At 34.5% G+C, this 67,340-nt stretch overlaps 3 protein-coding genes and 2 long non-coding RNA genes across 9 annotated transcripts; 3 read left to right on the top strand and 2 right to left on the bottom strand.

The window, feature by feature from the left end:
* Positions 1-28,047: 28,047 nt before the first annotated feature.
* Positions 28,048-35,359, bottom strand: LOC133302374 (mitochondrial Rho GTPase 2-like). 3 transcript variants are annotated; one of them, XM_061502147.1, is made up of 14 exons: positions 35,005-35,359; positions 34,596-34,728; positions 34,342-34,491; positions 33,859-34,035; positions 33,502-33,753; positions 32,694-32,762; positions 32,552-32,607; positions 31,375-31,456; positions 30,186-30,397; positions 30,004-30,073; positions 29,683-29,795; positions 28,762-28,912; positions 28,458-28,644; positions 28,048-28,324 (listed from the first exon to the last, which is right to left on the bottom strand). In XM_061502147.1, exons 1-14 carry the CDS (start codon positions 35,199-35,201, stop codon positions 28,251-28,253), a joined length of 1,923 nt encoding a protein of 640 aa, XP_061358131.1. In that variant the 5' UTR covers positions 35,202-35,359; the 3' UTR covers positions 28,048-28,250. The 3 variants fall into 3 exon arrangements, with proteins under 3 accessions (XP_061358131.1, XP_061358130.1, XP_061358128.1); XM_061502146.1 differs by having other exon boundaries at positions 29,998-30,073; XM_061502144.1 differs by having other exon boundaries at positions 29,998-30,073; positions 34,596-34,749.
* Positions 35,360-36,132: 773 nt separating this feature from the next.
* On the top strand, positions 36,133-38,915 carry LOC133302383 (pentatricopeptide repeat-containing protein At4g02820, mitochondrial). The gene is made up of 2 exons (XM_061502157.1): positions 36,133-36,445; positions 36,968-38,915. Exons 1-2 carry the CDS (start codon positions 36,155-36,157, stop codon positions 38,222-38,224), a joined length of 1,548 nt encoding a protein of 515 aa, XP_061358141.1. The 5' UTR covers positions 36,133-36,154; the 3' UTR covers positions 38,225-38,915.
* A 4,203-nt stretch (positions 38,916-43,118) lies between these two features.
* On the top strand, positions 43,119-44,622 carry LOC133302385 (uncharacterized). The gene is made up of 3 exons (XR_009750340.1): positions 43,119-43,449; positions 43,716-43,801; positions 44,019-44,622. It is a non-coding gene; the product is annotated as an uncharacterized LOC133302385 (long non-coding RNA).
* A 2,104-nt stretch (positions 44,623-46,726) lies between these two features.
* LOC133302384 (uncharacterized) lies at positions 46,727-49,133 on the top strand. Of its 3 annotated transcripts, XR_009750339.1 has the most exons (7): positions 46,727-46,769; positions 46,884-46,962; positions 47,041-47,117; positions 47,240-47,280; positions 47,860-48,185; positions 48,323-48,612; positions 48,853-49,133. It is a non-coding gene; the product is annotated as an uncharacterized LOC133302384 (long non-coding RNA). The 3 variants fall into 3 exon arrangements; XR_009750337.1 differs by having other exon boundaries at positions 47,041-47,280; XR_009750338.1 differs by having other exon boundaries at positions 47,041-47,280; positions 48,323-48,432.
* A 1,446-nt stretch (positions 49,134-50,579) lies between these two features.
* On the bottom strand, positions 50,580-57,265 carry LOC133302373 (basic helix-loop-helix protein A). Its single transcript, XM_061502143.1, has 7 exons — positions 56,914-57,265; positions 56,532-56,786; positions 54,630-54,726; positions 54,276-54,290; positions 54,109-54,165; positions 53,494-54,013; positions 50,580-51,837 (listed from the first exon to the last, which is right to left on the bottom strand). The coding sequence occupies exons 1-7, from the start codon at positions 57,015-57,017 to the stop codon at positions 50,870-50,872; spliced, it is 2,016 nt and encodes a 671-aa protein (XP_061358127.1). The 5' UTR covers positions 57,018-57,265; the 3' UTR covers positions 50,580-50,869.
* Positions 57,266-67,340: the final 10,075 nt, after the last annotated feature.

Below are 67,340 nucleotides of genomic sequence, written 5' to 3' on the forward strand. Positions count from 1 at the left end.
TATGATTTATACACAAGCAAAGGTAAAAGAATAGAAATCAATACAAGCAAGTAGTATGCAAAGTGTAAATTTAAATAAGCTCAAGTAATCAAATAATGCTAATGTAACGAGATAAAGGGTTAGAGAGATTGCAAACACTATATATCCTGGTTCGGTCACCACCACCGTGACCTACGTCCAGATTGAAGATGCCCGTTCAACTTTCCACTAATGATTAAGCTTCAAGGGTGCTTGACAAACCACTACAACCTTCAAGACTTTTGGTTCTTGAAACCCTTACACTTTCACTCACTTTCTTAGGCTATGAGCAACCTTTACATTGGGGTCTCACTACCCTCAACTCAAATAAACAGAATGAGAGTGTTTAGAAATGGATTTGTACCCTTGAAGTACAGATTATACAAGTTGAAGCTTATGGGTATTGATCAATGACACAAGAATAAAGCTCAAAGGATTTTTGTGATCAATATGAGTAAGAAGAAGCAATGAATGAGTTTGTTTCAATGAGAATGATTAAATATGATTGCAAAATCAATGGAACAGTAAAACTTAGCTTGCTGGTTCGTAATAAGTGAGTTTATATAGGTGTTGGCACAAAACTAGCCGTTTATAGCCGTTACACTGCTTACTGTCCAGTAAGTATTCGAATACTTTTCGAGAAGTATTCGAATACTTCATCTGGTATTCGAATACTTTTCTTAAGATATTCGAGTACTTTCTTGACATAACATCAATAATGCAGTTTTATCAGTTGTAAAGCATTCCTTTTAGTCTCTAATCACTTTTAATGTATTTCCTTGACTTGTACAAAATGTTTTGAGGTTACGAAATATGTCAAGGGTCTTTTTCATAATAATTAAAGCTTTCAAGTGATTGATGACATGGATAATGCATACATAGAGTTAAATATCCTTTGAGCTCATTTATGCATCATTAATCAATTACCTTTACATTTAGATCTAAGCTCTCAAGAACATGTTGCAATTTTATCTTGTGTGTTGAATGATTTGCTCTTGTTGTCTTGTTGAATTGCTTCCTTGGACTTTTGATTGTTGCGAGTTGTATTATCTTTGATGTCGCTTCTAAGCTTGTTTGTTATCATCAAAACTCTTGTATAAATGAACTCTTCATTTTAAGTGCATTGGTTTCACAATCTCTCCCTTTTTTATGATGAAAAACTCAAATTGAGAAGAAGGATTACGTAGTATGTATTTTGATAAAATGATACTAGCACTCTCCGTTAATATGTGGATAGTTGAAAAAGCGGAGTTCTAGATCTATATTTACCTTGTTTTTACCTTTCATGATTATGCTCCCCTTTTTTACTTTAGTTTATGCTTTTTTTGACGTAAAGGGTAGGTTGTGCATGTTTTTCTCAATTTGCAATTGCTTCTCCCCCTTTGGAAACATAAAAAACAAAAGGATAATTCAAAGCAAAATAAGTAGGAAACTGAAATGCAAATCATCATAAATAAAGCCATAGTCATCACAAAAAAATCAACATCCAACCAGATAATGTAAGTAAACCCAAAAAAAACATAAGTCAGCATCAGAGGTCAGTGACATCAAAAAGATAGCGATGCATAAAGAAAGTGACTGCATGTGTCATATCTCCGGTGAGCCAGGAGGAGAAAGGCCCTCAACACCGTCATCAGTGTTAAGCAAGCCAAGATGACGCTCGATGCGGGTGAGACGCTGACCTATGACGTCGTTCATTCCAACTAGATAGTCCATCAGATCGTCGAGAGTGGAAGGACGTCGGGCATGTGCACGGGGAGGAACCTGAGGGATAGAAGTATCCTCAGTAGCAGGAGCATCAGCAGTAACAACGACAAGAATAGCAGCATCATGGGCAGGAGCATCCTCATCTATGGGATCAGCAGTGGGAGCAGCAGAGGAGTAGACCCATTTGCCTGCTACCTGGCGAAGGCCACAATTTTTTAGCTGTGTGCCTGCAATTCGATGATTGTCTTTTAATGTGGTCTTTGCCTCCCCAATCATGGGAGTCTGGTTGTACTCCATGATAGCCTGAACCAGCATAGGAAATGGAGGAGGAGAAGTCTGATGATGATGAGCTGTGAGCATGATGCGGCATATAGTATCAGGCCAATAAATGGCTGCCCTATGAACAATAGCCCACATAAAGAATAGATCAGTGTTAAGCACCAAAGCATGATTACCCCCGCGAGGTGAGATGACATGGGTGACAAGATAGTGTAGAATCTGGTTAGGCACTGTCAGACATAAAGGAGAGAACTTGACCATGCCAGGTTTGTAGATGCCTTCTCTAACAATGGATCAGATAAAGTCATTTCTTTGGTACTCCTCATAGCTTCGGTAATCGGATCCATCAAACTCTTGATCCCCAAAGCGAACAAAGCCAATGAGGTTGGTCCAATCTTGTGGATATATCTTGATGGTGACATCCTTCACCTTGGATTGCAGCACACGAGTGTTGTAGGTCAGATTTTGATAAAAGGCCCGAACCATAGGCTCAACATATGGGCGATGAAGTTCTAAAAACCTCATCAGATGGATCATCTGAAGAATAGTAGTAATCTCAAAACCTTACTCCTCAAAGAATGATGCGTCTGCGTAGATAGTAAGTAGCAAATTTCTTTTGCTGATCAAGATTACCAGGAAAGTAAGGGGTAAAATCAGAGGCTTCAGCATTAGGAAGATCAGGGACAGATTTGGAACGAGTCTGTCGTGGAGTGGAGGAGCTAGCCATAAGGGTACCTGAAGAATTAGAGCCCACCATAAAGAGTCAGCAGATAAAATCAAGCATAAATCAAACAGAGCATTGTGATTCTATATGATGATATTATGTTGCATTGAAGGATATGTAGCATGAGATCATGAAGGAAATACGATTGTAGAGATACAACATCATCATAAGAAACAGAGTGGCTTGCTGTAGAAATCAGTATTTGAATACTTTTAGTAGTATTCCGGATACTTTTGGTCTCCAGTATTTGAATATTGATGGACTGGTATTCGAATACTTGTTGTGAACAAAGTATTCAGATACTTTTCTATGGGTATTCAAATACCTGCTTTAAGGGAGAAGTATTCGGATACTGTTCGAGTGGTATTCGAATACTTTTCCGGAAATGAAAAGTATTGGGATATTGATCGAATGGTATTCGAATACTTGGAGCATAAAATGAAAAAAGACAATACAGTAGACATTATCCAGTAGTGGCACTCAAAATAAACATGGTTCAAACTTCAGACAAGCAGATGCATATGAGAATCATAATTGTATTCATAAGAAAGTAGTATGGATAAACGCAATTTAAAGGATTTACAAAACAAAACCAGAACAATACCAGAATCAAACCATTCGAGGACATTTGGGAAGTGACAAGAAGAGAGAAGAGATAGGGTTTAGAGAGTCATACCCGTGAAGATTCGAAAAGAGTCGAAGCACAAAGAAATTAGAGTCCAAGTATGCAAGTTCTTGAGTCGCTTTGAGTCAGAGGAAGAGATTATGGTTCTTAGGGTTCAGATGAGATAAAATGAAGGGGGGTTGGGTATCCGAATAAAAACGCAAATTAGAGCAATAAATGCAGGAGTATTCGAATACTTTTCGAATGGTATTCAAATACTTTCTGTGAGAGCAGAGTATTCCAATACTTTTCGAATGGTATTCGAATACTTCTAGAGAATGAAAGCATGCGAATACTTTTGATAAAGTATTCGGATACTGCAGTGCATAATGCAGTAAATGGACAGGGGTAGAACTAATTTTTTGCAAATTTTTCATTTTGACCAACATTCAGATGAGTAATGATTGATGCATATCATGATTAAATCCATGTATAATGATAAGTTACCTTAAGTTGCTTACCTCCAAGAGTGTGATTGGAACTTCTACATTAAAAGCTTACATTTACCCAAGTTAATTATTCTAATATTCTTCCCAAGATATTAAGTACATAAAGTACCTGCAAATAAACTTTGGGGAAAGCTCCGTCGCTCAAGTTAGTGATCAAGATAGAATAAGAAGGAAAGCATATACATTTACAAGCATGATGAATCAATTTAGCCAATTTCTCGTCTTAGGTTTGTGAAAACATCCTTTGAAAGAGATTTTGTAAAGATATCCACTAATTGCTTGGAGGATTCAACATGTTCTAAAATACAATCACCATTTTGTACATGATCTCTTATAAAGTGATGACGAATATCAATATGTTTTGTTCTTGAGTGCATGATGAGATTTTTGGTTAGGTTGATAGCACTAGTGTTGTCAGACCTAATAGGGATATGATCAAATTCAAGCCCAAAGTCCTTAAGTTGTTATTTCATCCAAATAATTTGTGCACAACAACTATCCGTCGCCACATATTCCGCTTCGGTCGTGGACAATGCCACACTATTTTGTTTCTTGCTATGCCAAGAAACTAGTGAACATCCAAGAAAGTGGCAAGTGCCACTAGTGCTTTTCCTATCCAATTTGCAACCTGCAAAGTCGAAATCAGAATAACCTATAAGCTCACATGGAGCACCCTTTGGGTACCATAGTCCCACTTGTGTACTGCCTATAAGATACCTCAAGATTCTTTTTACAGCACTTAAATGTGATTCTTTAGGATTGGCTTGAAATCTAGCACACATGCACACACTAAACATAATGTTCGGCCTACTTGCGGTTAAGTAAAGAAGTGAGCCAATCATACCTCGATATTTTGCGATCTCAACGAGTTTACCTCCTTCATCCTTGTCTAACGTACAAGATGTACTCATAGGAGTGTCTGATGCTCTCCGGCAAGTATACCGATCGCATAAGTAATATAATGAGTAAGTAGAGTATCGTCTCCACAGGGATTGTAAACCAAGTACTACAATAACCAGTCCCCTTAAGTTGGAAAACTCGGTTTGTTGTTTGGAAAATTGTGAATTGAATTTGAGTAACAATATGAAATAAAGACTTGTTTTTATATTTTTTATTTAAGAGAAATAAAACAATAACAATGAAAATTGATTTAAAAAAATATGAGAAAAGTATTGTAGCTAGAGCACACTCACCTTATGATCCCCACTTCTTACTTTGCATTAATTTACAACATTAATTTATCAAATTACTTGGATAAATTATTATCTAAATTAATTAGTTAAATCTCAATCCCTTGGCAATTTAACCCTTTAATCCCCAATTGGAATCCTAATCCCTTAGCAACCCCTCATGAAAATTAAGCGATGGACTCTATAATTTAGGCATCTGCAACTCAATACACATCTATTCCTAGCATGCATACGAACCGTTATCCTACCCCCTTTCAGGATGAAAACCCCAATATCTCTATCTAGGGTTCTAACCCTCAGACTATTATCAACTATTAGAGTGATCAATTCTAATAAAGAAAATATCAAATACGAACAAGGTAGAGATAAAGATAATTATATAAACGAGCATTTATAAATCAATCCGCGTAACAAGGGTTCATATAGGGTTTGTGACCCTAACTACAATAAAAGAAAACTAGCCAAGCATAATCATGGCTAAAATAATCCAATATTCAAAAGCATAAAATTAAGAAGAAAAGAGAAGAAGAACTTGATACCAGGAATCCCCTCAGAGCTCTGCCGTCGTCTCTCTTTAGAAGAATAGGTCTGAATACCTAATTCTGTCAAAAGGATCCTATTTATATGACTCTTTTCCTTCTTCCAAAAATACCCCCGAGATAACACGGTACTTCTATCCCGCAACTCGGCGCCAGTTGGCGCCGGTTTGGCGCAGGTTTGCGCCACGCTTCTGTCCAATTCAGAAAAGTCGGAACCAAATTCACGTAACCTGGCGCCAGTTGGCGCCATCCATCACCTTTTGGGCGCCAACTAGCGCCATTCTTCCTTGACTTGGGCGCCTAGTGGCGCCATTCTTCCTTAACTTAGGCGCCTAGTGGCGCCATTAATTTTCGATGAATGTGGCGCTGGTTTGCTTCATGGGTGGCGCCACTTTTCTTCATGTTTGGCGCTGATTATCTTGGTGGAGCTAGTTTGTGCCATTCTGGCGCCAACTAGCACCAATTCTCTGGCATTTGTACTGTGATACATCCGTGCGTGTGGAGTCGCGTCAACAGACTTTTTATAATTTGTAATTTTCACTCCTCTTTTTCCTGTAAAAACACAACCAAAAGGTGAATATTATTGACATAGAAACAATCAATATAAATAGCAAATATGTATTTAAATTGCTCTCTTATAACCCAATTCTTATCATATAATACTGAAAAACCACACTTGCCAAAGGCACATCAAATCATTCCCAGATTTAAACGTTGTTGTCCCCAGCAATGTACAAGACTCAATCCATGAAACAATTAATTCTTCCAATACAACATCATACAGATAATCAAGAGATCATTATGTTAAGCATGACTGAATCAATGCAAAGAACTCCTAACAATGCCTTCTATTCTCATGAACATGTCAGAATCTAGCTTGAACACCCCTAACCAAGATAATCATATAACGCTAATCACTCAAGTGTTTAAGGGAGTAACAATCACTCAATCCATCACAACAATAACATTACCATAAGCTTGATCATATTCTCAAGTTCCTAAAGATGAGGAACATTAACACATGCATAATTGATCAAAAGGACTTCACAGGTTGTAACTTGGCCAGGCTTAAGGGTAGGAATTTATGGTTAGTAGCTCAAACAACAATGAGATTGAAAAACTGGTATTATTTCACTTTACCATCATTTAACTCAATGGAGTTTCTCCACTCAGATTCCCACAAAATTTTGAGAATTAATTCCTATCAACCACTTTTTCTTTACATTCATCATTTTTCTTTTTCTTGCTTTTTCTTTTCTTTTCTTTTCATTTTCTCCCTTTGTTTTTAAGGGCACAGATGAAATTTTACCTCCCCTAATTACTTGACCTTTGTGGAACTTACCTCAATTTCTTTGTTTATTTTCAACACATCAGTAATTCAATCTGAATCAAGGTAAGTTATATGGATATAGGCTAAGCAATCAACAAGAATCATGAACAAAAAGGCTCAGGCTCAAAGGGGTTAGCAATGGAAAAATTCATACAGGTGGGCTATCTGACCATGGCTAACAGAATAAAATTGCCTTAATCATTTTAATCAATGAAGTCATCTTAGAGAAACAGAGCAAATTCTAGAATGCTATCACAATGAGGTCTCTCAGACTAAAATAAGTGTTTAAGCACAAAACCTCACCAGCTATGATGTCAAGCTAGACTTCCAAAAGAAATATGAGGCATCATTAATCATTCAAACACAAAATTCATACAAACGAGCAATCATGAAGTCTACTCATGCCCATACAATTTCATGCCAGAAGTTCATTCAAAACATGTTTCCTAGAATGAATCAGGCAAGTTAACTAGGGAAAGCATATCTAAACATGGGACTTGCTCAGAAAACATGTTCAAAACATATTTTTTTTTATATATATATCACACAAAATAACTATAAAAATAACTAAGAAAATTAAAAGAGTTAGAATATCTCCCCTGATAGAAGAATTGCAATTCTCAGGTGCAAGCCTGCCTACCATTGCCAGATTTAGAGAATTGTTGTCCTCAGCAATAATTAAACCACGAGAAAGAAGAAAAACCTACACAATAGAACAAACAGTGGCATATAGAATAAACTATAATGCATACATTAAAACATCAGAGAGAAATAAACCAACACGAAATAAAAAATAAAATAAAAATACGAAACTGAAAAATAAACTAATATACAAAATCTCCGTCAGCAAGGAGATATGATCAACCCTCCATGTCATCCCCTCAACAACGTGGGATGATTCAGCAAATAGAGGATCTGGTGGTGCTGGATGCCTTGGTGTATGAGACCACCATTCACAGATTTGTTCCAAACCATGAATCCATGTGAGGAACTCTTTGAAGCTTTGTTTTTTCTGGGAGATAGAGTCTCGGTGTCTCTTGTCAAACTTCAGCTTCCGGTGATTCACACCCATCCTCCATCTAGTATCAAAAAGTTTGACCACCTCCTTTCTTAGTACCTTCTTCAGTATAGGATGACGCCTCCTTTTGGTTTTCCTCCCAGGTTTGTCATCATCCTCATTGAGAATTTTGTTGGTATGGGAAAAGAGATCTTTATTTTCCAATTTTGTTTCCTCTTCCTTCAATGCTTCAATCACCGCCTCCTTATTACCCAAGAAGACATTTTTTTGAGGTTGAGGAAGCTCCTTCAAATCCACCTTCATGGCACCATCTTCCTTGGCATCATCCGCCACACTTTGTTTTTCCTTTACTTCAAGACTAAAACAATCATCTTTGTGAGAAGACTGTTTTAGAGAATCAAAGACGTTGATGGTAATGGTCTCATCATTCATCTTTAGCTCAAGCTTCCCGTTTTCAACATCAATCAGTGCCCGAGCAGTGGCCAAGAAAGGTTTACCCAACAAAAGAGGCATCTCAGCTCCCGCTTCCATGTCCAACACTACAAAATTAGCAGGAAAGATGAACTTGTCCACCTTTACAAGAACATCTTCAATAATACCACTAGGCTTCCTCAAAGACTTATCAGCAAGTTGAAGAGATGCCAAAGTGGGCTTTAACTCGGTGATCCCCAAGAATTTACAAACAGAAAGGGGCATCAAATTAATGCTAGCCCCAAGATCGCATAATGCTCTGCCAATTTTTGTGTCCCCAATTTCAATAGAAATTTTGAAACTCCCTGGATCACTGAGTTTGGGTGGGAAATTCTTCTGTATGATGGCACTACAATCCTCAGTGAGTATTACAGTTTGGCATTCCTGCAGCTTATGTTATTTTGATAACAAGTCCTTCATGAACTTGGCATAATTAGGCATATTAGCCAAGGCTTCAGCAAATGGAAGATTAATATGTAGCTTTTTGAATATATCAAGGAACCTGGCATACTGTTGCTTCTGAGCATCCTTCTTGAACCTTTCAGGATAGGGTGCCATGGCTCTCACATATTCAGGACTCAGCTCAAACTTCTTCTTTTCAACTGGCATCTCCACTTCAGCAGGTTTTTCAATCTTTTTTTCTTTTTCGGGCTCACCTGCAGTATCTAGCTTCTTCTCAGCTTCCACATTTATGCTCGACTTTTCTGGAGCTGCCACCACTTTTCCACTTCTAGTTGTGACAAACATACAATCTTCCTTGGGATTTATAACTGTGTTACTAGGAAAATTACCTGGAGTTCTATCAGCAACTTGCTTGGCCAGCTGGCCAATTTGATTCTCCAGATTTCTGATCGAAGCACTCATGTTTCTGGTATTAGCCCTAGTTTCTTCCATGAAAGCATTTGTGTTTTTGGTATTGGCTCTAGTCTTCTCCATAAAAGCATTGGAGTGTTGAGCCATTTGTCCAACTAACCTCTCCAAATCAGAAAGTTCCTTCTGTGGAATAGGAGGAGGTTGCAGAAAGTTGTTTGAACTATAATCAAGACCACCTCCTTGACTTCTCCTCTGAAAATTATTTTTGCCAGGAGAATTCTGATTTCTTTGAAAATTTTGTTGGGGCTTCTGCTCATACCAAACCCCATTCACTTGCAACTGCTATGGATTATCACCCATTAGAGTGGGACACTCATTAGACTCATGAGCTTCCTTACAATATTCACACATCACAGAAGTTGATTGAACCTTGGACACTTGCATTTTCTCAAACTTCTCATTCAAGCTGTCAAACTTTTTGGACAACAGCTTTTGTTCAGCAAGCATAGCATCATTGCTTTCCAGCTTTATTACTCCTTTTCTTGCCTGAACTGGGAAGCTCTCATTCGCATTTCTTGCAAGTTTCTTGATCAAGTCGATGGCTTGCTCAGATGTACTCTGCCGAATAGAACCCCCAGTTGCACTATTAATCACCAATCTTGTGTCAGGAGAGATGCCATTAAAGAAAATTGCTACCTTTCTGTCATCACCTCCCTCATAGTGCGGAAACTTCCGGATAAGTTCCTGGAATCTCTTCCAGGTTGCACACAACGATTCTCCTTCAAACTGACGGAAGTTTGTAATCTCATTTACCAGCTGGTTGTACTTCTCCATAGAAAAGAACTCGACAAAGAACTTTGTGGACAAGTCTTCCCATGTCATGATACTATTAGCTGGCTGCCTCTCTATCCATCTGAGAGCTTTTCCCTTAACAACAAAAAGGAATAATCGCAGCCTGATAGCATCGGTAGACACTTCATTGTGCTTGGTAGTGTCACAGATCATCAGAAATCGATCTATGAACTCATGAGGATCTTCCTCCTCAGCACCAGAAAACTGAACCCTTTCCACCAAAGTAATCAGAGATGGCTTCAGCTCAAAATTGTTTGCCTCCACCGTCGGCCTGATTATACTTTAATTTGGCCTATTGAACACCGGAGTCAGAATGGTGTCCAACAATTTTGGAGGTGGGTTATTTGCATTGTTGTTACCCGCCATTTCTTGTATTGGTTGAACAGGTATGTTCTTGAATTCTTCCCAAATTATTTGCTTGGCAACTTTCCTCAGTCTCCTCTCAGTTCTTGCAATTTTAGAATCAATCACAAAATTTGTAGAGCAAGTCTACCTCGCATAAACTCAGAAAATAAAATAATTAGTAGCACCTGCAAACACAAAACAAGATAAAACAAAATAAAATAAAAAAATAAAAATCCAATCTCAAAGATCAACAGTTATTTATAATATTGGAGTTAGCAATCCCCGGCAACGGCGCCAAAAACTTGATGCTCTCCGGCAAGTATACCGATCACACAAGTAATATAATGAGTAAGTAGAGTATCGTCTCCACAGGGATTGTAAACCAAGTACTACAATAACCAGTCCCCTTAAGTTGGAAAACTCGGTTTGTTGTTTGGAAAATTGTGAATTGAATTTGAGTAACAATATGAAATAAAGACTTGTTTTTATATTTTTTATTTAAGAGAAATAAAACAATAACAATGAAAATTGATTTAAAAAAATATGAGAAAAGTATTGTAGCTAGAGCGCACTCACCATATGATCCCCACTTCTTACTTTGGATTGATTTACAACATTAATTTATAAAATCACTTGGATAAATTATTATCTAAAATAATTAGTTAAATCCCAATCCCTTGGCAATTTAACCCTTTAATCCCCAATTGGAATCCTAATCCCTTAGCAACCCCTCATGAAAATTAAGCGATGAACTCTATAATTTAGGCATCCACAATTCAATACACATCTATTCCTAGCATGCATATGAACCGTTATCCTACCCCCTTTCAGGATGAAAACCCCAATATCCATATCTAGGGTTCTAACCCTCAGACTATTATCAACTATTAGAGTGATCAATTCTAATAAAGAAAATATCAAATACGAACAAGGTAGAGATAAAGATAATTATATAAACGAGCAATTATAAATCAATCCGCGTAACAAGGGTTCACATAGGGTTTGTGACCCTAACTATAATAAAAGAAAAGTAGCCAAGCATAATCATGGCTAAAAATAATCCAATATTCAAAAGCATAAAATTAAGAAGAAAAGAGAAGAAGAACTTGATCCCAGGAATCCCCTCAGAGCTCTGTCGTCTCTCTCTTCAGAAGAATAGGTCTGAATACCTAATTCTGTCAAAAGGATCCTATTTATATGACTCTTTTCCTTCTTCCAAAAATACCCCCGAGATAACACGGTACTTCTATCCCGCAACCCGGCGCCGGTTTGGCGCACGTTTGTGCCACGCTTCTGTCCAATTCAAAAAAGTCGGAACCAAATTCACGTAACCTGGCGCCAGTTGGCGCCATCCTTCACCTTTTGGGCGCCAACTAGCGCCATTCTTCCCTGACTTGTGCGCCCAGTGGCGCCATTAATTTGTGATGAATGTGGTGTTGGTTTGCTTCATGGGTGGCGCAACTTTTCTTCATATTTGGCGCTGATTATCTTGGTGGCGCTAGTTTGCGCCATTCTGGCGCCAATTCTCTGGCATTTGTACTGTGATACATCCGTGCGTGTGGAGTCGCGTCAACAAGCTTTTTATAATTTGTAATTTTCTCTCCTCTTTTTCCTGTAAAAACACAACCAAAAGGTGAATATTATTGACATAGAAAGAATCAATATAAATAGAAAATATGTATTTAAATTGCTCTCTTATGACCCAATTCTTATCAATTTTAATACTGAAAAACCACACTTGCCAGAGGCACATCAGTGTCAATGGCTTTTGAATTCTCCATCCCATACTTCTTAAGCGACTCCTTACATTATTTGCCTTGATTGATGAAGATTCCATCTTTTTCTTGTTTGATTTGAAGACCAAGGAAGAAGTTGAGTTCACCCATCATTGAAATCTCAAACTCACTTTTCATGAGATTAGCAAACTCTTCACATAATTTAATGTTAGTAGCACCGAATATAATATCATCAACATATATTTGAACAAGCAAAATGTGATTATTTTTCCTTTTTATGAAAAATGTTGTATCAATCTTTCCTCTCTCAAAACCTTGTTCTAAAAGAAACTTGCTTAACCTTTCATACCAAGCTCTTGGAGCTTGCTTTAAACTATATAATGCCTTTTTAAGTTTAAAAACATGGTTAGGCAAGTTATGATTTTCAAAACCGGGTGGTTGATCAACATAAACTTATTGAATATATCCATTTAAGAAAGCACTTTTAACATCCATTTGAAATAGTTTGAAGTCCATCATACATGCAAATGCAAGCAATAATCTTATGGCTTCTTTTCTAGCAACGGGAGCATATGTTTCATTAAAATCAATCCCTTCTTCTTGATTATATCCTTTAGCAACAAGCCTAGCTTTATTTCTAGTTATTATTCCATTTTCATCTAGCTTGTTCCTAAAGACCCATTTAGTGCCAATTATGGAGCAATCATTGGGTCTTGGCACAAGTTCCCAAACTTGGTTTCTTTCAAATTGATTTAATTCTTCTTGCATTGCCAAGAACCAATGTTCATCAATAATTGCCTCATCAATGGTTCTAGGTTCGATTTGTGAAACAAATGCTAAATGATTACAAATATTTCTAATGGAGTTTTGTCGTTCAATGTGGTGACTTTTGTCGCATATTGCCGCATCAATGTGGTGACTTTTGTCGTTCTCCAATCCTTTGAAAGATCACATTTTTTTTATTGGCTTGAGAGGTTCCTTCATTTTGGTTTTGCTCCTTCTCTTTGTGTTCATCTTCTTGCTTTTTGTCATTTAAATTCATGTTGCCCAAAATTTCTACAATATCATCATCACAAATGTCTTTTCTAGACAAAGAGGAGTTAGTCTCATCAAATATCGCTTGAATTGATTCTTCAATTACCATAGTTCTTTTGTTATAGATTCTAAATGTTTTACTTGTGAGTGAATATCCTAGAAATATGCCTTCATCGAATTTTGAATCAAACTTGCCAAGATTATCCTTTCCATTATTCAAAACAAAACATTTGCAACCGAAAATATGAAAATGTGAAATATTTGGTTTTCTTCCTTTGTAAAGTTCATAGGGGGTTTTCTTTAAATTGGCCTAATTAAAGCACGGTTCATAACATAGCTAGCGGTGCTTACGGCATCCGCCCAAAAATATTTTAGAAGATTATTTTCATTTATGATTGTCCTTGCAAGCTCTTGCAAGACACAATTTTTCATTTCTACAACTCCATTTTGTTGTGGAGTCCTAGGAGTGGAAAGATTGGGTTGAATTCCATTTTTATTACAAAAGGTTTTAAAGTCTTGATTTTCAAATTCTCTCCCATGATCACATCTAATAGAGACAATGTTCAAATATTTTTCATTTTAAAGAAACTTGGCTAGTTTTCTAAATGCTTGAAAAGCTTCACTTTTATGACCAAGAAATAAAGTCCATGTAAAGGGAAAAAATCATCCACAATGACAAAAACATAGTAATTGCCACCAAAGCTCATAGTTTGTGTAGGTCCAAAAAGATCCATGTGTAAAAGTTGTAAAGGCCTAGTAGTTGAAACAATATCTTTGGATTTGAAAGAAGCCTTTACTTGTTTTCCCATTACACATGCATCACATAATTTGTCATTTTGAAATTTAAGCTTTGGAAGACCAATTACTAAGTCTTTAGAGATCAAATTATTTACGTGACTCATGCCAATGTGTGCAATTCTTTTATGCCATAACCTTGAATCATTTTTCTTACTAACCAAGCAACTATCGTCATTTGAAGGCATACCATATAGATCAATCATACATATATTATCAACTCTATAGCCTTTAAACTTAACTTGCCCATCATTTAAACTTTCAATTTTGCAACATTTAGAATCAAAAACAACTTTAAAATCTTTGTCACATAATTGACTAATACTAAGCAAGTTATGTCTAAGACCATCAACAAGTAAAACATTTTCTATAAAAGTTGATGAGGAGTTACCAACTTTCCCAATGCCAAGAATTTTTCCTTTGTTATTATCTCCATAAGATACATGTCCATGTTCCTTTCTTGTAATTGAGAGGAATTTGATAATGTCTTCCGTCATATGTCTTGAGAAACCACTATCAAATACCTATTTAGACGAGACACTCTTCAAACACACCTACAAAACAAGTTTAACATTTAATCTTTGGTACCCAAATTTTTTTGGGTTCTTGTGTGTTAGTCATGGGTCTAGTTCCCTTAGGGACCCACACTTTCTTTTGACCACTAATTTCATTCTTTCTAATCTTACATGTTGATGCACTATGTTCTTTTCCTCCACAATGATAGCATTTAATGAAATAACTACTAGTCATGTAAGATGGTGATATGAAGAAGTTCTTATAGGATTTTTCTTGTATGTTAGTGTTGAATCCTAAGCCGAATTTGTTAAACATACATATTTGTTTTCCAAGCAATACATTTAAATTATCTCTACCACATGTAAACTTGATTAGCACATTGTTTAAATAATCAATTTTACTTTTTAGCTTTTCACATGAAGTACATGATGATGATGATGCATGATTATTTGATGATAAACATTTAGTGCAATTTGCACTAGCATCAATCAACTTAAGTGTTTCATTTTCATCCTTTAACTCTTTTACTTCTTTGTTTAAGCATGCAATTTGTTTTTCTAAAGAGACAATGATCTTTCTTAATTCTCTGAGAGATTTAACATGCTCTAAAGATTCACTATGTAATTTATCAAATAAATTTTGCAATTCATCGCATGAATGAGATATAGTAGAGCAAGTAGAGTTTACCTCGGATTCCAACTCATTGCCATTTTCATTGTCATGAAACACATATGTTGCATTCCTTTGCTTATCTCATTTGAGGCTTTAGAATCTTGCAAGAAACATACATTTGCTTCTTCATTGCTTGAATCATCGGAGGAGCTTGAATCTTCATCCTAAGCCGCATAGGCCTTCTTTTTATAGTTTTTCTTATCCTTGAATTGATTCTTGTCACTCTTTTCTTTCTTTTGAAGCTTAGGGCAATCAGCTTTAAAGTGTCCGGTTTTTCCACATTCATAACATGTATGAGGAGGTTGAGAAGCTCCTTCATCCTTGAATCTTCTCCTTGGAGGAATTGGAGGTTTTCTTTGAAAGTTCTTCTTCTTGAAGAATTTCCCATACTTTTTCACGAAGAAGCTCATTTCATTTTTATCTAATTCATTATCGGAGAGCTCTTTTTCTTTTTCCTCCTCCACTTGAGATTTGGAGCTAGTGGCTTGCAAAGCTAATCCTTTGCTTTTCTTCTTGGCTTGCTCCTTCAAAGTTAGTCTTGCCAATTCTAACTCATGCTCTTGGAGCTTCCCAAAGAGTGTAGAAATAGACATATTCTTCAAATCTTTTGATTCACAAATAGCTGTCACCTTAGGTTGTCATTCCCTATTCAAGCTTCTCAAAACTTTAGTAACCAATTGAAAATTATTGTATGAAGCTCCTAATGCATCCAAATGAGTAATAATATGAGTAAATCTCTTTTGCATGTTTTGAATAGTTTCACCATCATTCATTTCAATTAATCCAAATTCTTAAGTCAATCCAAGAATTTTAGAGACTTTAACTTCACTAGTTTCTTCACGTGTTACTTCCAGCACATCGCACATTTCTTTTGCGGTTTTGCAAGAAGCTACACGAAAATATTCATCTCTACCTAAAGCATTGGTAATCAAATTTCTAGCCTTAGTATTTCAATTTGCTTCTTTAATTTCTTCTTCCAAAAATTCCTTTACTTTCTTTGGAACATCGTTGTTGCTTTCATCCTTTCTAATGGAAACTTGATATCCCTAATCAACAATGTTCCAAATTCTTAAGAAAAATTTGCATTCTACTTTTCCAATAAGCATAATCGGTGCCATTAAAGAAAGGAGATTTGTGGTTGAAGTTCCCTCAAGAGGCATATCATTGTTCAAAGAGGCAATCTTTACTCTTGAAGCGGTTAAGCTCTTTATACAAGAGTCCAAGCTCTGATACCACTTGTTGGACAAGTGGCCTCAAACTCAAGAGGGGGGAGAATTGAGTTTTAATTTTTTTTCGCAAAATGCCTCAATTTCTTTCTTGAAAAAAGATTTTCTTGAATTAATATGATTTATACACAAGCAAAGCTAAAAGAATAGAAATCAATACAAGCAAATAGTATGCAAAGTGTAAATTTAAACAAGCTCAAGTAATCAAATAATGCTAATGTAACCATATAAAGGGTTAGAGAGATTGCAAACACTATAAATCATGGTTCGGTCACCACCACCGTTACCTACGTCCAGATTGAAGCCGTTCGTTCAACTTTTCACTAATGATCAAGCTTCAAGGGTGCTTGACAAACCACTACAACCTTCAAGACTTTTGGTTCTTGAAACCCTTACACTTCCACTCACTTTCTTAGGCTATGAGCAACCTTTACACTAGGATCTCACAACCCTCAACTCAAATAAACAGAATGAGAGTGTTTAGAAATGGATTTGTACCATTGAAGTACAGATTATACAAGTTGAAGCTTATGGGTATTGATCAATGACACAAGAATAAAGCTCAAAGGATTTTTATGATCAATATGAGTAAGAACAAGCAATGAATGAGTTTGTTTCAATGAGAATGATCAAAGATGATTGCAAAATCAATGGAACAGTAAAACTTAGCTTGCTGGTTCGTAATAAGTGAGTTTATATACGTGTTGGCACAAAACTAGCCGTTTATAGCCGTGACACTGCTTACTGTCCAGTAAGTATTCAAATACTTTTCGAGAAGTATTCGGATACTTCATCTGGTATTCGAATATTTTCTTAACATAACATCAATAATGCAGTTTTATGAGTTGTATAGCATTCCTTTTAGTCTCTAATCACTTTTAATGTATTTCCTTGACTTGTACAAAATGTTTTGAGGTTGCGAAATATGTCAAGGGTCTTTTTCATAATAATTAAAGCTTTCAAGTGATTGATGACATGGATAATGCATGCATAGAGTTAAATATCCTTTGAGCTCATTTATGCATCATTAATCAATTACCTTTACATTTAGATCTAAGCTCTCAAGAACATGTTGCAATCTTTATCTTGTGTGTTGAATGATTTGCTCTTGTTGTCTTATTGAATTGCTTCCTTGGACTTTTGATTGTTGCGAGTTGTATTATCTTTGATGCCGCTTCTAAGCTTGTTTGTTATCATTAAAACTCTTGTATAAATGAACTCTTCATTTTAAGTGCATTGGTTTCACAATGGTGTGTTTATGAAATATTATGATCATAGAGTATGAATGCAAGTTTGGATGTGTTGGAAATTTGAAAATGATTTGGAAACACTATATATGATTTTCGGCCAACCTATGATTTTGGGGATTTGTTATGTTAAATTTACATGATGGATATAATAGACTTATAGTGAGTTGTGAAATTGATTTATATGGGATAAATCATGTCAATGTTGCATGAAAGTTTGAAAATCCTTCTTGATTTGCCTAGGTGTGCCTTCGGCCTATATGGTGAAAAAGGGACTTGGAATTGTGTTAATCTTCATTGATTGATGGAAGGACAAATACCATATTGGATGTTGAAGTTCAATGTAAGAATCAATTGACACTTGTTGGAAAATCCCTCGGTATGCCTATTGCATGCTCTCGGCCTTCTTGGCCCTTTTGCAGGGAGAAATTGTATTTTGTGGATTGAATGAGACTTTGGTGGTACCTTGGTGTCTTGTGATATATATGTATATATGAGATAATATCTTGAGTATATTTGTTTTCTTGAACTATGTAATATGCCTAGTGTTATCCTTTAGCCTTATATATGAAAGTGGGCTTAATGATCATAACTATGAATATTATGATACTGAATAATGCTAAGAGTTAAAAAGTTAAATGCTACGTGAATTGGGGATCCCATGAATTATTGATCATGGAATTCCAAAGAAAAGCGCTAAGTACCTAAAGGTTAGTTGTGGGATTAATATTTGATAAGAGTTTAATGACTCTAATTATGATTATGGTTGAGGAGTTATAAATAATAAACATTCTTCAATGTAATTAGAACATAATAAAGTATGAAATGGACCTTGGCCCTCCTATAGGCATGACACAGTCTTGTGTGGGAAAATGAGACAAGAGATGAGTCTTAATTATATAACTGCTATAGCAACTAGCTGTGGGCTAAGTTAAAGTAGTATAGTTCAACCCTAAGTACATGGGCCTCGGGCTTAATGAAGATATAATTGTGTTTTAGGATCGTTTGAACTATAAATTTGATAAGTGGACTTAATTAAGTGATTTGAATAACTTATGGGGTGTTTGAAGAGTTTGAACCCTAAATGGACCATTATGGTCACTAGTTGGACAATTGCTTGTGAATCAAGTACATAACTAGTGACAGGGGCTAATGAGAGCCCTAGGTCATTTTGAGATTATGTAAGTTGTAAGGTGTGTCCTTGCAGATTGTCTAAGCTAATAGGTTAAGTTATGATAAATTGAGGTGTGAAAAGCAAATGGTGCCTAGGCCTATGGCTTTGGCCATATATAGGCATTTGTGGGCTTAAAGACTTTGTTAATTATCAATTGGTACCTAGGATACACCCTTGGGTCACTCTTAGTGTAGGAGTGTAAGTGAAACCATGTGGTTTCTTGTTCCACAAGTAATCACCTAGTTATAGTTCTATATGTTAAGTTTTGAAAGGATTAGTAATGACTTATTATTGACATGTAATTGGTATATGAATATGTAAAGTAAGATTATGATAAGGTAAAATGACATTAAACCAATTGGTATGTCATATATGTAAAGCAAAGGAATCATACAAGTGTGAATATCTTGAAACTATACTTGACAATTGATCTATTAAACAAATATTTGACATTGATTCCTCCTATAGGTTTATATCTAGAGACTTTGTGATTGTGGATCAAACATTGGAAGGGAAGTTTTAGCTTTCTTGCTAAACAAGTAAGCATTTGGTAAAGCTTCTATAAGGTAAGCTCTATGTTTAAGGAGTATATTCCTACTTGTGTGCTCCACCATGGTTAATGAACTATGGTTGGATTGTATGATTGTATTTGATGCTTTGTATAGATGCATTCATATAGAGCTATATGATAATATGATATGTTTTGTTTTGATGTGATTTTTGTAATGATCTTTTGCCATTGATTCTATGTGCACTGATGTCTGCTTGGGATCCTCCCTCGGGACTAACTATGTACACCTCTGATATGTTTATGGTTCTGCTTGAGGCCCTCCCTTGGAAACACGTGCGTTGATTTCTGCTTGGGGTCCTCCCTTGGGAATGACTGTGTACATCTCTGATAAGATATGTGTATATGCTTTGTTCAATTATGATATTTTTCTATATGATGTCTTGTATACTTTGTATCTGACTTTCATAGAGGAGTGGGTCCAGGGTATGGAGAATTCTCTATAAACCTGGAGCTTATTTGAGATGTGTTATCTCACCCCGTTTGGGGACATCATTTCAGGTGTACAGATTTCAGGTGAGCCTTCACAGGGCAAGGATACGACCCGTGGCTAGATGTGTTGTAAGAAGATGTGTATTCTGAATGATTCGTCATCACTGTGTAGAGACATGATCTTAAGGTAGCATTATGCTGCCATTATTCTAGAGGACATGTATTATTGCTTATTTATGTTTTATTCAGGTTGGGATCATGATGTCTGATCCATTATACTATATATGTTTTGTACATATTTTCTGTTTTGATGCATGTACATTTCTGTACTCAAGCATGTTATATGATAATGTAGTGTTCAAATATGTGCATGTGTTGAGTCATGTATGCTGTTAGACTTTGTGGCACAGAGCCAATTATGCATGCGTCCATGGATGGGCATTAGGTCCGTTGTTGGACAATATATGATTATATGATGTTTAAGATGATATGTTTATTAGGTGTGGATTATGAGAGAGAGATTTAATCCCCATTTGTTCGGTTTACAGCCGTTACGTTGTCCGATTTTAGACTCCGTCTGGATTGATACTGGTTGTCATATTCGGATGGTCAAGGGCCATTGCGTATGGTCACTGATTAAAGATGAATGTTTAAAAAAGGAATTATTATGGATACGAAAGAAAGGATATAATGTTATATGTCATGAGAAACAAAATAAAGAAAAGAAGAAAAGAAAAAGTTAGCTCGTATTTTTGTAAGCTAATGCAAGATTATAAGTTAAGTCTTCCGCTGATGCATGTTTTAGTACCATAGGTATGTTAATTGAACCGGCTCGAGACGGGGATGTTACATTGATCAACATGTACAATTCCCTAACTTAATTAAATTTGTGAGGCACATTTCAATAGAAAAAATAACTTATTTTTGATAAAGCATTTGCATGTTTACAAATCATAAACATGATTTTGTAAAAAAAATAAAACATGTTTGGTTGTAGGAAATTAAAATTAAGTTGATATCTAAAAACACATTTAACTAAATGAAAAAATACAACTTTTGCATTAGGTTAAAAATTTATATAAAATTTAATTATAATTTTTTTAAAAATCTAAATACAAATTATTTAACTTCAAAATCTTTTTTTATCTAAATGAAAACCATGTAAAATTAGGTTGGTAAGAGCAATGTTATTAGAACTGGATCGGTCATTGACTCGGCCGAGGTACCGGGTCAATGAGTCAATGGTTCAACTAGTGGGTCACTGGTTGAACCGCATGAACTGGGTATATATAAATTTATATTTTATACTGAATTATATAATAAATATTTTAAATGGTGCCATCCAAACAATAATATGATGTAGTTTAGTGGTATTTGCTATGTTGTTTAATCTCAACGGAAGGGGTTCGAATCCCATCAGATGTAATTTTGGTTGAGTTTTATTCAACCAGTGATGGTAAGTTTTATATAATAACACTGAGCGCTCGCTTCACAAACTAAACTCATCTGCTCTGTGCAAGTAATGTGAGGAATATGAGACAAAATTGATTGGGTCGACAAAATTATAATACTCGTCGAATCAATATGTACTTATTGAGGTATATATCCCATGATTGATTATTTGGTGTTTTGCTCTCTAACCATTTAAGGATTTGCATTTAGCATATGTAGGTCGCATGATTTGACAACGTTGCAATTTTGTACGGCAGTTTCATTTGTGAGATTGCATAGTGTGTAGGTGAAATGCTTAATAATGATGCTGTTTAGTCAGCACAAACAATGTTGTCCCCAACTAGCAATGCAGAACGGTTAAGCATTGTACATAGGAAATTAACGTGTGTGCTTGGTGTAATGTATAAGGTTTGATAATATAAGCTTATGTTATATGTTATAATATTTTCAGTTGTTTGTTGTGATCATCGTATAGTATAAACTTATACAGCAGAATCCCTTAATACATCAAAATGATATATAACTTAATTATGCCTAAGAGGATGAAATTAGACCTGATAAGGAATTGATGTATTAATATTCCTTACAAGTATAATTTTCAAGAACTAACATATCATTTCAATATTAATATATTAAAATAATTTTTTTTAATATATTAATTTTTAAAATATTAGAGGATATTATATTATACAATATCATACCAAACGTTAGATAGCATTAAAATTTAATCAGGTCTTATACAATCAGACCTTATACTATCAGGCCTTATCCAATACTATGTACCAAACATGCTCTAACGCCTCGACTTGCAATTGCTAATTAAAGTTTATTTTTTTGGGTAATAATTAAAGTTTATTTTAATACATGAATAATACTCCGTTTACTGTTTACACTTTCATATTTGTATAATTTTTTGTTAATTTATAATTAATTTCATCTCATTTTTTGTACATCTGTAATTTAACTTTATTATATACTCTTAAAGGTGAAATAATATATTTTTTAAACGTGTAAAACGTAATTTTTAAAAGATACATGCAGTTTCCAAAAATAAAATAAAATAAAATAAAAGATACATGCATACATCATAGTTAAATAAAGTAACTCTTTTTACCAAAAAATAAAAATAAAATAACTCTCACTGGGAGTTATAATTAAAGTTAATTAATTTTTTTAGAATACAGTAGAAATGGAACACATACCTACTACTCATTATCCACTCCCCTCATTACTATGTTAGCCCTAGTGGCTTAGTGCTAATTATCAATGCAAGAAAAGAATTCCACAATCAGTGAGTATATAATATCATTCAAAGAATAATTGACATTTTACATATAATTTACCGTCATTTTCTTGTATTTATATTCTTCTGTAATCCAATTTGTTGATACTAATTACAAGATTATTTAGAACGAAGTCAAGAAAAGTTAAAAGCGGTTTACTCTTTTATCATTTATTCTCTTTTATTTTTTTTAATCACTTATCTCTTCCATGATTTTTTAATTATTCGTAAGAGCAAAATGGACAAACTAACTTAATTTTTAACGATGTTAAAAATGAACTAGATAGATAAAGTCACAGAGGAATTAAGTGATAAAAAATAAAATAAAAGGGATAACAGAGTAAACCAAAACGAAGATTTTTAAACTTTCTCCAAAGAATTATACATGTTTGCCACATCTTCATGTGCTTACTGGATAGTCCTTTCACTCCCTTTATATCAATCCGATTGTTGGATCCATGTCATACCTAGTTCTATTCCATTTGGTTGTGTGGTTTCTACTTTCTATGACGGTTTCAAGTGCCCTAGAGGTCATCATTGAATTGGTTTCAGTTCCCAAACCATTACACCAAACATCTTTAAGACATATCCCCAAGCACCTGGCTAGTTGATTAAACTAAATGCATGGCCATATAATTATATGAGGAAACCATATCACAATAAGTTATGATAAAGGGAAAGCATAAGTAATTACCAAAAAAAGAAAAAGTAAGAGTCATAATATATATACTAAGCAAGGACATGTGACAATGGTGGAGTCAAGGAGGAACTAGGGTGGGTAAACACCTTCTCTCTAAGTTTATACAAATATTTGTCTTAGGTCACATTCAGACCTAACAGAAAGTTAGTATAACATAAATTTTCCCTCCTCAAACTCAGCCTTACAATTTTTATTCTTATTATTCCTTATGGAAGAAAATTTGAATTTTTTTTTTAAAAGTTTACTATGTATTAAACTATATACTTTCTATTGTGGGTTACCATGCCTAAATTGTGTTACCATTTGCCCCATCTCATACAATTATCTAGCTCCACCCATTTACAGGACCAATGAAAAGGGCGATTGCCAACACTGGCCACTAGCCTAGTCCATGGTGCTCGATCATACTTGACAAAGTTGGTGGGGGTGGGAATCGAGATTTTCGTTTCCAAAGACAAATCTTGCGTTTTTAAGGGAATTTTGACAACCGCTTTGGGAAACAAGTGGATGTAATTGATAACTTTTGGACTTCACAGCTCAATCCTATCCCAAGGATAAAAAAATAATTACATTTTATTTATATAATAAAACAATTAAGCAATTAAATAATATCCTTTGAGAAATGGGTCATTGTCCTAGCATGGAGAAGAATTTTGGTGGTGACGGACGACTATTAATTCAGTGGAATGAGACAATTATTGAAGAGAGAAGAGAGAAAAAAAATAAAAAATAAACTTTTGTACAAATGTATTCACTGAATGGAAGGATCACATAGAGTCAAGAGTACCAAAAAAATTTTCCCCTAGCCTGAGCTTTGCATGGAGGCCTGCATAGCCTACGCCCTACGCTTGCCTTGCCAACCAGTAGAGAAAACTAATCCAAACGTGCATGGATGGAGCTACAAATAAATATTGGGTCGCAAACTAGGAAACACAAATACATTTATGAAATACAAATACGACACAACACAGATATATAAAATGAGATAAATTTTAAAAATTATAAATGCGAGACAGTTAAAATATAATATATAAAATTAATATAATATTAACACAAAAATGTAAATCTTAAATTAAAATAAAGATGTTCATTTTTACAATTTAATATTGTATTCAACTAATTATCATGATATTTTATTTGTATTGATACGAAATGTAAAAAAATTTAAAAAAATATATTAAAAGAGACCAAAGTATTTTATAAATAGCGTACGACACTGTGCATATTTTTCTAATACTGATACAATATAGGGAAAGAATATTGTAACAACCAAGTTGTGTTACTACCAAGTTGTGTTACTACCAAGTTAGTACCAATCTCCTAATATTTTCTTCTATAATATCAATTTCTCTGTTTTAGGAAAAGCGTTTTCTTTGGATTCCCTTTGATCTGCATGGCAATATATATGGCCCACAAGTCTAAGTGAATAAGGAAATCAAATTTGACAGATAGTTATCAATTTAAGGAAAAAATTAACCATGTAAAAAAAAAAAACCGTCCTTGTTGTCTTCCATCATCTCCACACAGCGTATGGACATCTACGGAATTTGCATGCTATTTATGAACTTTATATCATCGGTGTTATTATGAGCATGTTTGACATTTTTAAAAAAAAACTATTTTTAAGTTAAAGTTAAAAAAAAACTTAAAAAAAATAAATTAAAAGCTATTTGATAATTATATAAAGTTGTTATGATGATTTTGAAGGAGGAAAGATGAAATAATTTGTTATTATGATGGATTATTATGGTAAAAGATAAAATTTGTAAATACGATTTTGGAATAAAGATAAAACTGTAAAATAAATATAAGAACTCCAAAAAATTAATTTATATCTGAAAAAAAAACTCTAACTAATTTTTTTTAATTTTTTAATTTTTATTGTAAAAAAGTTCTTTTTATAATGAGAGTTTTTATAAAATTATATTTGGTTAAACTTATATTTTTAAGAAAAAGAAGCTAAAAAAATGCAATAAATTTTCACTCTAAAATAAGCTAAAGCATAATGGGCTAAACACAATGAATTGTCGTCAACAAGCATTTGGGTACAAACAAATTCCACTAAAAAGGGCTCAAATTCAAAACAAGATGAAGAACGATTAAATAAAGCCCACTTTCTCTAGCCAATAAGCTTACTACACCTGATCTAGTTGTCCTCCAATTAGGCGCCAATTTTCTGGTAGGCTCAAACCATTTTTCTTAGATGTCAGGTGCTAGATTCTCCGGAACAGTACTCATGTGGTGAATTGAATCCCCGAGTGTTATGTGGACCATACACTTTAAAAAAGATGTACAGAAACAAAACTGGACATAGTGCCACAAATCCTTATTCAAATCGACATGGTACTGGTACAATCTAGTACAGCAATGAAAAGACATGTCACGTGTCCGCACCCTGCATGGCTTGTGGAGATTTTCACTAGATTATTACTAATTTTTTTCACTGTCCTTCTACAGCACCTTAACAAAACAGGAAAGGGAGAGTTTCTATCACATCATGTCCTTCTTAATATGAAATATGAATTATTGAAACCACTTGCAACATTTTTCTTGTACAATGGACGGACAACATTGGCAAAGGCATACACTATTCGCTGGCTTTGGCTACATGCATTTTTTTTTTGGATTTTCGAAAAATTGGTAAAATTTTATTTACTTACTTTTGGTAGAAAATTTTTGAAATTTTTTCGAGAATTTAATTTGAAAACAAATTGTATAGTAAAATGACATCCAATAATACCACCAGGAATTTAGGGTGTTGAAAAAGTTTGACATTTCCAATAATATTTAGGGTTCACTTTTTCTATAGTTATTGTAGATAAGTTATCTGCAGTAAGTCCAATATGACGTTATTTTGGAGCAAAAATCATGATATTTTTGTAATTTTAATTTATTTCAGGGTTATTATAGTCTTTATAATTATTATTTTTTAATTTCAAAATGACGTCGTTTTAGAAGTAAATGCAAATAACTTATCTGCATTTACTGCATAAATATTTTTCTATTATTTAATAATCAACCAAACATAGAATCAGTAAATTTAAGTCAATATTCTCAATAATATTTTTGCCTACCAAATAATTTTTTTGTCACATCTTCAAAAAATTCATTTTTCCAACATATTCTTCGGAATCATAATTTCCGAAAAAAAAAAAAAAATTTCTGTATCAAAATGTCCTCTGTTGTGAACAGGAACTATATTAAAAGCCCGCAAGATTTGGAAATTCAAGTCAAATAATAATAATGATGATTTGATAGAGTTATGACTTACAAGGTGCGGGCTACGACATAACAAGAAATTCAAGTCAGGTTCAGACTGTAGGGGCTCACATTGGGACAGAGAATTTTGTACTAGATCGGGTGTCCAATTTGGAGGTGGTGAATTTCAATATGAGATCTTGGAGTTGAACTCTCACAAACTATCTTAGATTTCCGCATGCTTACTTTCCACATCACCCCGTTGTCCAGTTCATCTCATCGTTCAAGAAAATCTACTCATCGATCATTCAGAAATTCACTTTTGGTAATATACTTGTAACTAGGTCGTTGATCTTTAACTATCTACAACGATCATACAACTTAGGACTTGCTAATTCTCAGTGATGATAATTGTACATTTTATAAAGTAAATTACCTTTCTTAAGTTCTTTTTAAAAGCATTATAATTTTAGTCCGTACCAAAAAATTAAAAAAACTTGTACCATTTTTTGAAAACCAATCAATCAGTACTAAGGTCTCAACATGCCTCCACCACTGAATGATTCTCAGCCTAGTTCAAGTATTGGTGGGAGGATTGATAACGACAGAGCCAACCGAATAGATCAGGCTGTCGTGTCCATGCAAAACTACAAAAAGACACCTCATTTGTATCCGACTTTATGCGATGTGGTACAAACTTGACATATATAAGATCAATTTATTGCACACCATATCCATTAGAAACAACTAATAAGAAAACAGAAGAACATGCATACATGTTTTACTTTTATTAGAAGGAAACTCTAACTTACAGGCAAGTTACACTTCGAGAATAAACTTTTATCCATATCCAAAACTAAACTTTTTTATTTTTTTTTTTGTATTAAAAAAAAAAAGTTTAGTTTTGGAGACGATATTTGTTAAAGAAGCTTAACCATATCATTCCGTATTAAAAAGGATTAAAACCCCGTCTCAAAGGGTGTGGAAATATATTGGGGAAAAAACCGCTAACCTATTTCCTTGCTTTTTTTTTTTTTTGGAAATTAACCTATTTCCTTGCTTGTACAGTTGTACGTCTCCTTAAGTTCAATATATATATATATATATATATATATATATATATATATATATATACTTTTCCCATAGAAAGGGTGGGAAAAAAAAAAAAGCTAAGACAGCTTATATGAATACAACTCACACGAATCATTTGTGAGAGGAAAGTTGTTAAGTAAATTACTAAAACAAACATCGATTTCTTAGTTTCCAAAGAGGGTGGTGGGAGAAAAATATGAAATAAAGAAATAACCGGGCTCGGGGAAAAATAAAGGTGAATATAAACAAATTATTCCAAAGAAAAAAAAATCCATTCAATGTGACCAATCAAAACGCCTTGAAATGGTTTGATATGATTAAGTATCCACAACGAAAATCGAATTGATAACCAAATTTTTTGATTAATTTACTAAAAAAAAATGTGATTAGTAATAGGAAAAAGTTATACTTACTACCTTTTTTTCTTACTACCTCTTACTATCAAATTTTAACCGTTGATTTTCGCCAATCTAATGGTTATAATTTATTGAAATTTAATAATTAATTAATAAGTGTAACACAATAAATTATAACCGTTAGATTAAGGGAAATCAACAGTTAAGATTTGGTAGGAAAAATTAATAAGAAAAAATGTAGTAATTATAACTTCTTCCTTAGTAATATACATCAAATATTCTAACTTGCCCAAGGTTAGAATGCAAAATACTGGGCATTGCGTCAACTGTTAATGTAGTTTAGCATCAATATCAAACAGTTGCTTGATGGCTAAGCAGAAGAATTCTTCTTGACTGCACGTGCACGACAAGCTGTTAAACCAACAAATGCCATAGCTGCCCCAACTGTAAATTCAAGATAGAAAGTTACATAAAAGTTTTAACACTTAAGACAACAGAAAAATGGATATTGTGCAAATTTGTGGAGTATGCGTCAAGCTGTCATGTTCTTGTGAAAGTTAGAAAAAAATAAACACACCTAAAGCAAAAATAAGAGAGTGATGAAGAAGCTGGTGGCGTTGCTTTCTTTTCCTTGCAATCTCAGTTTCTGGAATGCTCAAATGAGGGTGTTCTGCTGCATTAACAATCTTACTATACACATTACTTGAATCACCTAATTTCATGCTTACGTGAATAGGTGCCTCTATTCCAAATTCCTGAGTAACCTATATATACCAAGATAAATAAATGATGAAATACCAAATTTGTACATATAGTTATGGCATAATAAATAATCATCATGTATGCAACGATATGGTAATCATGTGCTGACAATACATTACCTTAACCGAATCTAGTACTGCCCTTGGGAATGGAATTAAATCATCCTTAGCAGCAATGAGGAGGCAAGGAACTCTAAAACCAGTTAGTTCTCCTTGTCTAACAACCATCTCAAGCAAACCTCTGGATTTCTTCCATGAATATTCCTGTGAGCTGGAAAATAGGGAACATAGATCTTACATAACGACACAACAATAAAATGGAAAAAATAGTTAAAACTACAAATATGCAACGAAGAATTGAGCTATATTACTTCAATTGGGGAAATTTATTATAAATTTCCAACCATGGCCCCAATAGAAATGGACATGCAGTAGAGCCACTATATCTGGTTCAGAATCACTTTTGTAGTTATAAGATGAATTTTACTAGAGAAGATCGCCTCACCAAAAACAAAAAGTGCTTACAATAAATCATATAGTTACCATTCCCCCCCTCTCCCTCTTTTTTCTTTCCTCCCTTAATTCTATCCTACATATAGCTAACTTTGGCTTTGGCGTAACATCAAATGTCCTTCTCATTTGTCAGGATAAATCCATGTGTGTTGTATGCAATGAAATTCAACTGCACCATACTCTTCCAGAAAGCCAGGAACCATAAAAATGCAAGCTAAATAAAACTTCACATGATCTTTTATATATTTAAAAAGATAAATAGGTCAGAGATTAAAGACTTCAAGGATTTAAAGTCATGGCTTCAGATTCGGCAAATTTCATCAACATGGATAATTAACCAGTTCATAGGGTAACACATCATGCAAGGCTGGCATTTTAAGGGATCATAAACAGTTATAGAAGATCTTATTTTTGTGTTTCCATATTTCAGATAAAAATTCTGGTTAGAGTGAATCAATAATGCAAAGTGGCACTCCTACAGCTAAACTGTAGCAAAGCATTACCACATAAAATCATTTTGCACCACACCTGTCATACACAAAGACAGCTACATCACATGCAGCCAAACAATCCTGATTTGACAAAAAATTTGATACTCCATCCTCTGGTATCTCGCGCAATACGAGAGTTTTCTTAGTTCCCTGTACAGTAAACATTAAGGATTATGAGTATATAGATGCATCTTGTACTCACTTAACTTCCACCACGACATATATGGGGCTTCCTCTATAGTTATCAGCAATGAGTAATATCAGATCGAGGCAAAACATGAGAGGAAGACAATATCATTTTTCAAAATCATTCAAATAGACAGTAATCATGTTTTCTCATCATAATACTCACCCTCACCCCTGTTAAATCAATGATACTTGCGGCATACTGCTCAACTGTTGTCGGAGTATAATTATTTGAGAAAGGCCTATGAAATAGACAGTACAAGCATATTAAATTTCACATGCTAATTGATTAAAATATAAGGAAGCAACATATACTCAGACCCATAAACCACCATGATTGGTTCAGAAGCACACCTTCCCAACAATGAATACAGCAAAGCAGATTTCCCGGAATTTTTAGAACCAAAAACATAGCATTGGAACACATTTCTTTCTGTTGTTTGCTTCTTGCGATCTACTGATCTTCTACGAGTGACACGGAGTGCTGTAGCAGGATTACCACTATATCCAATGTAAATCAAATTAGCCAAGCTATTTGGTGGATCAAGTAATGTCATAAGGGCCCACTGCACCATACAATTTAGAAGATATATCAATAACAAACTCAATTTCCAATTAAATATGGAGAAGAATTGTAAAGAAGCACAATTCTTTTCAATTTACCTGAAATACCAAATATAAATAAAGGAAGAAAAGTTATGCAACTAGAGGGAATAGCAACCCATCCCATCCAAAAGATGCAGCAAAAAGAGAAAAAGATAATTGGAAGAAAGGGAAGGAGGCTCCCACGAGGAAATCACAAAGCAATAATTTCTTCAGGGTAAAAGATGGAATAAAAGGCCCAACACTAGTAAAATTCTGGATAGTTATCCAGATGACCAAAAAACTGGAGTTTTGTAAATTAAATGAAAATAACACCAATGAGTTATCCAGTTGTATCTTTCCAAGAAATTAAATGAACGTAGGTACCTCAAAATAGCTCAATTTGAATATTCCCTGATAGTGATAGGCATGTCAATTCAACAATTTTACGAGAAGACATGTCATCGTGTCTGTCCTGGTTCTGATTATAATAATCATTGTGAAATTTTCTCCCGGAACTGATCAAATTATGGCTTAGGACACACCTCAACCTCACAGTCTGTTCAATATAGTAGAAAGGAAAATGACATTGTAGATCATGATGATAGGGCCAGAAAGGAGTAGTTAGTTCAGTTATGTTTAGGTGGTTTAAGTTGTTAAAGATAGGAAAATTAGCTTAAAAAGTAGGAGAGGGTAGAAGAGTGGACATTCAAGTTTGTTAGCATTTGGAAACTAAGCATTAGTTCTGTTGTAAAAAAGGGAAACCCTTGGAGGGAAATTTCTCTCCTAAGGTCCATGTTTGTAATTCAATAAAACATTGCAGAAGTATTCTTTCTCTTTTCCCTTTTCTGTTTTTCTCATCTATTGCTCTGAAAACTCAGAATCTGTTTCTGGGTCCCTAACACATAGACCCAATAGCGACAGGCTGAAGAATAAAAGATGGGAAGTAATAAATAAGCACCTGAGACAGAAATCCGTTTAGAGATATATAACCCATGTCAGTTTTCTCGGCTGCATCCTTATATGGAGCATCATTCCACGGACTAAAATTCAAAAACAAGTAGACAATCTGAGTATATAACTTCAGCTGGAAAAACTAAGAGACTGCTATAGGATTATTTCAAGATCTATCACTTATCAGTATTTGTTGGGAAAAGAACGAGTAAAAAAATAAATATTTGTGAAGGACATATCACTTTTCAAAATTATTACTGCTATAAATAGACTTCACCTGAAAATTTCTCAAATATCTATATACCCAATTTTGTGTTTCTGGAGTTATGAAAACATATTGTTGCCTGCATTCTAATAACTGTAGGACACTTTCAACATATAGAGAATAAGACTAGAGAAATTATCAAAGTCTGGGTAAAAAAAAAAAAAAAACACATTAAGCTTGGGCATTAACACCCATGAGAAGAATAAAGAGAGAAAGTGAGAAAGAACTACTTGAAATTATTTTCCACCTCTAGTTTACATAGAAGCATTCCCTCGTTCTTGGAACACCTAATCTATATCTCCCCAAGAAAGGCTTCCCAAATCCCGCAGGATAAAGGTAACAAAAATTTGTTGATACTTATCGAACCTTCGCAGATAGATAGTTGACAGTTGCCACAAGTGTATCTCGTGACAAACAACAACATGATTTGAACATTGATTAGAATATGATGCCTCATGTACATTTTTAAGTGACAAATGATTCCTTCACATTCTTCTACATTTAACAGAACAAATTATCAATGTCTAAAGATTTTTAGTAAGTCGCTTATGTCTTAAGCTTATTTTCAATAGCACACAAATAAATTATCAATAAAGGGCAACACTAGCAACTTCAACAGGCAAGTCATTTATAACTTAACCACAATCTTTAAACAAGAACCAAATAATTCTCAGCATGCATAAACAGCATCTTCTTCAGTCAGTTCTCTTCGCTTTGCAGTATGCTATTGAGTTTTGAACCTAGGAATTATCTGAAAGCTCTCCTCTTACCACTGAAGCAATAGCTCAAACTATTAGAGATAGTCAACAAGTTCTAGACTACTGCATCAACGGTAAGAAAGAGTAACTCAATTACGCAGATTAAATATAGCATTAGTGGGATACTTATTTTTGAAGGGACAATTAAAGGGAAAGTTTACCTTTCTGGAGCAGCATCAAATAGCTTATCAACTTCAGCAGGTCGCAGGGCTCGATCCTAGAAAAGCATTAAGTTTCCGAAGAGAAAATTAGAAAAAGAAGTGCACGTGGAAAGCCAGATAATCCAAAACAGTTGTTACATACTTTATCCGTATCTAGCAATCGAAAGATACCATTGAGAAACTCTATAGCTTGACTTGTTAGCTCCACACTCTGCAAGATGATGCCTAAGAAAGTAAATTCTTACATATCATTTGCAAGTTAAGTAGGAATTTTATAACACCTTTGCAACATTATTTGTCAAGACTTGATGCTTGAAACAAAAGGAAATGTAACACTTGGTAAAAAGTGCATACTAAGTCTTGTGAGTCTATGAACGATCATTTGATTGAACAAGCATGCATCATAAAACAATATCATCAATATTTGCCTCATTCTCTTCAAGTCAACGAAGAACAACAACGAATAAAATTATAATATGTCAAGTACTAGCTGTAAGCTAATTGCAATCCAAACTGCCATATTTGTACAAAAGGAATGCCAACACATAAGGAAATATCTGGAGTCTGGACAGTGAATAACCACATGACACAGTTATTTTTTAGAACAGATATAAAATCTAGAATTTTCCCAATCACCAATCCTAGTGATCCAAGTTGTCCAGGGATAATATTTTCAAAACTCAAGCTACACGCTTGGTTTTGGGCAATTATCAACATTGGGAAAACATAGGATCAGTAGTAAATGGCTAATATTACTAGTACAACCCATATGTAACATTTTCGTTTTCCAAGTCTAACAATTAGACACATTTTCTGTAATGGTTGATACAAGTATTGAAACTTCTAAGAATTAAATGGTTGACCCAATACTCTAACCTCCTCCAATAAAATCAAACAGGAAGGCACAAATGGAACTTCATGATAGCCAAATCCAAGAAAATAAGTATGACCTGATCAGAAGCCTGCTTAGATGGAAAAGGAAGGAAATCATGTCGGAGTTTTAAATCATTATCATATCCAAACTTTCTTAGAACAGCCCAGAATGTCTCTGTTTGCCCTTTCTTTAAAAACATATTATGGACATAAATAAAGCCTGGAAAAATAAGACCAAGAGAGTTCACTCCTTCAGGTACTTTCTGCTCTACAATTGTTTTGACCTTTTCAATTTCAAATGGCTGCAATGGTGCATTGAAGCATCTAACCTGTAGATGTGAATTTTCAATACTAAAGGGGCTAAAACAAAAACCAAATCTTCAATCTACATGAGATAAAAAAAGGGGGAGGGGGAGACCAGGTCTGTCGAAAACCTGAAACTCATTTAGTTCTTCATCATTGAGGGCACCATCCATGTCGTGATCACAAAGAACAAATATTCTTCTCAATGCCCTTACACATCGATCTGTTAAAGCATTTCTTTCATAATCAAACAACGGATCTACTGGATGCAGTACCGCATTTTGGGCAAAATAAAAAACTTGAGGGACCTACAAGTAATCAAAATTAATAGTTAAATATCAGGCACTTGAGTTTAACAAAATAAGGAGTCAAAATAACTCCTATATCATCAAGAAGATATCCTTATGTATAAAGCAAAACAATTGCACTATTGCAAACATGCATGAGTTTCTTAGGATTATTGTAATGAATGACGCTGAAAGAAAACTAAATGATTGAGCGTTCTTTAAACAACAAAAAACGACCCACTAATACATTTTGATGTTATTTTATAATTCTATTGCAGACTAACTATAAGCATGAACAAGTAGCAACAATGCGGCAAAACAACACACCTGATAAAGTGTAGCTGCAGAGCATTCAATGCAGGTGACAATTTCGGGGAACTGTTGCATGATATGTCTCGTGAGACTCTCTAAGCTCACTAACTGGTTTTCATCCCTAAGATCAAGCTTGCAACCAACCACAATTATAGGTGCCTTCACCTGTATCATGATAAACAATAGAGAACTAGTGGCTTACCCTTCATACTTAATTTATGTATTGAAATTTGAAAATGTCAGCAAAAGAAGTAAAACCAACCCCCAACCTCCAACTTCTGCAGTTCAATGAGCCAGTAAGTACTCAAACGCTCAAAGCTCAAAGGTTCATCACAAGCATAGGTTAAAACCACCGCATCAGCTCGCTTCAATTCTTCATTGAGAGCACCTCGTTTTTCCAAGCTAAAACAAAACAAATCACATCTGCTTATTTAAATAAAATTTGAAGCTTGTAAGGCAAAATAAATAAACAAATAAATCTTTTAAAGATATTACTATATGAACCAGACATTTTCATGTCCCGATGAAAATGTATAATTCAATCAATTGAATTCAAATCGAATCACACTTCATGTAGTTAAATCTAGGGCTTATCTTTGATTAACCAATTATTTAAAAAAAAAAAAAGCCGGATTGATTATTTGTTTTCCAATAGAGGAATGCGTGTATGGTAGGGACCTGGAAGGAGTGTCAATGAGGGTAAGAGGAACAGAATCGGGATACGTATTATGGGGCAATCGAGTGGGGGGAAGCACGTGCGGAACGAACTCGGGGAAAGACTCCGACACCATAGCGGCGATGAGTGTGGATTTTCCGGTGCCTCCGTCACCCGCGACGGCGATTCTAACTTCCCTACGACCGGAGTGACCTACCATTGCAGCAAAGCACGAAACCAAAAATCAAACGTGAACATCCAGAGGGGTGGTTTTCTTTGGGCTCTGAATTTTTATGTTGCAGCCTCAGCTATTCTATGATGTTTTTTTTTTTTTTTTTTTTTTGAAGTAAAAATTCTTGGACAAATGAATGATGCACCTCGAACTTATGTCCTCCGAATGAACCCAACGAAGTTTTAAAATTTATAAAATCATTTAAATGAAATTTCGTGCAATGAACGAGTTTTTAAGAAGATATATTAAGAAAATATAACCTCCCTCGAGAAAGAAAATGCTAAAAATTATAAAGTATTTTTTTGGGGTGAAATATACTCCTAAGCTAATTGTGTTAAAGACACAAAATATTATTTTTATTTTAATTAAATTTGAAAGTAATTTAAATTTGAAATTACAAAAAATTAATAATAACATACATCATTATTTAAGAGATAGTGACATAAATAATTTAGTCACTCTTAAATAAGAAAAAGGGATATTCTAACTATCAAAAATTTTTATTGTAACTTACTACTTATTTAATTATCGAATAAATCTTTGGTATGCCTAAATTCAGTGCATCCTACTAATATGAGCATTACACATTAGAAGAAAGAGAAAAAATTTGACACTTAAAAAAAACTTTAGCTGACACGTAATATTTTTGTTGGTGAGATGTACTGAATCTTTAGTGCAACAGTAGCACCAAAGATTTATTCTTAATCATCATTAGATTAACATTTACTCTTTTTTAAAAAAAAATTTTAACACTCTAATATAATAGGAGATAGATAATAATGTGATAGATACTAAGTTAGGAGGGAGAGTTTTTGATATTCTCCCTCGATGAATAAATGTATTCTAATATAATAGGAGATAAATATTGGCAGTAGGGTTTAAGGGGCATTTCATTTCCAATTTGGGTTTAAGGATTGAGTTGAACCCTCGAGAGCACGCCAATGATTATGATGCGGTTGGTTCGTTCCATTGGAACGTATATCGCCGTCGCTCGCCACTTTTCTACGGAGGCGGCGGTACAGAAGGCGGCACGAACAGACACCGCCGCGAGCTCCAGCGGCGGTCGAGATACGCTGGGGCGGAGGCTTTTGAGCCTTGTGTACGCAAAACGCAGTGCCGTCGTCACCATCAATAAATGGAAGGAAGAGGGTCACGCGCCCCCTCGCAAATACGAGCTCAATCGCATTGTTCGTGAGCTCCGCAAGAGCAAGCGCTACAAACACGCACTCGAGGTTGGTTCAGAACTAATCTCTTCTTCATAATAGTTTTTTGTGTTAAAGAATGGTTCTTTTGGGGATTTGAATATTAGGGGTCTCGGTCACTAATTAGAATTTGTTTATTGTTGGAAATTCAAGTGTCATATTGGTTTGGAATGAACATGACTCATAAAATCATTGCCTTAAGGATTTTGAGAAATGGTTATAGAGTTTGATTTTATCATTTGCATACTATAACTCTCCGTGTACATGATTGTAGTGAGCTAGGTTCAGGGGAGTGATTTTTCTGCCCCTAAATGTGAATGGGTTAAAGGGGGCGAACCGGAGTAGTGATAAAATTGTTCCTTCATAACTCAAAGGTTATGAGTTCGAATCCAGGAAACAGCCTCTTTGCAATTATGCAAGGGTAAGGCTACGTAGAAGGATTTTCTCCGCCCCACACTCACTAGGGTTTAACATAGAGTGGTTTTTTAAATGTGAATGGGTTGATCTGATTCTTTTAATTTTAATTTTAATTTTTTTAAATTGCAAATGCAGATATGTGAATGGATGACCTTGCAGAAAGATATCAAGCTAGTGCCAGGAGACTATGCTGCCCACTTGGACTTGATAAGTAAAGTTCGGGGTTTAAACAGTGCAGAAAAATTCTTTGAGGATCTTCCTGATCGAATGAGAGGCCAACAAACCTCCACTGCTCTTCTTCATTCCTATGTCCAGAATAATTTGGTTGACAAAGCTGAGGCACTCATGCTGAAAATGTCACAATGTGGCTTCTTGGGATGTGCACTTCCTTATAATCACATGATATCTCTGTGCATCAGGAATGGGAAGCTAGAAAAGGTTCCTAAAATTATTCAGGATTTAAAGATGAACACTTCGCCAGATGTTGTTACTTACAATTTGTGGTTAACTGTTTGTGCCTCGCTGAATGATGTTGAAACTGCAGAAAGAGTACTGCTTGAGCTAAAGAAGGCGAAAATAGATCCGGACTGGGTAACATATAGTACATTGACCAATTTGTACAGAAAAAATGCTTGCGTTGAAAAGGCAGGATCTACTTTGAAAGAGATGGAGAGTAAAACCTCACAGAAAACTCGAAATGCATATTCCTCGCTCCTCAGCTTGCATACAAACATGGGGAATAAGGATGAAGTTAGTCGAATATGGAAGAAAATGAAGTCTTGCTTTCGCAAAATGAATGATGATGAGTACCTTTGCATGATATCATCACTTGTGAAGCTTGGAGACTTTGCTGGAGCTGAGAATCTCTATAGGGAGTGGGAGTCTGTTTCTGGGACCAATGATGTCAGAGTTTCCAATATACTTCTTGCTTCTTACATTAATCAAGGCCAGATGGAAATGGCTGAAACTTTTTGTAATCAGATGGTGGAAAAGGGCATCAGTCCTTGTTACACTACATGGGAGCTGTTTACATGGGGGTATTTGAAAAAGAAGGATGTGGAAAAATTTATCCATTATTTTAAGAAAGCTATTTCTAGTGTGAAAAAGTGGAGTCCCGATCAAAGGCTAGTACAAGAAGCATTCAAAATCATTGAGGAGCAAGCTCATATTGAAGGAGCAGAACAATTGTTGGTTATCCTTCGGAATGCTGGCCATGTGAATACAAATATATATAACCTATTTCTCAAAACTTATGCAACAGCTGGTAAAATGCCTCTTATTGTTGCTGAGAGGATGAGAAAGGACAATGTTCAGTTGGATGAAGAGACTCATAGGCTCTTGGATCTAACGAGTAAAATGTGTGTGAGTGATGTTTCAAGGATTCTGTCCTGAGCGCCCATTGAAGAAGTCTTAAGATAAAGTGGAGGACTTGAACAATTTTTGGCTGTGATTTTTCATAGTGTTCGTCCCATTTGTGAATATAATAATTGGATTGTTCATGTTTGTGAACGTAAGAAACCTCAGGCAATGATACCAATTTTGAAACCAGGTACTGAAGCTTGATGTCGGAGGCAGAATAAGTAGATTTCCCTGGTTCAACTACTTCAATCTATTCATGATGGTATGTTGGCAACTTGTCACAATTTTTTTGTTTTGGTACATTGTGGGGATGGAGCCCAACTTGTCACAACTTCAATGCATGCCACTGCTGATCTTTCTTTCATACTAATCAGGTAGCCTCAAAAATTTATGGAAGTTGGTTAGGCTTGCAAAAGTTTCTGCTTGTTATTGTTGTTATCATTGATTCTCAAACAAGCAGTGAGTGGATGAAGTCTATTTCCCAGTTACCATATTCAAAGAATTTTTCAGATCATTTTTCTTTTGTAACTGCAGTTTTTTGTTTTGGGGATTGGTAGTGTTGAAATTTCTTAAACGGCCTCCCAAACCCCCTAGGATGAGGGTTTTATTGACCAAAATCTTGAGTCTGGATGTGTAGGCAGTTTCGCTCCCTGTGTTTCCTATTTTGGTACGTAAATGTATCTATTTATTTCGGATATGTATGCCCAAGAAACTCAACCTTTATTGATCCAGTTTCACCAACCATTATCTGCAGCATATTATTACGACAGATCTCAAAAGATTTAGTCATGTAATAACTTTTCTAACGATTTTTATCTAATTAATCAGACTGATGACCTGTTTCACACGGGCCTGATTGGCTTAGTATTTTTTATTTGTTTTTTTTTAATTTAAAAGCTAGTTAAAATATAAAATTAAACTGTTTGACAATTATATGATTTTTTAAGCTTAAAATTTAATTTGAAGTTGAATATGTAATCAAGCAAAATAATTTATATAAGTTTTAATTTTAATTAAAATTATCGTAAAGGGCATATAAATTGAAAAATATATATATAATGAAAAATAAGTTCTAAACAAATAACAAATGCTTATTTTTTTAATTATATTTTAAAGTTAAGAAAGAATATATTTATATACTAATTAAGTAATCTTTATTTATCAAGTATTCGTTTATATAATTAAATGTTTTTAAAAAATGTTCAATATAATAATATATTAAAAAATGAATATTTTTAACCATTTCAGCTTGGGATGTGCAAAAAAAAATCAAATGAACCAAACAAAACTATGAACGGATTTGAAATGCACCAAAGGAATCATATTTTTTTGAATTGGTTTAAGAATTAAACCATTTTTTTAAACAGTTCGGTAAAAATAGTTTGAATAAAACCGAATCACTTTACTGATTGGAATAAAATCGAATCAAACCCAACCATATTTATTCCTAAATATAAGAAAAAAATCAACTGAACCACACCCTATTTTTTTGAACAACTTTAAAAATCAAATTATTTTCTATAAATCGATTCAATAACCGAACCACTTTTCTGGTTGGGTAAAAAAACTGATCCGAACTAGTTTGAGCATGACACAATTGATTAGGAAAGGTGATCACATGAATATCAATCAATGATGGAGTGAGGGATGAGTTTAGGAGGGCAATTGCGTCCCTTCAAATTTATACAATTGAGCAAAATTTTCCATTTTTTGATCACATAATTAGTAATCGCGCCATTGAAAATTGGGTTCTATTTCTCTTATGTTGTTGTAGATAAATATCTTCTACCATAGATACATCATGCGATGGGCTCACCACTCTTTTAAAAAAGAAAAAATGGTAGCACAACTTTTTATGTGAAAGGAGCATAAGATAGTTACCTCATGGAAAATGAGACAATGATTTCTCTTGAAAATTTATAGAAACCTTTAGTTATGAATATTTTTTTTATTTTTTTGTCATATAGATACAGAGGCGGAACTAGAGGGGGGCTAGGGTGGGCCCCCGCCCCCTTAAAATTTGATAGAAAAAAATTATATATAAAAATGGTATTTTAATAATATTACAAAATGTGGGAGCGGATAAATTACTGACATGCGTGAGCGTAAAGAGGAAGCACAAAATCTCAACGGCTCAAATCAAACTTCTGAAAATTGTTCAGCCTGCAATTGCAAGAGAAGACAACTGAAGAGGAAGCACAAGCATTTTCATTGAAGGGGGGGGGGCGTGGGAATCAATCTTGAAACACTCTTCAAAAAATTTTCGGGATTGTTTAGTTAATTTTAATGATATTGTATTAATTTTCCCATCACATGGGAAAAAAATAATTTCACCCCTTCAATAGTAATCTTTCCCAACTATTTTATATAGAAAAGCAAATGATGGGAAAAAATTTCCAGCCATATTTTAACTTCACCTCCTACTAAACATAGGCAAATAATTTTCCAACCCCATTTTTCTATGAAATTGTTTTTCACCTCCTACCAAACATGTGATTGTGAGATTAAAAAATTGTATTCTGTTCTTCTAAATTATTCTTAATCTCTTTAAATTTCCAACAATTTTAGCTATAAAAAGAATGAAAGGACATATATAACTTTGTGGGTATCTAATTTATTGATAATGGATAACATGATTTATTTATGGGTTCGCCTCTTCTCCAGAAATAACATATGAAACTTTTTGTAGCAAACATATTTACACATGTGGATTCTGACATTTAAAAAAAAAAAGTTAGGATTTGATGCGTAAAATAAAATCAAGAACTGTATACCAAAAAAAAAAAAATCAAGAACAAGCTTTGAAATAAACTAGAAGACTAATTTCTTGATGATTCTTTGATTACATACATTAAAAAAGAAATTGTTTTGAGTTTTAACACGGATTCAATTATATATGAGTTTAACAATAAGAAAATACGTAAAATAAGAGTCAAATGAAGTGATCTTAATCTTTGTAATAGATTTCTTTTAATTTTTTTTATATTAGGTCTGTATTATATTTCAAATATTTTTATTTATAATATAATATTTTTATTTTCGCCCCTCCTTATTAAAATTCCTACGTCCGCCACTCTATAGATAATCATAACATCAAAGCAAAGAAGAATATAGATTATAATTTTGTCCCCCTGACAATTTTTTCTGATTCCGTGCAATTTTTTTAAAATAAGTCGAGCAAAAGGCTGGAAATTTCTTTCGGAAGCTGTTCATAAAAAACTATTTTTATGTTTTTTTTTTCTTCGTTACAAAATAAGCTGTTTTTTATTAAATAAAAACTTCAATTAAAAAGTATTTGATTTATCTTCGAGATGCTAAAAGAAATTAACGAAAATGGATATTTGCTATATTTTCAACCATTAGGACGGATAATATATACTGGATTGTAGTATCTTTTACCATAGAATATAAATTAATTTTTATAAAAATAAAAATATTCAATATTTTAAAAATTAATATATTCAAAAATTAATTTTTATTTTAATAGATTAATGTTAAAATATATATTAAATTTTGAGAATTGGACAACGATGTAAATACATTAATCTCTTATCAGGCTTTATCTCTCACCCTTAGGCCGGATTAAATTATACATCGTTTTGATGTATTAACGGATTATGCTGTATAAGCTTATACTATACGATGGTCACATCAAACAACGAAAAATATCATAATATATAGTATAAGCTTACACTATCATGTCTTATACGTCACACCAAAGAGGCCTTAAATCTCAATCTCAACGAACTTTTAGTCGTTTATGTTTATTACGTAATCAAGGTAATATTTTGGTATTCTCTTATGTGTTTTCTTTTGGTGAGATTATCAGTATTCTTTAGCAATTAGTAGTTAATATTTGAAATATAAATACAACAAATTTTATTTTGATTAAATAAGGCGTATAATTAAATATTGATGTATTGGTATTCTCGATAAAACAAAAGTTGTGATAGAACTAGAGCTGGTAAAATGGGCAGCACGTCCCGCTTCGCAATAAGCCCGCCAAAAAATTGACTGACCTGCTCCGCCTTTGAAGGTGAGCTAAAAAACTTAGTCTGTCCTGCCCCGTGTGAGCGGACGGGGCGGACTGTTCGCCAGTCCAATAACATTTTATACTAACAAAACAAAACAAAACATAAAAATTTAGTCTGGCGGGCTGGCGGGCTTGAAAAACTCCCGTCGGACCACTCAGGATTCTCGATCGAGGCGAGAAGCAGCTGGGGAGCAAGATCATTCCGATGGTCAAGGTGCAGTAGACTGGGAGAACTCCTGAGGAGTGTACCTGGGAGCGAGAGGACGAGCTTCTCCAGCAGTATCCTGACTTCCGAGACAGGTATATTTATGATTTTGAGAACAAAATCCTTAAAAAGGTGGGGTGAATGTAAGAAACTGCACTATTAATTAAGGAAGTTAATTAATTAATTATGTGAAATTAGGAAATAATTCCATAATTGACCATAATAATTATTATGAGGCTTAAATAATATTGGTAAGTGGTTATAATGCTGAAAGTCGTTTTTCTGACGAAAAGTGCAGATACCGGTTCTGCTACTCGGTATAAATGTGTGCCGATGAAGTATCTCGAAAAATTATGAAAAGTGTGTATATGTCACTAGAATAATATATAGAACTTGTAAAACGAGTTTCAAGTCAAAATAATGAGAACTGGTGCCGGAACTCATACTGGCTATGGAAAAGCGCGTAGCGGAAAAGTGCTGCGAAAAATAAAATAAAAATATGATAAATCTTAGAAAAATGAGTAGGATCAGAATCCTAAGTTTGGAATTAAAATGCTAAGCGTAGCAATTAGCGCTTATACTGTGTGATTAACCTTGAACCGGCTATATATATATATATCATTTCTGCACAAACACTACAAGAAATGCGGCCTTTAACCACGACCTTTTAGCCAGAGTAGATATCATCTTTGCAAAAATAAAAGACATGCTCAAATTTACTATTGAGTTTCGAAATAATAACAAAACTTGGCACTGGAATATTTTCTTTTTTTATTTAATTATTTTTTAACTCCTATCAAATCAAATGTAGCAATAAATGCATTCTCTCTAACATCCGAATGAACTCTAACATTTGGATATCAAACCCTAACCACCGTTTCTCACCGATTTCTCTTTCAGACATGCACTCGATTCCAATTGCAATGGCTATTAGCAAGTGTCTCTCCGAATCATTCCCTCTTCAACTCCGGCAAATAGCAGCATCTCCAGCTCCGCCTTCTCAATATCCATGAGTATGAGGTCTTTTTCTCTATCTCATTCTCTCTTATCGTTTTTTATATGATTACAAACCAAATTCTAACTTCGTTGAATCTGTTCTTTTTCAATTTTAGATTCCTTTTGTGTCTCCACTTTTTATTTAGAAATAAATTAATAATAATTAATTGTCTTTGTGGATGAAATTTCTCTAATATATAATTTGTGAGATCGTGGATGCTTCTTTGAAGCTCTTTGATGATTGATCAAGCGTTGTTAAAATAATGATACCTGAATTTCCATTAAATCAGGGGCTGAATTGATGAGCAAATACGAATCATAGTCGTTTCCTCTGTTGAAGAAGCGAAAAAGGGGTTGTCTTCCCTCATGAAATGAGGTAATGCATAACACAACTTGATGCTCACAAAACTAAATAATTAAATTTCAAAATTTCAAAATGTATTGTCTTTTCGATAATTGCATGTACAACCATTTTTAAGGTTGGAACCTTATTTATGCAATTTTTCCCTCTAGAAAATAGCACCTAATGTTTTAGTTAGTATAGAATTTACATATGATGGATGACAAACAATGTAAATTGGATTATTGTGCAGGAACTTTTAAAAGTGGTCTTAAGGGAGGAGTGTTCATGTGAAAACTGACTGGGTTAAAGACATGATTGGTACTGCATATCTCCTCTGTTATCCCTCAAATTTGAAAATTCCTTGTCGTCAATTTATGCCCTTGGCTTTTTATGTAACACTCAAGGAATACATATCATGCTTATAAGTATTAATTTAACCAATTTAAATTATTAATTGAGTTCAGGATGCAATAATTGGAACTTATATCATGTGTTATTTACAGAGCGATTAGATCAAGACACAAGTGGATTCTTAAACTATATGCCATAATTTTTTCCATTATTCATGTATTTCAAAATAGGCAGATTCTTGTCCACTAAGTGGCTCCATTGGCTCTGCCTTTTTACACATGAATAAGAATGGTGTTAATGGTAGTGGTTATCCATACAAGAATATGTTCTCTTTTGTGCCATTTTGGGGAAATTTTTACTCCTCATCACCCTTTAACTTGTTTACTTCAGTTTTTTATTGTTGTTGGTAACTTGGTGTTAATGTAGAAAAGTCAGGCTTGTGAAATTTTAGTTTAAATTGACATTTGAAAAGAATAAAAAAACAGAGAAAATGAAATGAAGATGTGTTTTTTCTGTACAAATCCTGGTTCGTAAGAATTACAATAAAGAATAAAGATGTGCAAGAAATATATATATATATATATATATATATATATATATATATATATATATATATGGAAAATAACCCCACTCTTCATGCAAGAAATATATATATATATATATATATATATGGAAAATAACCCCACTCTTCATGAATCTTTTGCAGAGCTAATACTCTGTGGGCTAATTCAAATTTAGTATATTAGATTTATTAGATTAAAAGCTCACATTTTTAAATATTTTATATTCTAATGACTTTGAAGGATTATGTTCTTTTTCTTGTTTCTTTCAGCATGTGAAACTCATAATTGGATTCATGCTATGAACTTTATATTTGTTTATCTTTAACCTTAACTGCTCTTGGCTTGGTGTAAAGAGAACCCACTTCTTATCCTCTCTTGCCTTTACAATCCAAGCTTATTTTGTTGTTCTCAGCCTGAATTGCATCGAATTTATGATTATATTATGTTAATATTGAGAAAATTGAATACAATATCAATTTTATTTTAATTGGTTTATTGATATTTATTGAAGGTATTTATAATTTGTTTTTTCACCACCTTGATAAGAAAATAATAGGATCAATTTGAAAGAGATGTTTTAAAAGGGAAGGATATTGTCTATTAAAGTTTGATCACATGTCTAAATCACGGATGAAGCTAGAGAAGCAATTTCTAACAAGACAGTGTGCTTTTGCTTCATCATTTTGAACTTTTCGTATGTGTATAACTTTATTGGGTTGAATATAGTGATTTGAATCTTGAGTTTAAGAGGACTTTAACAAAACTAATCCGAGACAAAGTATTGTTTGGGTAAAGTGGCATGATAAGGGTGAAAAAGAATTATATTGCATTTTTTTATGGTGAAAAAATTATATTGCTTTGGAACGACAATTGAAAAAATTATATTGCTTTGCAGGTTTTTTTACCAATTGCAAGTAAGTTTGGGCTTTTAAACTCTTCAACTTTTTTTTATTTAGATTTTATGGATATGAAAATAGAGTAGTGGAAACTTTAGAAATTTGAAGCAGCCATTTGGCGTTAGCCATTTAAAATAGTGGAAATGTGATTTGACTGTGAAAAAAAATTACAAAAACTTAAACTACATATCCAAGATTTTCAGAATGAAAGGGTTCAAAATTACATGTAATTTTGATAACACACAAGTTTATTTGCGGAGCAAATTAGATGAATTTACGCTAATATTAGTTTCATAGGCGTTAATGTGAAGGAACGAATTTGTTATTTGACTAAAGTTTACTGTTATACTCACTATTCTAATGGGGGATTAGTTTAACTTTAAATTGACTTAATTTGTTATTTGACTAATAATGGCTCTACTTCATTTACAAATGAATTGGTGGACTGTATCCTTTATGTTCTTTTGAATGAATTTAGTGTTGCATTATAAATTGTGGGTTTGTGGGTTAAAATTTCAAAAGAAGTTAATGATACACATGTTCTTATTATTCGCATCATTGAGCATGGAAGATACGCGGCAAGGAGTTATAATCAAAGGTAATTTCTATATCTTGATGGTAAAATGGATATTAAGAAATTTTCCAACGCTTTGTGTTTCTTTTCTTAAAAAAATTAAAATGGATGTGACTATGTTGTGTCCCACTGAGTCATAGCCACGATAGAATTGGAAAAGAAATTAAGTAAATTGGACCCACGAACGCAACAATAAAATGGCTTTTCCATGCTTTTTAAGCTATGTCATTATGTCTAAAATACCTCTAGATTTTTCCTTTGAAAATGTTGAATATGATTTTAAGCAAACTAAATGACTTGATATGTTATGTCTGCTTCTCAATTTATTGCACTACTCAGGAATCATTAAATGCCGAGCAGATATTGTGTGTCAATATCTTATCTGATACAAAATTCAAAATAAATTTTTATCATAGATTTCAGGTTAGGGCTGGTTTAGGAATATCAATTTTTATATATTGTCGAGTGTCATCCAATTGTATAAATATAATGATTATCAATTTCTCCTATTCTTTTCTTATGTGTGTCTCAAATAATTTGTATTTCAAACAAAGAATTGAACTTTTTATTTGATGACAGGATGCTTCCGAAATACAATGTCCCCTGTCACTCTACAGGTTGGTTAGATTGGATATACGATCATACTACATTTATCAGTTAACATAGATTTGCATGGAAAAACCATGCTGTTTTGTTTTTCTGTTGGATTTATCATGCAAATGGGTGTGCAGAAAATAGAACAACTATTATGAGCGAGCAAGACTAAAAAAGTAAAGGGAATTGACTTGGATGATTCTGCTATTTGAAATGGTAAATATTAACATTTTTGGAACAGTGGCTCTAGCATCTTTTAATTCTTTGAATAACCTGTGAATGTTTGTTGTTCAGGTTTCTCACATGAAAAGCAATGACTATTAGGGAGGAGAATCCACCTTGCTCAATGATAAGACACGGGGCATAAAAATGTATTTTAGGAAGAAGTATAGGAGATCGTTAGCTTGTTTGTATAGGAGATCGTTAGCTTGTTTGTATAGGAGATCATTACCTAATATAGATATGCTTATTGTATTTTTACAATAACTTGCAGTTGAGACAGATCTTCAATCAGGGGCACAATATAAATATGAGGTATTTATGGTGTATTTTCATGCAGTTGCTTCAGCTTTTAAATATAATTTTGTTTCCAATTTAGACCAAAGGTGTCTTGAATGGGTATATAAAATTAAAATGTTGAACTCATGTAGCATGTTTCCAATTTAGGCAATAATAAATGTTAAATAATCGACCAATCTCTTCATTTGGATCTGAAGTATTATTGTTATTAATTGTCACTATGATAAAATATTAACTTTATGGGGATATGGATACCTTTTGTTTTGTCGGTTTGACTTGGAGACCAATGTGCATACATTTTCCTTTTGAGCTCTCCAATTTTCAAAGATTTTGCCTTGTCCACTAAAGAGTATAATTTAGTTGGCATCAGAATGTCTTTATTGTTTATGTTCTGTTAAATCTGAAACGAGAAAAAAGTGGGATTTGGAAATAACAATGGTTTAGAGCTCTCTTGCTTTCTCAAATCAAATTTTACAACTCCCTTCAAACAGGGTTACAATCTATTTCGAATTAGGCTCTTGAGTTGTAACTTTGCTTTGTGGCCATTTTCTAACTTGTGAATCGTTTTGTTTATTTGATTTTTCAACATTATAGGGCAGAGAATCTTCAAAGGTTAGAAATTGAGCTAAGGTATTGAGGCATTGCACAATCATAGGCTGTGATGGCACCCTTCTAAGGAGTCAAAATTTGTTCTGTTTGTTTACTTTGAGCCTCACGTCAAGAGGCATGTATTGTTATATGTTCATGTAGCATGCTTTGAAATATAATATAGTTTTTGTTATCAATTCTTTCAAAATTCTATTTGTTGTTTGCAGGAAAGGACTTAGCAGAGCATTGTAGAAATGAATATTCTCGGGGGCCCAACTTTATACTTTGGTTTATTGCTGAAATTGCTATAGTGACCGCTGACATTCCTGAAGGTATAGGGGTGAATTTAGCATTTTTTAACTCTTGCTAATTATTTATACTACATGTAAATGGTACCTATCATAATCATTATTTTTTTATGTTGATCTTATTTGGATGCTAAGATTGCTTTTCTACTCTTTGTATGCAGTAATTGGTACAGCCTTTGCATTGAACATGCTCTTCAACATACCTGTTTGGATTGGTGTTATTCTGACACGATTCAGCACATTGTTCCTCTTAGCATTACAGCAACATGGGGTAGTTTTCTATATTCCATACAACCCTCTCCCTAGGGTTACCTGATATCATGCTATGGTTTGAAAGGATGCACGTAAATTGTTATATCCTGAACAAATCTACGGTTGTCCTTCCATATATGCTATTAAGACTTTGGAGAATTTGAAGTCTGCTATTAAGACTACTAAGAGGCTCTGTGCTGTGAGTTTTTTTTTTTGGTTGCTTTACATAATATATTTTTGCTAGATACATGGATCAAAGATTCAAGCACTGTAATTTACATGTTTACTGTCCATTTTATTATGATTAATCTTTTGCTGAGTGCATGAGGAATCTTCAATTTATGCATGTGGTGTTCTTGCTGTTGTTCTGCTTTCTCATGGAATTTATTTTCATAACGGGAAAGGGACTGAGTGTTGGTTACTCTATTGCCTTTGCCAGGTTATGTTGCACACGGTTGGTGCAGAGATGCAGGTTGTTAACAAAAGTGAGACGCCTATTTCACTTCAGGCTGACGATCAGGTTGTTCTAACTCCTGACTAAGGACAAGAAGCCACTTCAAAGATACTGCATATCAATTTTGATGGACTAGCCAAGGTTCATTAAAGTTTTCAACCTTCTTATGATATCACGTGACTGACTTGATTTCGTGTACAGTATTTCTATGAATATTATTAACCCGAATGATTTATTTTAGTCAATTGTACTCTCTGCTGCCTATGTGTGCCTACTTGAATTGGAATCAATTGCACCTTCCTACCTTTGGTTAGCTCGAATTAGCTGTAAATTTCAGCCATCTATGCGATGTTGCTCTCACTTATGATTTTAGAAGCAATAAATTGCTGGTTGCATAGATGCCTTTTGCGCAAATTGATTATGACAGCAAACAACTGATGAATAAATAAAAATAGTAGAGCTCCAAAATTGTATGGGCAAATGTTTCATTTTTTTTTATACATTTAGAATAAATTAGCCACGGTTATAACAGTAGCAAAATACATAATAAATGTGGCTAAACACATGTTACCACGATCAATATACCTATGGCTAAATACAAAAAAGGACGTGCCTAAATTAATGCGACGCCAGCAATATCCATGGTCAATCAAATCGTGGGAAACTAATTTAGCCACGGTTTTTGTTAACTTTTGCCACCTTCATAGCCGTGGCAAAATGCTGTTTTTTTTGTAGTGAAAACCCTAGGCACCTTATAAATCCTACTTGAAAGGGTGGGTGACCAGCTCTCTATTCAATGTTTCATTGTTGTTCCCCTTCTTCTTCATCACTTTGAGAGCCAAGAAGACCTCTTTCTTCTTGGTTTTTTCATCAAACACTTACTTTTAAATATTTTATAAAAAATGAGTTAAAAAATTTATATTAATTAAAATTATATATTTTTAAATTATATATTAAAACATTATATTTTATAGACTATTTTATATTAAAATGTGTTATTACTTTGATAAAGCATTAATAATTTATTTTTTTGATTTTTTCGTTTTAACGTTATTATTGTAAAATTTTATGTTTGATTTCCATTAAATAACATGAGTTTACTATCCATTAGTGATGCTAATATTAAATTTTTATTTAAGAATAGATAAAATATTTAAAATAGAGGTCCAATAATTTATTAGCGACATCCCTCTTTCTTATTTGTGAATTATTAAACTTAATCAGGAAGTGAAAGATAGTTGACCAAAGTAGTTGAACTATCTCAAAGGCCAAAGTCATAGAGTAGCTACCATGGTAAAGTCGCTGGTTTTCTCAGCTATATATTATGGGAAAATAATGGCACAATTCAACCAAAGTCGTTATATACGATAGCGACTTTGGTATACTCAGGCCAAACCAGGCTTCCTACGCATCTGCATAGCTAACATGTGGCCTTCCATAGTCACTACATAACTCAGCGACTATAGTGCCGTGACAATTTGGTATATTTTTTCAAACTTGTGGCATTCTGCAATATTATATATATTTTTATGATAGCACGGTCAATGTTCCCATATAAGTATGTGAGACTCATGTTTGTAGAAGAAAGAGAAAAAAAAAGTATGAGTGACACATTTTATATGTGTATATAATAGATAAATTTATCTTTTACATCTCGTGAGTTCATTGAATACGTACTAGTTAGAAAGTAATTATACTTACTTTTTTTCAAATCGATTTCAATCATTCTCACTGCATCATTAATTACTGCACTAAATAGAATTTCAACTAGTTCAATTTACCAAACGCTGGTACATATGGTAGTGCTTCTAAAAAGTTGTTTATTACTAGACTTCAGACCTGGCCATGAGTTCAGATTTACATTAAGCCAGAGCACACCACATGGCACATGCTACGTACACGGGCACGTAAATGATTGTGATTGGAGATCAATACGCCGACAGTTTCCACTTGGAATAATGATTTGTAAATGTTTGTGAAAATGCTTCACTAACCTATTTCGCTAGTCAGTAGTGTAGGGTATAATTTGGTTGAGTGCTCTCTTCACTTCAACAATGCTAACCTTCTTCCCGTTTGCATTTTCCTTAACCTTAGCCCTCAATTCCGCCACAAACACCGCATTGTTCAGCGAAGAATGAACCCCAATAACCTCTATTCGCAACTCCCTCAGCATTTGCATAACGTCAAGAAGCAACCCTTCTCGGTGAGTGCACTCAATCTCCAAAAGCGCGTCGCTCTCTATGATCGAAACTTGCACTGATGTTGAAGCCTCAACCTCCACCGTCTTCGCCCTCCCTTCAACGATCCTCACCTTCCTCTTCTCGGGCCCCACCAGGACAGTTACCCCACTCCTCTGTTGTTCCTTCGTGGTGCTGCTACTTGTCCTCTGCACCACCGGTTGCTCCGCCACTCTCGACCGTTGTTCAACCTCTATCTGGCGGTTACGCGCCTCCAGGTCCTGAATCTTCCTGCGAAGCTGTTTCACGTACTCGATGGTGTCCCCTAGTATGGAAGCCTTGTCCATTTTCGTCACGAACGGAACCAGCGACCTCAGAATGATGAACCTCTCGTTCAGCTTCTCGCGGCGGCGGCGCTCTGCCAGCACGTGGTTCGCGCTCAGCTCGTCTTGCGCTGTACCCTTGCCGCGTAACCTGGCGGCCGGGTCGCCTCCGGCTGCGGCGGTGGAGTCTCGGGTTTGGGGAGAACTCTCGTCGTGGTTCTTGGCGTGCAGGTATGGGACTGTAAACAGAATGTACTTGAGGAGCCACTGACTGGTGCCGTCCACCGCCGTGTGGAAGTGGTGGTCGGCGAGGCTGCACCACTTGGCGAAAGCTGATTGGGTGGAGTAACTGATGTAACCGCCAACGGAGGGTGACTCGGTCCACCGGGTGCACTGGTTTTGGAGGATGTTTGATACCGTTTGAGCGTAGTAAGTGTCTTCTTGTGTCAAGTCTTCTAGTGGAGGAAGTACTGCAAAGTTAAAAACAATAGGAGATGAAAAGAAGATCCTAATTGTTAATTTGTTTTGTGTAGAATTTGTAACATAGATAATGTTAAGGATTTATCTTCTAGAATTTCAAATGGTTAGGTTGGTTGATTTTCTGAATGTTTGTACCAAGACAAATTCAATAAGCATTATTTTTCTTTTTAACTATTTAGTTGAAAACATGCAGGAAAGTGCTGAGTCATTTCTTTCAACAGCTGATTAATCTTTTCCTAGCTCTTCTGAGTAGTCTTTGACTTTGACTAATTTTAGATAGATGCAGTCCATTAAAGATATTCAAACTATTATTTAATATGTATAAGGTTTTAAAAATATTTTTATATATGTTAAATAACAATTTATTTGATATTAGAATTTATAACATACGGTGTCCACTTGGAATTTTTTTCTGTAAACATTTCTTCATTGCACAAAAAGACAGCCGGAAAGGCCCCCTGTCAAATCTTTACACATCCATTTGGTTTGGAGAAAAAAATAATTGTATAAGGACGAGGCACTTAATAAATAATTAACACGTGTGAGGTTCCATAACACACAAAAAAAAAAAAAAAAAAAACACGTGTGAGGTTATGTGAATTATTGTTGGAAATCCACCTTTCTCTAAAAAATATTTATATGATTCGAGTGGCTATGAGAAACCATATATACCAAATAAAAGATATTCTTAGGTACTTTTAAAGTAATAAAAAAAAAACTTATTATGTATCATTAAATATGTGTACCACATTAATTATAATCATTAAAAATAATGCAGTTTGAGTGAAAACTAGTATGTAGCAAAAAAAAAAATATAGTAAGAAATAGTAGTAATTCATAAAAATTGATAGGATATATATTAAATGGTACATATAATAAAAAAATTCTTATTCTTATTCTTAAAACTCCTAAAATTATGTTGATTTTGATGAAGAAAAAGTTTCGGGAAAAGAAGGTTATACTTATAGTATTCTATTGCACAGGACATATCACATGTCTCCCCGTGAACCTCTTACGACACTTATAAATAACTTGTTAATAAAAAAATTGATAGGAAGTAAAAAAGTAAAAAAATAATAAATTTAAGCTCTATGAGAGAATTGTCTTTATCGTCATTAAGTATTCCCTCACGAATAGTTACCAACTTAAGTCATTGATGTACACACATTGTTCTTCCATTACTATTTTTATGTTTTCTTTTTACTATATATTGCATGGGGAGCATGGATATTGGTTTTACGTACATAATGTGTATACAGATAAGTGGGTCCCACTAAAAAGTACGAGACAAACAGATTAATTAGATGGACCACATGCACAGACATGAACATAGCAATCTATGACACACGAGACTGGGATAGTGCTTGGACCAATCCTATTAGTGTCCTCTCTTCTCTATCTGCGTCATCTATCGTGGTCCTTCACTGGCTAGATTTCGTTTTCCAAATTTAATGAACGTCACGGTATACACTATACACTCTCATTTTATTTTTTATTTATTTATTTGTTGGAAAATATACTCTCATTTTTTTTAGGTGTTGAATGTTTGTTTGATGAGTTGATGCAGTGCAAGTGCTGTGCCAGTTGTTGTATATGATATCATGTCACGTGTGTGTGTCTGTCTAACTAATTAACTACCAGTTTACCTGATGCCGGTAGTTGAACTTGTAGCGAAACCAACGGGTCTGGAATCGGGCCCCACCTCCGGGTTGACTCAGCTTGACCCGACGGGTTCCCTGTCTGGCTCACGGCTAGCAAATGAAAGTCCGAGTCCAAGTTATTCGACCCGTCGTTTGGTGACCCGACCCGAATATCCTCCGGCATCTCCATCTGCATCAACTCGCTTGGCTCCGCCGCCGTCGCGGCCATCATGTCCGGCGTCGACGTTGGGCAGGCGTTACGGCCTCCCGTTTCGTCTTCGGAGCCAGATTCAGCTTCGTCTTCTTCGTCATCTTCTTCTTCTTCTTCTTCTTCTTCCTCCTCGTCTTCATCCATGTCGTCTTGGTTGGGATTGGCGGCGGGTGGGTCAGCCACGGTGTACATGACGGCGGAGGAGGAGGTGGGGTTGGAGGTGGAGTGCTCCGAGAGTGCAGGCTTCGGCGGGAGAGGATGGTGGTCTATGAAGAAGCTCTTCACATGTTGGATGAAATTAAGGTCTTCTTGAACCTAAGAAACAAACATAAATATATATATAAAGGGAAAGAAAGACATGGTTGCTCAACAAGGTAACAAACAACAACTTACGAGGGAATCAAGGTTACCTTTTCCGTTGTACCAAACTCAACGACGCCGTCTAATAGAGGAATGCACACCACCGTCTGTAGTTTGCATGGCCCCAAAAATTATACAAAACAAGATTATTTACGTCATTTTTCGTTTCTTTTTTGAATTAGAAAATTATAAAATTATACATTGGAAGAATTGATACCTGTATACGAGCGCTCTAGCCGTGGGAAATTTTGCAATCATTGAGAAACCGGAGGGAAGAGAAGCTAGTTAGTATATTAATTAATTAACCTTCATCATGACGTTCAATAAAATCCTAAAGTAATTAAAAGCAACTTGTCCTTAAAGAAAAAAGAAAAAGCAACTTTTGTAACTTCTTTTAGAAGTGCAAAATTACGAATATGGATTTAAATTTTGACAAATGTATTTTATCTCCTTTTCTATTCCATTTTTTTTTTCTTCCCTTTAAAAAATAATTGCTAATCACGTAGTACTAGTAACTATGTGCTTGGTAATTAAAACTATTAGTATTAATTATGTGGTGATTGGAGCACACCTTGGCTAGAATAGCTCTTGAAAATGTTTTGCTGTCCACCTCGTTTGCACCAGCGAGCCATACATGCTGCCTCCTGGCATATGCTTTTCCCGGCAACCTTATAGCGCAACAGTCAATAAAATATGTTAAACAAAAAAACTCAAATCATTTTTAGCCAATCCTACACTACAATGATTATACTAACACAACAACAAGTTAGGAAAATTATTGACTGGTATATTAAATTTGAATTTAAGAGAAAGAAGCTTATATAAGAGAAACTAGAGTAGAATCTAATAAATATATTCAAATATATAGTTGCCACTTTAACATTTGCACCACAGTCTTAGCAATAATATAATATATATAGTAGGACATAATTGTATGCGTCAATTACTCACAGCCTGATTTGAACTCAAAGCATCAAAGTGTAGCTGAATGAACATGTCATTAATTACATTGCCAATTTTACATTAATAACTGTATAGAACCTAAGTAGTTCGTAGAACCAATTAATCAATGAGTTGCTTTGTGTAGATGATAGAGCCATTAAGTTAGTGCATCATTATTAGATTCCCTCTCCACTCAGCTTTATCAACCTTTTTCTTTGTCCTAATCCTGACAATAGCTCTAGTACCACTTCCATAATTGAGAACTAATTAGGCTTACTGAAACATTTGGTAGCACGTGCACCCATCTTCATATCTGGACCAATTGATGTTATCCTTTCCATAGGTGCATGAGCAACTTGGGAGAATCTAGCGAGCTATAGAAACAGCTTTCATCCAAACTCGGAGCCCTAATATGTTTTCCCAAATGAAAATGGTGATTGATTGAGAGAGAGAGAGAGAGAGAGAGAGAGAGAGAGAGAGAGAGAGAGAGAGGGGAAGAGGGAAGTGTGATTGAGAAAACTTCCGAATGCAGGATGCTATTTAAGTAGTGGTAGTTTTTTTGCAGCTATCTTACTTTGAAATTTGAACGCATTAAATTGTCTAGTTTCTCGAAGTAAGCAACTCCCTCTAGCTGCCGTTTCTCGAAGCATATAAATACTCGACCAGCTCAGCAAATTTTTAATTGATAGAATGGTCCAAATTTATTCCATGACCCCTCAATTATAGGCTTGTCAGATTGACAAATTTACGAAATCTAACTGTTCTTCATTTACTCCTGAAAGAAGAATCTGAGATACCCTCGAATCCAGGATGAAGAAATATTAAAGACCCTTAGCTACCTTTTTGGAAGAGACAAATTGATACTATACGTGAAAAAACTTCCAACAAAAAATTAAAGTTAAATTCAAATTAAATTAGTAAATGTTTTACCGTCTCTTCTCTTAATTTTTCAACATAAAAAAAGAACAACATCCTTTCAAAATAATATGCACTTGGTTTTCACTTTGTATATCCAGTTTCTTGCTAAGGCTTCATAAATTCGAAGCTTCTGATATTGCATTTAAACTATACTCACGACAGCATGTGCGCCAGTTCTGCATGCCTCACCGAAAAGCATTTCTCACCGGGGTAAATTGCATTTATACTACATTGACAACTAGTAGCCAAGCTCTTTTACGAGAAAATGATTTAACGTCTTTAATTTTCTCCAACAAAAGAAAGGAAGGAGTTTGATTTCAAAAGCTAAGTAGCACATTTGGCAAGTTATTAAATTTTTGCAGCTCCTAATACTATTGCATTTAAACTCACAAGTCACAATATAGCTAGCCTCTACCTTTCTCTTTCACTCAGTAGTGACTTGACTAAAGCTATCTCTCCACTTATCTTCAAAAGGAAACATGAACATTTGGAATCAAACTATTTATATAAAATGTCCTATCTTATACAAGGATTCATAACATCACATATAGTTCAAGATTTTAAAAAAAGAGTGTTAAAGAATTGATTAATGTAATTAATTAACTTGACTTACCCGACACCAGGAGGAAATGAGAATGAGACACACATCAAATAGAACCATTCAGATTCTGTTAGGTCCTCCGGCGACAAGGCGGCACAAGGCCGGCGAGTTGGCGGGTTTGTTTCTCCGGCGGACAACGATTCATAGAGTTCTCTAAGTTGCTGGCTTCTTTGGAGAGACGCCTCCTCAGCACTAACCTCCATTGGTTGCACTGTCTTCCGAGTCTTAATTGCCCCATTGTAGTATCCATCACCCCAAACAAGAATCCTAAATCAACATATACACATATATATGACCTTATTACTAAGACTAATTAGAATCATTAGAGAAATAATCTTATGGATATTTTATGTAACTAGAAAGTTAGGAAGTAAATTAATTAATATATACATACACTTGTTGTGGACAAAGTTGCCAGAAGAGGCTATAAGTCCACTGAACAGATTGCACCGCAGCCTGTAACATGTCTTGAAGCCTACTACCTAGTGGCGCAGCCATATATTGTTCCCAACAGGGTTTTGCATCAGCAGGCTTTCGGTTACTTCTCTGCAATCATATGTATCTTCTTTCAAAATAACTATCCTGAAGTAGGGAAAGTGGAAAAAAATTGGGTTCTGGGTTTTTACGACAAGTAAATAGACAAAGAAAAGGTGTATTTGTGTGGATCTGAGCTGAAAATCAAACCATTAAATCCCAAATAGAGAAAAGAAGGTAAGGGGAAGTTCCAAGGAGAGAGGGAAGCAGACTTGCAGATATGTGTGTGCGTATTGTGGGTAGGAGAGAAAGAGAGTTTAAAAAGGTGTATGACTTTAAGGTGGATGCGCGAGAGACCCAAGAATTGCCATGTTTGTAAGATGAAGATATCGATAATGTTTGTTGGATAAGTAAAGATCAAAGAGAGAGAGAGAGAGAGAGAGAGAGAGAGAGAGAGAGAGATAGGGCTTAGATCATGGGTAGAAGGTGTTTTGACTGGTTGGTCTACCAGACAGTTTTGGCTATATGCTTCGTGTGTTGTGGTTTGTTAGTTGTGTCAATATTTAGACCGCCAGCTGGTTTTGTGGTTTGAGAGAAATTTCAAGGATTAGTTGGTAGTTAAGATGTAAGCACAAAGACCACGAGAGATTAATGTGTACCTTTTTCAGACTATTATATATGCTTAGCTAATATAATTAGAGCATGACACATTGACACGTGAGTGAATTGTATAATTATAGAAATTATTCTTCATCCCAATCCGGGTTTAGCACAATAACCCTTTATTCAGGGTTCAAATCTAGATTCACCTACGCTGCAAATATTTCCATCCTTGTATCCATGATGTCCAACAGATCCGGTATTTAATGCCAAATTGCACTTTATAAGAATATTTTGAGAAACCATGCAAGTAGGTCTCCCTCTCTGCTGAATATTCAGCCAAGGGGATTTCCATTTTTAACATCCGGGAGAACACAGTGTAACCTAGTGTTTTCCCGGGAGAACATAGTGTAATTTGTGAAAATTTATAAAAAAAAATTGTAAATATAACCCTCCTCTATATTTACATGGGAAAAAGTGTAACCTAGTGTTTTCCCGGGAGAACATAGTGTAATTTGTGAAAATTTATAAAAAAAAATTGTAAATATAACCCTCCTCTATATTTACATGGGAAAAAGTGTAACCTAGTGTTTTCCCGGGAGAACATAGTGTAATTTGTGAAAATTTATAAAAAAAATTATAAATATAACCCTCCTCTATATTTATATGGGAAAAATTATTCTCTTATTACACGATATAAGTTTTCTTTCCTACGGATCCTTTAATAATCGTACAACTTTTTCCTTTTAATTTTTTTGATAAGAGATGAGACTCATATCTTTATTTATTTTTGTCCACTCTCTCTCCTCCATGATCTATCTCTTTCTCTCACTTAAAATGATACAACTTGATATCATTTAAAATGACAGATACTTTTACCATAAAATTATTACTTCAATACTCCAAGTCATACCTAATTTTAGAGTTTCACCATCCAGATGAGATTCAGATATCCAACTTACATTCCGACTCAGTTCAGAGGGAGAATCATCAATTGTCCTTATTTTATAAAACTATTTATTAATCTATCCTATTTTAAAAGTTATTTACCAATATACCTTAATTTTATTAGAGTTGCCCTTTTTTTTTACTCTGTAGGTCTCATAAATATAACATAGTGCCAAATGACATGTGACTGACACGTGTTATTTTTATGAGACCGATATGGTAGAAAATAATTAACTTTGATTAAAGTATGATAAATTAATAAATTGTTTTTAAAATATAGTAAATTGATAAATAATTTTAAAATAAGAGCAATTTAGTCATTAAACCCAGCTCAAAAAACATTCAATTAAAATTTAATATTATTCAATAAATTTCAAATTAAATATTAATTGTTTGAGAATATCAAGAGTAAATTATAATTTCTCCACATAGTCCAGCATTAATAATATTGTATATCCAAAGAAAGAATTAATTTCTGAATCTATTCTTCTCTATAAAATGAGATATGACATTCGTAATTTTTTTCATTTGAATTTTAAATTCAATTTCATAAAAACAAGTTCAATACAAATTTTAAATTAATTACATATTTTTTATAATCTTAAATGTTTTTTAATATATATTTTAAAATTTTATCTAAATTAGTTATACATTATTCTCTTACAACAGTTTAAAATATCTAGATAATACAATAGTTTCCTCTGGTACGTCATTGGCCATTGGCGGGAAAGGTCAATTTATTAGTTGTTCTGCACTTCTTTTGGTCCAATCATCTATGCTGACATGACTAACAGGTCAAAGCCCATCTTTTGGGCTGTAAAGAAACTGAATGCTGTGAGAGATATTGATACGCATACTTTCTTTCTTTCTTTCTTTGTTCTTTGTTCTTTTTTTTCCCCCCTCTTACCCTTTTGACAGTAAATTTGCTTTGAAATAATAATACAAGAACAGAAAATAATTATGTTCGGGACCACTCGCCATGACAAGTCATGGACTAGTTCCTAAAGGTTACTTTTAGACCCAATACGTGATGATGAAAAGGTAAAGCCATCGGTGGCTTTTGTCTCCGTTTCATATGCAAATGCGATGGCCTTCTTTTCACATTTGAAGGTGGTTGAATTTGGAGGAGTGCAATTCATTTTGCACGTGCAAGGAAAAAGGGCAGCAACATATTTACGCATTCGTTGTTAGCCTATAAATTAAAGCATTTCCCAAATTTCAAATCATTCCAACATCCCAAGTTTAAGTGAGTGTTTCTTAGCATACCCACTTACTGAGGAAAATACTAAAGTGTTTTTAAGTGTTATTTTGAATGAAATATATTCTCCTACTATAAGAGAGAGTGATATTGGTCTCTCATTATATTTTAGAGAGAAGCGTAATTTCTTCCACATAATAAAAAATTTCTTTGATTTTTCTAATTGGATTTTTCACGTAAATCTTGTGTGCCACTTCAATTGGCGTATTTGTTGCTTTCTTGATCGGTGGAATCAAGATAAAGTTAATTACATCGTTGGTGTCTAAGAAAGTGAGTGGTTATTTCATTAGTCACTGTTGCATAGCACGAAGAGACTCCCATTGATTTACATTTACCTAGCCAATTCGTGCGGTTAACAATGTCTTGAAACTCTGATTTCTCTTAACTCTATTTTAGCTGCATGATACTCTATTACTTAACAATGGTATCAGAGCTGATCAATTACTAGTTACTATTCACACTGCGCTGCTCTTCATAATTACTATCCACGATGAAATAGTGTAACCAGATGCAATTAATATTCAGAGTAATGTCGACACATTGGCGGCAAAATTTGAGGTTGAGAAGTTCAATGGGAGTAATTTTTCCCTTTGGAAGCTAAAGATGAAGACAATCTCCAGGAAGGACAATTGCTTAGCTGCAATTGAAGGCAGACCCAAAAAACTAACATAAAAAATATGAAAAGAACAACGTCATTGCCAATTTGTACCTCGCAATGGCGGATTCAGTGTTGTTAAGTGTTGCTGAAAAGAAGACAACAAGGGAAATTTGGGATTTACTCACCAAATTGTACGAGGTTAAATCTCTTCACAATAAGATATTATTAAAGAAGAGACTCTATACTCTTTGAATAAGTAAGTCCATAATGATAACAGACCACATCAACAATCTGAATACGTTGTTTTCTCAACCTACATCATTGGATCACAATGTTGAAGAAAGTGAACGTGTCGAGCTTCTATTCCAAAGTCTACCCGATTCATATGATCAACTTGTCAACAACATAACAAATAAAAGGTTATCAAACAACATGTCGTTCAATGATATCGCTGCTGCAATTCTTGAAGAAGAATCCAAACGGAAGAATAAGGAGGATATATTAAAAAATTCAAAGCAAGCAGAGGTTCTAATGATGACAAGAGGAAAATCAATGGAACGTCGCTTGAGTGGGAGTCAAAATCAGAGTAGATTAAAGTCAAGAAAAAGAAAAAATGTAAAATGCTACCAATGTGGTAAGAAAATGAACTTTAAGAAAGATTGTTAGAGTAATAAGAAAAGTACAAATAAGTCTAATGAAGCAAGTAGTTCTCAAGGATGTGTTTCTAGTACCTCTGGTGAAGGAGAAACCTTATATAGTGAATCAGCAATCAGTTCTAAAGGTGAAAGACAGCTCATTGATGCTTGGATAATGGATTCGGGAGCAACATAGCACATGACTCCACTACGAGACTGGTTTTGCACTTACAAACCTGTCTCTGAAGGATTTGTGTTCATGGAAAACGACCATGCCTTAGAGATTGTCGGAATTGATACTGTCAAGATAAAAATGTATAATAGTATTGTTTGCACAATTCAAGGGGCATGACATGTGAAGGGCTGAAAAAAGAATCTAATGTCTATTGGACAATTAGACAAACTTGGGTGCAAGACGCATATTGAAGGAAGGATCTTGAAGGTTAGACATATTAGTAGCTTCATCCAGTTAAGAATAATTAACAACAATGTGGCATCTCAAACTAGGCTACATGTCAGAACGAGGCTTGAAGATTCTTGCAGAACATAATCTCCTTCACGGGCTTAAGTCGGTAAGCTTGCCTTTCTGTGAGCATTGTGTTACAAGTAAACATAATAGATTGGAGTTTGCTACGCCAACTGCTAGGAGCAAACATATATTAAACTTGATTCATTTTGATGTGTGGGAGTCACCAGAAATGCATTATTACGATTGAATTGTATATTATAGGGCTTAATTGGTGAAAATCCCGAGTTTCGGGTGAAAATGCACTTGAAGGGCAAAATGGTAATTTGACCATTATTGAACCCTAAAATCATGAAATGATATAATTAGATATTATTTGGTGAAAATAATGATGGATTTGGATTCAGAATAAAATTTGAAAGTAGATAGGCACTTTTCTGAAAAATTGATGAATAGTGATTTTTAGCGTATGAAATACCGCAGTATCATTTTTCAAAGAGACTCAAAAATCATATAAATATCATGGGAGTGGATATATGTTGAAATTAATGTTTAGAACCAAGAGAAATAATTACTTGATGAATTTTGATGATTTTGAAAAAATAAAGTGAGTTTGTGAATAGGGGCAAAAGTGAAATTATGCAAAAGTTGCCCAAATCTTTTTAATACTGTATTGTGACATAATTAAATTATAATTATGCATCTTGAATTTATGAAAATTCCTAAGTCTTGAAATTAATTTAGATTTCAAGAAGATTAATTAAATAAATTGAATTAAGATATTTTAGATAATTTATTAAAAAGTCAAATAAGGTGGCTAGCTAATTCCTATTGGTCTTGAAAATAGCCTTAAAAGCTTGTCTTCTTCCTTTCTCTTAGTGTGATGTCTAAAACCTCCATGGGTGGAGAAGCTTGATTTGCAACTTTTTATTTTACATCGAATCAAGAAAGTTACAACATGAAAAATAATCGGAATCTCTTGGTGATCAAATACAACGTTATCAGCTACATTAGCAACATTAAGCTTGAAGAGTGATGACCATATGAGTGAATCTGCTTACAACGGATGGATGCAGCTCATGGGTTAGGTTGTTCCCAAAGACAATAATTTGGCGAAGGATTTTTACCAAGCAAAGAAAAAGGTGAAAGAGCTTGGGCTTGGATGCACAAAGATGCATTGCTTCCCCAAAAGATATATGCTCCATTACAATGATGAAATTGAGCGCACTAACTGTAAGTTTGTGAACATGACAGGTACAAAGTTGTGAGGGACGGGAGGAAAATGACCCATCAAGCCTATAGCAAGATGTGGTAATTCCTCTCGTGTGAGGGACGAGGGGAAAATTACCCATCAGAGATTTTATACTTTTGAACAAACAGCTCGTCACATGAGATGGCACCGGGAGCATAGCAGATATGAAAAATTCGTGACGCATCCATCAGACGTCGAAGCTTGGATTCATTTTGATGATATGAAACCTTCGTTTGCAGTTGATCCCCGTAATGTGCTTATTGGTTTATGTTCGGATGGATTTTCTTCTTTCAAATCAGACGGGTAAAAATTATTCTTGTTGGCCTGTGATTGTGATATCATATAATCTCCCACCTTGGATGTGCATGAGAAGAGAGTTCTTATTTTCTACAACATTAATTCTTGGACCCTCCAACCCAAAGAAAAAGATAGATGTATACCTCGGGCCTCTGATAAACGAGTTGAACATGTTATGGAGTCCAGGGGTTCTGACGTATGATGTATCATTGATGCAGAATTTCACCATGCGGGCTGCCTTAATGTGGACAATAAATGATTTTCCTGCATATGGAATGTTGAGCGGATGGCAGACATCGGGGAAGCTTGCATGTCCGGTATGTTTGGAACAAAATGTGGGTTTTAGCTTACAAAAAAGTCACAAGGTCTCTTGGTTCGACACTCATCGGCGATTCCTGCCACTCGATTACCTGTACAGGGGGAATAAAAAAGACTTCAGGAGATGTGTTGTTGAAAGGTTAGATGCACCTCATCGGTTAGGTGGCCAAGAAATATTCAAAATGGTGAAGTACACTCCAAGTTTTGAAGAGAGGCCTGCTTCCAGCGAACCCGAGGGATATGGCATTGATCACCGTGGGAAAGTCGAAGGACACTCTAAATGCAAAAATGGACATAAAAACAATTTGCAGATGGCCTGGTTTTCCTTTTGTTGAAAACCCAACAGGCCAGACTTTCAAACCTCAAGCGTCGTACACACTGAATAAAGATAAAAAATTAGAATTGTTGCGTTGGTTTAATGATCTTAAATTCTCGGATGGTTATGCATCAAAGTTGTCCGAGTGTGTTGACTTGAACGAGGCAAAGTTATTCGGGATGAAGTGTCATGATTGTCATGTTTTTTTTCAGAGGTTATTGTCGTAGGCTTTCAAAGCATTACCAAAGCATGTGTTGAATATCTTGACCGAATTTTCAATGTTCCTTAGAGAAATTTATGCTTCTCAACTTAATGCTGAAAGTTTACAGCATCTGGAGGCTAGCATGTCAATAATGCTATGCCAGTTAGAGATGGTGTTTCCTCTTACCTCTTTTAACTCAATGAAATATTTTCCTATTCACTTAGCCTACGAAGCAAGGGTTGGAGATCTTCAACAATATAGATGGATGTATCCATTTGAGAGGTTAGGTTTTTCTTCATACATTTAATTGTGTCATATGGTGATACAAATTATAAGCACCCTATATTGCGTTCACCGATTTTTACGCACACTGAAGGTCAAGGTTAGTAATTTGAGGCATGTTGAAGGATCTATCGATGAAGTGTATCTTGTCGAAGAGATTGGTAAATTTGCATCCTATTATTGTCCTCCTGAATTTATATCAAGATGGAGATGAGTCCCTCGAAATGATGATGACGATGATACGAGTGGTCAGATATCAATATTTAATCACCCAGGCCGATCTGTGGGAAGGCAAAGACTTTCAGTTTTAGAAGGAAAGTATAAACAAGTAGCGGAGTGGTACATTATAAACAACTCTATAGAGGTCGCTCCATCCATAAAGTAAGATTTCATTTGTTTTTATAGATGGTGTTTCCATTATGCAATGTGTATGGTTTAGGGGGCTATCATAATGGTATTTTTTTTTTGTCATAGATTCTTTTCCAATTAGATCTGATCAAATAATCCTTCATGGCCAGATTTCAAAGTTCACCAATTCGTAACCTCTCTATTTCCTCAATGATTTTAGGAGTACTTCATGTAAAACCAATCAGCTGCACATGTAAAACCAATCGCCAAGTTTAGAAAATATATAGTCAATGGGTATAGGTTTGCAATAGTAGAAGCGAATGAAAAAATACGTCACGTTGCAATTATGGTGTATGTTGTCAAGGTGGGCAAGTTAATAGGGCTGAGGGCGACTACTACAGGAAGTTAGTTGACATATTCAGCTGGATTACAAGTGGGGCAAGTCGGTTACTCTATTTAAATGTGATTGGTTTGATAACACCCCACGTAGGACAAAAGTGGACCAATGTGAAAATGTTGAGGTCCATTGGATAAGGAGATATATACTGGGTTACAACCCATTTATACTTGCTCAACAGGCAGAACAAATTTATTATACATTATACCCTACATCCCAACAAAGGTGGAGAGGAGTTATCAAAACCAAAGCTCGAAATATTATCCCCAAGTCCAGCAAGTCAAACTCAAATGACGTGACTGAGATATTCCAGGCTTATGCGGAGGATGATGTGCCAAGCAATTTTTTTTTATTTCGCTGCGGAGTTAGAGTTGATTCTTGTTGAATTAGACAATGAGGAACCAAAGATTTATTTAGATAGTGAGCCAGAATTCAATGAGTATGAGACTTCATAGGAAGGTGGGCAAGAAGAAGTCGAATAACAGGAATCGTCCGACTGATTTGAGCTATTCTTTGTTTAAGATGATTTGTTGTATTAAATACACATTTTTATTTTCTTTGACATGTTATATATATTAAGATTATGTTTCATATTGTTCATTGTACTTGGATAGTACACATGAATCGTACATGTTGTTCATGTTGTACATTTCTTCTATTTATACATATTTTTACATTATGTTTATTAGTGTTCTCAAATGGATCGTACATATGGACATAGTGGTAGTGGTAGTAATATTGGTCGAGTCCATGGCTGTGGTGGCAAAGGATGTAGGACGACATCTTCTACCCCCTCTGGTATAGGCCGTACAACTTCCTCATCATTGCCTCCACTCCAAATAGGTTTGTCAACATCCACCGTTGACTCTGTTATGGGCGGTACGAGTATTCCTCACACTTCCACTAATCTGCTGGGGCCGACACAGCTGGTTAAGTAAACCATCGCTCATTGATTTAGATATATATTAATGTTTTCTTTAAGCATCTCTATACTAACTTTTCAATGGTTAACATTTTTTTCCTTTTGCTGAATGCATCCCTTGGAAGCCAGACAGAGATGTTGCCTCGACACCTCCACCAAAGTGAGGAACAGTTGATCCAGGGACTAAGCGTATCTGGATTCGTCCTTTAGGCACCATATAGTAAGTTTTATTTGTTACTAATGATGTACTAATATGACTTCTAGCATTAATTCATTTGTATGTATTATAATATTTTCATTTAATGATGTCAAGTTTGAGCCTTATGATGAGGTGAAGGACTACATGGAATCACAACTATTCTGTAACTTTAATCAGCCATAGGGCACCTGGAAAGAGATTCATGAGGCCATTCGCAGTGGTTGGTTGAGTGAATTTCTAGTAAGTTATGTTTATTTCATTATTACTAATGTTTTCTTATCAAAAAGTACACTAACTACACATTTGTCACCAAATTATGCGCTAATCAAAAACCTTGGCAATTTACAGGAACATTATAGGTGGCTGCCCGATGATCGCCATGATCTGGCAAGAGCTTGGCTATCGAATGCACAAAGTAAGACATGGCATCAGCAAAAATCAATGGATTGATTCTAATGTAGTAGCACAACTGAAAGAAAAAACAGGAAGAATAACCCGAATTTCAGAAGAGATCTCAGCGAAATAAGCAAAACAGGGCCTAACAGCAAGGACCTACATATGCTGGAGGGTCGATTACAATCAGCAAGATTGTTTTCTATTTCAGTTTCTAATTTTTCTTACTTTCAATTAATGAATTAATGATTCTCATTTGTATTTGTAGGAAGCTTTTGGGAAAGTGTTGCCGAGAAAGATTGATAGAGCTACCTTCCAGCGAACTCATTCCCAAGAGTCCGCTGCTAACAAGAAGCAGTGGATAAACCCCATAGTAAAGCAAATAACGATGACACAACTTGAAAAAGGGTATTCTAATATATTATAGAATTGTAAATAATGTGTACAAAGGGTTCTCTATTTATAGAGAATATTTGACCTACTTTTAACCTAATGAGCTTGGCCCAATACAACAAAGGGCTTGGCCCAATACAACAATAAATGACTAAATAAAAACTAAATAATCAATATTATTTACAACACTCCCCCTCAAGCTGAGGAATAGATATTTATCATTCCTAGCTTGCTAGTAAGTTCTTGAAATCTGTCTGAAGGAAGCCCCTTTGTTAATAGATCAGCTAATTGACGCCCAGTGGGAATGTATGGAGTGGTAATCAACACGCTATCAAGTTTCTCTTTGATGAAATGGCGGTCGACCTCAATATGTTTAATCCGATCATGTTGAACTGGATTATGAGCTATACAAATAGCGGACTTATTATCATATAGCAGCTTCATAGGTCCCTCACATTTTATTTTGAGATCATCAAGTACAATTTTCAGCCACAGTAACTCACAAATGCCTTAAGCCATAGCT

This window comes from Gastrolobium bilobum, unplaced genomic scaffold, assembly GCF_033153095.1.
Source record: "Gastrolobium bilobum isolate Gb01-03AN ecotype WA unplaced genomic scaffold, APGP_CSIRO_Gbil_v1 utg528, whole genome shotgun sequence".
NCBI lineage: Eukaryota > Viridiplantae > Streptophyta > Magnoliopsida > Fabales > Fabaceae > Gastrolobium > Gastrolobium bilobum.

Bases quoted from the DNA above. Each gene is read 5' to 3' on its own strand.
- LOC133302374 (XM_061502144.1), bottom strand. From the start codon at position 35,201: ATGGTAGGTCACTCCGGTCGTAGGGAAGTTAGAATCGCCGTCGCGGGT. The intron at 32,763-33,501 runs GTCATACTTATT...ATCATCTTGCAG, and splicing joins CTAAGCAGGCTTCTGATCAG to AGTGTGGAGCTAACAAGTCA. The intron at 28,645-28,761 runs GTAATGTATTGT...TGGTATATATAG, and splicing joins CAGTACTAGATTCGGTTAAG to GTTACTCAGGAATTTGGAAT.
- LOC133302383 (XM_061502157.1), top strand. From the start codon at position 36,155: ATGATTATGATGCGGTTGGTTCGTTCCATTGGAACGTATATCGCCGTC. The intron at 36,446-36,967 runs GTTGGTTCAGAA...TTGCAAATGCAG, and splicing joins GCTACAAACACGCACTCGAG to ATATGTGAATGGATGACCTT.
- LOC133302373 (XM_061502143.1), bottom strand. From the start codon at position 57,017: ATGGCTGCGCCACTAGGTAGTAGGCTTCAAGACATGTTACAGGCTGCG. The intron at 54,727-56,531 runs GTAAGTCAAGTT...TTGCGCTATAAG, and splicing joins TCATTTCCTCCTGGTGTCGG to GTTGCCGGGAAAAGCATATG. The intron at 51,838-53,493 runs GTAAACTGGTAG...TTAACTTTGCAG, and splicing joins AGTTCAACTACCGGCATCAG to TACTTCCTCCACTAGAAGAC.